Source organism: Salvia splendens, chromosome 1 (genome assembly GCF_004379255.2).
Source record: "Salvia splendens isolate huo1 chromosome 1, SspV2, whole genome shotgun sequence".
Taxonomy (NCBI): domain Eukaryota; kingdom Viridiplantae; phylum Streptophyta; class Magnoliopsida; order Lamiales; family Lamiaceae; genus Salvia; species Salvia splendens.
In genome coordinates this window covers 38,036,109-38,108,197 of record NC_056032.1, presented here as the reverse complement: position 1 = coordinate 38,108,197, position 72,089 = coordinate 38,036,109, and the positions used below count along the sequence as shown (strand labels likewise).

The window sequence follows — 72,089 nt, the reverse complement described above, 5'->3', positions numbered from 1 at the left end:
GTTTTCCTTAATGTGCAGGTTGATCGGTGTCGAAGTAGAGAAGGTGTTGGGAAAGAAAATAAATTAAGAAGTAAGGTAGCTGATGTTGTATGTCTTCATACATATTACATCGTCTTGGTACTCTTCCGCTGCGAGATCTAGAATTTGCTTTAGAAAAGACTATGCACCCAAAAATTTCTCTGATTCGATATGGTTGTACCCTTTATCATATTCAAACAATGTTTCCCTTGAATTAAGTACCACCTATGATGAGTTTGAGACCATTTAGTAAGTTTAGTCGCGAAATAGCTACGCTTTCTTTGACTAGGGAGTTGTGGTCGTGACAACTTGCGTCAATGGCCAAGTAGATTTTTTCTGTTCCGGCTTCCACTGTCGCCGTCGAGTCCGCTTTTAGTGTTGGCTCACGTGTGTTGGATGAATCAAGAAGTAAGCTCTCCGCGAAAAATATGGAAGTCGTGATGTTATTTGATGATTGGGCCAAAGCTGGCGTCAGAGAACAAGAAAATGATTGGGATGATCGTTAGGAGGGATCACAAGAATAATTCACCGGGGATGAATCGTAGGCCAACCGTCAACCGCCGGCCAAGCCAAATAGGTAAGTAAGGTAAGAGAACTACGTGGGCTTTGATTCCCTAATGCAAATGAGCATTGAGGATACGTAGGCACCTCAACTTAAATTTTAAATTTAAGTTGAGCCCAAGTCCTTTTTCTTTTATTTCTTTTTTTTTTCCCATTTGTTTCTAGTTTAAAAATATGCAAATATAATTAAATAATTATATTTGTATATATACTCTAGTCGATGAAGTAGATTTCTCTATAAGGCTAAATTCGGGAAACTTTTGACAATTCTACTACAATTGTTGATTGTTAGACTAAACTCAACATTTAAGGTTGAATTGCTAAAGGTGTCCTCAATTTATTTATGTAGAAAGATTTCCTTCGCCGACTAAGAGTATATATACTATTTATTGTTCAGAACTTCAAGTTTATTTTGTAATTTGTAATTACCTTCGTTGTAGTTGTAGACTAGTAGTCTCGTTGTATTTAATTTTTTGTTTAAGACTTCAAGTTTTTTGTGATTTGTAATTGTTGTAACTTGTAATCTCAATAAAATTGCAACTTTCATCGTGTTTTTTTGAATTTTATTTACGCACATTTCATAGATAAACAAATAAAAAATGAAAAAAAAACGAACCGCCAAACCGGTCTGGAACCGGCGGTTCAGGCAAAAAATCGACGGTTTTGAACGGCCTCGTGAACCGGAACCGCCGGGACCCTTGGCGGGCCGGTTCCGGTTCATGATAATGATGAACCGTGAACCACCAGTTCATAAACCGGAACCGGCGGTTTCGACCCGTGTGCATGCCTAAATAGACACACATCAACGGTGAGAAGAGAGAGAGTCCAAAAAAGGGTTCACATGTACCACCCAACAACCATGCAAAAGCATGCTAATCATCTTTGACCAAAACAAAAATTGAATGGGGTTGAAGATCAAAACAAGGACTCCTTCCTTCTTTAGTCCTACAATCTTTACTGTTTGCAGGTCCTACATCTATCTATATGCACACCCATTAAAGCACCCCACTATGGTTGTATCAAAATGATCAACTTTGTGACGTCGCATATTATACATTATAGTGGCAAATTCACGGGCCCCATGCCAACTCCCTACACTTCAAATTCAAATTGAATACCACAAATTAAATGTCTATGTAAGTAATTTTTATCTTTTCAAATTCTGAAAAACGAAACTTCATTAGACCATCCACAATAGGCGCCCAGCGACCGCCCAGCCGAGCGCCGACGCTGGGCGGTCTATTGCAGCCGCCCAGCGGCTGAGTGGAGAGAGAAACCGCGCAGCGCTGGGCGGTTATGTGGCGCTGGGCGGTCGGCTGGGCGGTCCGTTCGGCGCTATTGCAACGCCCGGATCGCCCAGCGCACCGCCTAGCGCGAAAATTAATTTTTTTTTCCGAAACACTATATATATGCGCTTTGCTCGTCATTTTCATTCGCATCACTTGTTTTAACGACGACGGAGACGATGAGTGAATTGTCACTCTTTTTTATTAATGTATTTTTTTTAAAATTAATGTATTTTTTTTAAATTATTGTACTTTTTTAAATTTTAATAGTATTATTAAACTTTTCCCGTATATGTCTCGTAAATTAAATTTCGTATATTGTGTGATTGTTAATTATGTCATTTTATATAATTGTTATTAGTGATGTGGCTATTAATGTGGCTGGGCTATTTATGATGTGGCTAGGCTATGGCTGGGCTATTTATGATGTGGCAGAGGATTTTTAATGATGTGGCAATGGCTAGGCTATGGCTGGGTTATTGCTGGGCTATTCCTATTATGGATGGCCTTACCAACTCTTTTGAAGGTTTTGGGATCATGTACTAGTATATTAATATAAGCACTAGACAAGACGTTTCATGGTAAGGATATTTACATTAATTATAAGCAATATTAATCGATATCAAAATGGTGCAGTAAGGCTAAATAAATGTAATTCAAGTACCAAAGATAGGACCCACTAAGAATAAATGCGTGATTGATTTGGCTTCTTGGTTTCATAAAGGCTATAGTAATATAGGAATCTGGGGTACAACTTCAATTATATCTACAGACTACACCGTCAATTCATGGGCATCGCCTTTCAACGCAGGACAGATATTATAGGTGTATTAAATTCTCCATTAGAGTATCCTCACTAAGAGCATTGGATAGGGTAGCCACATACTCCTACCATATTATCAATACTAAAAATTCCCTTATCCTATCATTAGGACAAGCAACTAGACAAGTAATAGGCTAGTCACAATAAACAAAATTATAAAAAATAAATAATTAACAATCACACAAAATACGAAATTAAATTTACGACACAGATACAGGAAAATTCAATAATAATAGTAAAATTTAAAAAGTACATTAATTAAAAAAATTACATTAATTTAAAAAAAAAACCATCTTCCACACACGAGCCCCCCGCCTCCACCTCACTCCTCGTGGCCGTCGCCGTTGTCGCCGCTATCCGGGACCCCCAAATCTGTGGCATCTGTGCCCGCGTCTGAGCCCCCAACTGTGCCGAGGCGGCATCCAAATCGACCCTCATACTCTCGAGCATTGAGTGAAGAAACCTATTCTCCACGGAGTCAGTTGCCGCCCTCCATTCAGCTAAGATCTTGTGCATCTGAGCCCGCGTTTGTTGACGCGCGAAGAAGCCGAGCTCGGTTGGCGACTTGCCAACAGGGGGGATGTCGACTGGACCTCCTAGGACCCCTGGGCGACCCCCTCGCTACCCGTTGCGCCCGCCTTTGACCAACTGGGCGAGTGCGGCGAGTAAACGATGGAGGGGACGGGAAGTCCTAAACATCCTCGGGGGAGGTCGTGGGAACCGTCGCTGCTGCCGCTGTAATCACCGGCATAGTTCAGTCGCTGCTTCTTCAGCCAGCCAGCATCGACACCTGCCCGAAACTTCTCGGAGTCCATCAGCACCTCATAGCAGTTCCAGTAAGTGAACTTCTTATAAAGCCCGGGCACGGGGAAGGCTTTCTCCGCTATCCTCATGCAGTCCTCGTCAGATTGGCCACTGGTCTGCATGCGGAGGGCGTTGGTGTACAAGCCCGAAAATCGGGAGACCGCAGCCCTGATTCGGTCCCACCCCTTTCGGCACTCCTCCCCGCTGTGTGGCCTTCCCTCCGGGCAAAATGCCTTGTAGGCTGCTGATATTTTAGCCCACAAGTTGACGATCCTCTGATTGTTCGAATGGAGGGGATCATCGCAAACACTCACCCAAGCCTTGGACAGCGCGACATTCTCCGCATCCGTCCACTTTATCCGTGCCGGGCTGTCGTCATCAGCCGGCTGCGACGACTCGCCGACCTCCCTTTTGCCCTTCCCCTTGCCCTTCTTCTTCTTTGGTGCGCCCCGACCCCGCCCTACTCCCCCGTTTGAACGGGAGTGTCCGCATCCTCGAGATCTATCCCCAACTCCTCTAAGGAGAAAGTCTCACACCCAGTGAACTGCGTCTCCGATGGGGTCGATGTGTGCGAAGAAGCAGTCAAAAAATCAAGGCTGGGGTGATAGACATTGTCCCCCCCGGCGTCCCTTGCATCCCGGGCTGCCACCTCGACATCATCTGCATCTCGGGTTGCATCCCCGGTACCCCTTGCCCGCACTGCATCCCCTGCCATTCCGGCATACTACCCCCGGCTGCCATCTCGGGTATCATCTGCTGCCAAGGGTACATGTTGTAGTACCCGGCCATCGGACCCCATCCATTTCCCACGGGTACCGTGGGAGTTTGAGACCCGCTCGTCACTGGAGTAGACTTGTTGTTGTTCTCCATTTTGCTTTATTGCTCTTGTACAGAAATTAAATGAGAGAGAAAACTCGTTAAAACAAGCGGTGCGAATGAAAATGACGTGCAAATCGCGTATACATAGTGTTTCGAAAATAAAAAAAAAGTGATGGCCGATCGCTGGCTGAAATTCTCAACGTTTTTCCGTTCGCCGCCTACAATGGTTCGGCTAGCAGACCGGCCAGCGCCGGGAATCGGTAGCCGGTCCGCTAGCCTCCATTGGATATGCTCTAAGACCTCCGCGGCGTATACTGCGGGAACTTAGGGCGCCGCAGCCGAGGCGGAGGCAGCGCCGCCGCGGCCCAAATAAGAATATCATCTCCTTAGGCCATCCGCAACGCTGTCTCTTATCCGTCTTTTAACCGTCTCATCTCTTAACTATTCATAGGCTCCACTGTACTTTTCATCCCATCTCTTATCTAAGAGACAACACCTGCAACCCTCCATCTCTTAACCGTCCGTTAACCATCTCATTCCTTAACTATTCATTCAATTTTATTTTTATTTTTATTTCCAACAAATTCAATTAATAAAAACAAGCTTCATTAAATAAAATAAAATTACAACTCAAAATTCTAAAAAAAAATTTAAAAAAATAATTAAAAATCCTAAAAAAATGAAAAATACATAATTTAATTTCTTCCGCTCACTCTCTCTAAATTCAAAATTTCAAAGCTCAAAGAAGCAGAAGAAAGATCATGTGCGTATACCGGTTGCCAAATTTTGCCAAAATGTGCTCCATTAGATTCTTTAAGCGATTCTTCCATTATTCGACGCATTTGCTCAAATGGATCCATGAATGGTTTAAATTTTGGAGAAGAATAAAATAGATGATTTGAGATGAAAATTGGAGAGGAAAGAGAGATGATTAGAGAAGAATAGATATGTGTTTGTGTGTGTGAAAGAGGAGTATTTATAGAATAAAAAAATAAATAAAAAAATAAATAAAATAACCGTTGAACGGTCATATTACCGTTTTTTAATTTTTTTTAATTTTATTAAATTCGATTTTTTTAAAAATGATTTATTGCGTTAGCGTGACGAATCCCACTCGCGGGCCGGCGAGTGGGCCTCACGCCTAGCTCCAGGGCGGGCCACGTCGCGCGGGTGCGTGGCAAGCTGGCGCGCCAGCCGTCTCGGTGAGACGGGCGTCTCGTCGAGACAGGGACTAGACGGGACGCTGCAACGCGTCTCGCATCCGTCTCGTCTCGGAGGGATGAGATAAGAGACACCCGTGGGATGCATTGCAGGTGTTCTTATACTCTCCGTCTGAAGATAAGCTAAACACCTTTACTGGATATTATTTAAGAAATGGATATTTAAAAAATTAAACTAGAGAAAAAAGAATATGAGAGGGAGAAAAGTTGAGAAGTAAAAAGAGAATAAAGTAGGTGGAGAATAAAGTAAAAGATCAATTTTTTGCAAAAAAGGAAAATAACTCAATTATATTGGGGCATCCTAAAAAAGGAATATGACTCGCATATCTTAGAACGGAGGGAGTATACGGGTTTTAAATAAGATTAAAAAAATAGGTAGAAAAAAGTTAAAATATATACTCCCTCCATCCCAACTAAGTTGAGTCACATTTCTCTTTGGGATGTCCTAGCTAAGTTGAATCATTTCCTTTTTTTAACAAAAAACAAAACATTCAATCACTCTTAGTTTATTCCACCATCTACTTTTCTCTCTCTTTATCTTTCATACTTTAATCTTATCTCCTACTCCCCCTGTCCCGGTCTAAGCGAGACGTTTCTATTTTGGCACAAGAATTTAGGCAGTGGTGTTTAGTGAATAAAATTATTAATAGTAAAGTAAGAGAGAGAGTTAAGTAAGAAAGAGAAAGAAAGAAAAAAGTAAGAGAGAGGATAAAGTAAGAAAGAAAAAGAGAGAATAAAGGAAGAGAGAGGATAAAGTAAAAAAGAAAAAGAGAGAATAAATTAAGAGAGAGGAAAAAGTAGGAGAGATAAGAGAAAAAAGTAGGAGAGACGAGTGAGTTAATTGTTGCCAAAAAAGGAAATGTCTCACTTAGGTTGGGACGTACCAAAAAGGAAAACGTCTCACTTAGGCTGGGACGGAGGGAGTACTTTGCAACACAATTTCTTAATCTCCGTGCCCAAAAGTTTGGTCTCAACTTAGTTGGGACGGAGGGGGTATGTATTATAGATATTAGTTTTAAATAAAATGTGAGTTCAATGAGTTAATGAAATGTGAGACATATTATCATTTATAGTAAAAGTAAACCGAGCCTCTTAAGGAAAAAGTCATTCCTATTTACGGACGGAGTGAGTAAATTTTCCCAATTTTTCACTTTATAAACACCTTTTTTACCGTATGTCTTCTAGTACTAGTTTATTCTATAAGTATCCTATCTTCTCACTTTATTCTAGTACTAGTTTTTTTTTTTTAAAAATTATTTTATTTTGTGTTGTACTACTTCCGTCCCGCATTTACTGTCACATTTATTTTTCTGCGCTCGTTTTGTAAAAATGATAATAGATAGTCAAAGTGGAGAAATAGTAAAGTAAGAGAGAGAATAATGTAAAGAATACTCTTCTCAACCTTATTTTCTCTCTTATTTTACTATTTCTCAAATTTAACTATTTATTACTATCATTTTTACAAAATGAGTGCAGAAAAGTAAATGTGACAAGTTAATGCGGACGAAGTTAGTAACTTTTTCTTTTAAATCAAATACATTTTGATTTTATCTTTCATTTATGTTATCACGATATTTTATTTTATTTGATAATATAAAAATGATAAAAAAAAATAAAAATAGTGGTGACATGAAAAATGGGATAGACAGATTTATATGGTGCTATTACATATCTGGGGCTAAAAGATAAAATGCTAGCGTGACAGAAGGAAAATGGAAAGGGATGGATTTATAGGGACGGATTTATAGTCCACTATTGTGAATGACCTTTTGGTAAAAGTAAATCAGGACTCCTAATCATGAAGGAACTAAAGTGATAAACCGAACACCTAATAATGACGGACGGATGGAGTAATTAATAAACTATACTATAGTTTACTATGGTGTCGTTCGATTGACATGAATAATTATCCTATGATAAATTATCTAAGAGTAAGCTGTGATATTCCCTCCATCCTACGATAATAAATCTTTTTTAGTCCGCCCCACAAGAATATGCACTTTCTAATTTTGGAAACTTTTTTCTCTCTAATGAGGTGGAGCCCTTTCTCCAGTAGCAATACTTTAATTACTTTTTATCTCTACATCTATCTTACTTACCAATTATGCATTAAAACCCGTGATGAACCCAAAATGCATATTCTTTTAGGATGAAGGAGTATTATTTTAGTTAAAAGAAAGTGATCCTAACTAATTATCACATGATTATTTATCTATAATTAAAATGTGAGACAAAAAAAATACTCAGTACATATTTAATCAGGAAGTATAATCGTATAAACTGAACTAACACTAATATAAATACTGTTTAATGTAGATAGTTTTGCGTCTATATAGCCATGACAATGGGTGACAAAGGTGGTGCATGTGCCATTAGGGATACTAAAGAATACCAAAGCGCTGATAATTTACTCGGAAGTGGCGCATTCTACTAAACCAATTAAATAATTACTATCACAAAAATAGATACTGCATGTGCCATTAGGGATACTAAAGAATACCAAAGCGTTGATAATTTACTCGGAAGTGGCGCATTCTATTAAACCAATTAAATAATTACTATTACAAAAATAGATACTAGTACGCAGATTATTATATTACTAATTCAATATTTAATTACTAACTACAACTAAATAATAGCTATTAGATATTCAAATTAAGAGCCTAAATCATTAGCCCCGGAATATCAATACGATCAACAAAAAAAGTCCATAAGGATATTAAGGTCAATTTACAACAAATTAATTGTAACTAACTTTTGAAAAATATCTCATAACTTTAAAATACATATAACTTTCTCGATTTAAATTATTTATTCGCACAACATATATCAAATTAAAGTTAATTTCATAAGGATTTTAACGAGACCTCACTTGCATATGTTCCGATGTCAAAATTTGAAAAAAATTTCAATTTTTTCGTACAGCAACAAATGTCAACATGATATATAAAATATGTCAATATAATACATGTAGAATGTCAATATAAGCAATGTGTTAACATTGTCAAAGCATTGTGTTGACATTTTAAAGCACTGTGTTGATATTTTCGAAACAATATATTGACATTTTCATCCAAAACCCTAATTTGATAGTTTTTTTTATCTTTTTCGATTTAATTAATAAAAAAATAATTACACGTGTCAAATTGTAGACCACAAGTTTTTTAAAATCTTATGATCTTAAATTAGATATAATTAACAATTAAATGATTAGTTAGCAATTGATCACTACTCAATATTATAATTGTTAAATTGCTATATCAATCAAATCGGTAATATTTATAAACACTTATAGATTCAAACAAATTCACCCTAAAAAGGAAATTAAAGATTGGAGCAAATTTAATGAACTCAACCAGAGATTTTATTTAAAGTTTGTGGGCTCACTCCAAATAATATAAGGTGAACTACAAAAATATTCATGAACTTGCCGTTTGTATACATATGGAGTACTTCCTAGATTTTGATGTTTATTTATTTTGTGTTGTTTTACATTTTTTTGGACTAAAATGCCCCACAAGCCATTGATGACAACTATATTTTTCTTTATCAATTATATTGACACACTTAATTTATCTATATTCTTCTCTCTCTATTTTGTATTTTTTAAATATTTTCTACAATTTCATTAGTACATTTTAGCAATATTTAAAATTTTTATATCTTTATTTTTATCATTATTTATTTTTGTTTAATACTATTATTATAAATATATTAAAATGTGCTAAGAGTCAAATTTAGGTTAGCATGCTGGGAACAATTATTTATTTTTGAAAAATATTAATTTGTAAAACATCATCCCAAAGGGAGGAAATTGTAACTACCTGAAAATTATAACAACTATTATGTAAAATGTATATTTCACTTTTATTCAATAAACTGCGAAAAGGAATAAAATAGATTATTACTCATACTTAATCTTGATGAGATGAATTAATGAATTGAAAATTTTGAGTACGGCAATATAAATGAGTTGATAAAATAAAGTAAAAAATAAAATTATTTAAATGCAAATTATAGAAAGAGATCGAGTAAGAGAATTAAAGTTTGCCAACATAAATGAGTTGATAAAGAAGAGTATAAAAATTTCTTTATCGTTTTGGGGACATTCCGGTCCGAAATAAAATAAAAAAGATTGTGCTAACATCAAAATCCATAGACCTTAAATGACGTTTTTAAAGTTTAAGGAGCTCATGCGTGCAAACGACAAAATCCAAGTACATTTTTAGTTCACCCAATAATATAAACATTTTTATAGTCCGCCCCATTGCAGATGAATGGGTAGAACTATAGAATGTTGACGTGAAGGACTATAAATTGCTATAGGCTAGCTATAGTTATGGCAATTTATAGTCCGTCCCATTATGTATGCCCTAATAAAACTACTCCCTTCGTTCCATAATAGATGTCACATTTTCCTTTTTAGTTTATTCCATAAAAGATGTTACATTTCCTCTTTTGAAAAAAGTTTTTTCTCAAGTTAATATAAATATACTTCCTCCGTCCCACTCAAGATGTCCACCTTTATTTTTTAATTTATACCACTCAAAAAATTTCATTTTCTATATATGGAAATAAATCTTTATCTCATCCCTCCTTATTAAAATATTTAACTACATTTTTCTCTCGACTTACTCCACCTAACAACTCCTCTTAAAATCCCGTGCCACTCAAGAATATGGACATCTTGAGTGGGATTGAGAAAGTACTAGTTTCTCTTCACTCAACACACAAAACAACATTTATAAATATTAATGTGTTATCATCCAAGCATGTCATCTATTATGAGACGAAGAGTATTTTACATTAGAGCATCACCAATCGTGTTCTTAGCTAAGAGCATGGTTGTGGGCCCGGTCCACTGTTATTCATTTTTTATTCCCTGCTCTTAGCTAAGACACAATACCCCCAATCGTGCTCTTAGGTAAGGCATGTTTCATAGGTCCCACTATTCTGTTATTCAATTTAAATACTTCAATTACCATAAATACTTTCATAATAATAAAATACATTAATAAATCCGAAATACAATTACAAATTTCTATTAAAAAAAATTGTCATCGCCACAACTCCCTAGTACTAGTGAGCGTAGCTATTTCGTGACCAAAATAATCTCGTCAATCATGAAATAAACATAAGAGGAATAATTCACTTGAACTGATAGTTTCGAATGCGAATGGATGCATAGTCAAAAGAGAATCAGAGTGTCAAGACTAAATCCATAAATTCGTAGAACATAGTTCTATTGCAGCGGAAGAGCCCAAGACAAAATAGTATGTATGAAGACATACTACTTTGGGCTACCTAACTACTTATTAATGGCCATTTCCCAACACCTTCGCCTCCTCATCCACGTTCAACTTGCACGTTAGAAAAGAAACATGCAGGGCTGAGTACTTGATATACTCAGTGAGCATATGCCAAAAATAAGTTCCATTTAATTTGTCAGCCACAGATAAGTGAACACGGGGTTCTTATTTTAAAAAAAAGGCCCGAGTCACTAAATTCCTTTCATTTCATAAAATTGATTGCGCAATCACATAAACATAAAATACCATATATGAACGTATGTGAACCGGGAATGCGGCCACATTCCACGATGGTCACTGGACCGGCCAACTCGAAAGCTAGCACACGGTCCCCATATGTGTACACTAGTCCGAGTAGGCTTTGCGGCCCTACTGGGACCCGAATTCGATTTAACATGATTGTCATAGCCAAATAGATAGGTAATCGTAAAAGCAAAACATAGCATGACAAACATGTTTAGAAAAGATTCACATTTTCATACTATAATCACGTTTTGAAAAGAATGCCCACCTCAGAGCTGAATTCCTTAATTGAAAGTTCCTCGACTTGGTCTTACTTGACATGCGACGGCGTCACTTTAGAAAATGAAGTATACTTAAATTAGGTTTTAAGAAGACAAATGAACTTAACATGAATGCATCATAAATGCATGATCATTTTATTCCCCTTTTCCTTAATTCCTAAGTAGTCCTTGAGCGTTAATTAAATCGTGTGATATAAATTTATTTGGGGATTTGTAAAATTATTCGAGCATTAGTTAAGTCCCGGTAATTTAAATTCATTGTCACGAAATTAAATAGTGGGCTATTCATTATTTAATTGGCAAAACATTAGGAGAGCCTATAAATTAAATCAAATTTTTAGTCATACTTGTATTTTAATTGGTAGCCCATTCCATAATTAGAAAGAAGAAAATAATACTTAATTAGGCTTAACAAGCCAAATTACTTGACGCGAATGCATTCTTAAGTGTGTGGTAATCGTATTCCCTTTTTTCCCTAGAAAAGTCTTTGAGATTTAATTAAATCATGCGATTATTTTTATGTGGAGGTCTGCCAATTGTTCATTTAACGACAGAGCATTACTTCCTATGTAAAGCATTAAAATAAGTCCGAGGTCTATCCATTATTTCGGATTTAATTAGTGTACTATCCCTTAACCCTAATAATTCGAGCACTAAACTAAAGTCCGGGAATTTTTTATTTATCATCGCGGGATTAATTAGCGGGCCATCAATTAATTGGTCGGGTAAAAATTTAATGAGGGTCCGCGAATTTAATTTCCGCAGCAGGCCCAAAATGGAAGGATTAAACTATTTCTTTATTTAACATTTTCAGGCCCATCCATTTAAAAGTTCCCACCCATTCTTCCTTCTACTCTAACTTAATTGCAGCCCAATCATCAATTTAATTTCTCCTAAATGAAAGGCCCAAAACAGAGAATCAATTGGGGAGGCCCAATCTTTTCATACTCCCTCGTCGCTGCCCCCCTTCTTCTTTCACCATTCATTTACTCAAATTAGGAACCCTAGGTAGGAGGCTTCCCCAAATTCGAGAGCCCGTCGCTGCTATGCACAAACGCCGCGCGCATCATCAGTTCGTCGCGCCGATGGCTGCTGTTCGGCAGCCCGTGCACTACCTGGTCGTCGCCGAAGGGTCAGGCGACAGAAGGAGACGCAGCGCGGTTCGCCGTGCTGCACGCCACTGTCGTTGTCGCCATCAAGCCCTCGTCGGAACAGAGGAGGAGACGTCGCCTCTGTGACTCCCTCTCTCTCTCTCTCTCTCGGCTGCTTTACAGCGGTGAGCACCGCCGTCAGCAGCTAGCCAGCTCCGCCACCGTGGTTGCTCGTAGCACGAGTAGAAGCTGCTGCTGTCCCGTGGAGTCCGTGCGGCTGCCGTCGCTGCTGTCCCAGCTCGCCGTCGCCGCTGCCGCCATCGCCACTTTCCAGCTCGAGGATTAGTCCATCAATCCTCTCAGTTCTCCGGCAACGGTTGTTCGGAAGCCCCTGTTCAACCACTCGGCATCCCCGACTTAGCGCGAATAGCCCCGAAACTACCCCGATTCACCCCGACAGAAACTGGACAGCCCCCGGTTTACAACCGAACAACCCCCGAAAGATAGGTTCTTTATATTCCAGTTATGTTCTTTCTAGTGTTGTTTTTAGTTACAACATTAAGAGGGTGCTCGATTTGATGCTATAGTTCAAAATATGTATGCTATGCCATTCATGAAGAAAAAGAAGTGTTTGAAAAGGAAAGAGTTATACCTTTCGATATGTGAATTCTTGAAAGGATCGAATACGACCCACCTCTAGCTATCCAATTTGTTATTGTGGTGGAAGAAACTTAAGGTGTGTAGGAGGGAAGTTTGATGTGTGTGAAGGGATTTATATAGGCAAAACTTGGTGTATTTTGGGGAATTAAATGGGGTTGCTCCTCATTTGTTTTCATACATAGCATATCCTCTTATTTGATCCCTTTGTAGTACATTTAGTTAAGGAGTTTTGTTTGTATTTGTAGTACTAGGTACTTGGCTAACAACTCTCATTTGGTGAGTCATTTGTCTCCTATGGTTAAAGGAGAGTTGTCATTTTTCCTCTAATGGCTTGTAAAGGAGTGGGTGTTACATTCTACCCTCCTTAACGAAAATTTCGTCCCGAAATTTGCTTACGTCAAACAAAAGCTCCGGATACTTCTCTTTCATCTTGTCTTCAAGTTCCCATGTAGCTTCCTCATGGACATGATGTTTCCATAGAACTTTCACCGTTACAAAAAAAAATTATTCCTCAATTCTTTTATCTTCCGATCTAAGATTGCCTCTGGTTTTTCTTCATAGCTTAAATCTAGTTCCAACACTATCTCCTCTTGGTGGACTATGTGTTTGGGGTCAAACACATGTTCCCTCAATTGTGACACATGGAAGACGTGGTGTACATTTCCGAAACTCGTTGGTAGCGCCAATCTATATGCCACTTCTTCTAGGATTTCATAGGGACTGATGAAACGCGGTCTTAGCTTGCCTTTGATATCGAACCTTATCATCTCCTTTGACGGGGATACTTTCAGAAAAACTTTGTCTCCAGTTTTGAACTGTAGGTCGATTCTGTGAACATCAACGTACAACTTTTGTCTATCTTATGCTTCTTTAATTCTTCCATGGATTTGTCGGACAATTTGTATCATCTTTTCTACAGAATCCGGTCAATAATCTTTCTCTCACCGACTTCATCCCAGTAAGGCGGTGATCTACATTTCTTTCCATAAAGTGCTTCATACGGGGCCATATTTGTAGTTGCCTGATAACTGTTGTTGTAAGCAAACTCTATAAGTGGTAGTATTGGCTGCCAGTTCCCTCCACGGTCGAGCACCACGACTCTCAACATATCCTCCAATGTCTGGATCGACCTGTCAGACTGCCCGTCCGTCTGTGGATGGATTGCGGTACTGAAATTTAACCGGGTGCCTAGCTCTCGCTGCAGGCTTATCCAAAATCTAGTAGTAAACTTCGAATCACGATCTGATGTGATCGTTACCGGTACTCCATGTAAGCGTATGGTCTCCTGCACGTAGATCTGGGTCAACTTGTCTGATCCATATGTGATACGGATTGGTACAAAGTGAGCACTTTTGGTGAGACGATCTATAATCACACAAATGGCAGTATTTCCTCGTTGGGACTTTGGCAGTCCCGTCACATGGTCCATTGCAATGTGCTCCAATTTCCATTTTGAAATCTCAAGGGGTTGTAATTTTCCATAGGGTTGTTGGTGTAGTGTCTCCACTTGCTGACATGCCAGACATCTTTCTACAAACGACGCTATGCTCCTCTTCATGTCGTCCCACCAGAATTGTTTCTTCATGTCCTGGTACATTTTCGTACTCCCAGGATGGGCAGTGTATGGCGTCTCATGAGCTTCACTCATGATCTCATTCCAGAGCGCCTCGTCAGTGGGTACACAGTCTTCCTTCAAAAGTGAGGGCGTTATCCGCTTCCTCGAGGTAACCTTCTTCCTTACTCGTTCTCACTTTCATGCGTACTTTCTCTAATGCTTCATCGTGTCTTTGAGCTTCGATGATCCTGACTCTTAAATCTGGTTCTATTACCAAGGTGGCGATTCTACTATCCGCCGTCTCCGGTGCTCTTACTACCTCCAACTGCATCTTAGCAAACTTACGTATGGGATCTTCATTCTGTGAGAGAAAAGTGGCCAATTGGGGCGTAGTCTTTCTGCTCAAAGCGTCTGCCACTACGTTCGCTTTGCCTGGATGGTAATTTATACCACAGTCTGGATGGTAATTTATACCACAGTCATAATCCGTTACTAATTCGAGCCATCTGCGTTGCCGCATGTTCAAATCTTTCTGCTAAAAAGGTACTTGAGGCTTTTGTGGTCCGTGAAGATTTCACATCGAACTCCGTAGGGATGACGTCTCCAAATCTTCAAGGCATGTATTATTGCAGCTAATTCTAGGTCGTGCGTTGGGTAGTTTAACTCGTGCGGCCTGAGTTGGCGTGATGCGTACGAAATCACCTTACCATTCTGCATCAGCACGCATCCGAGTCCGACTCTTGATGCATCTGTGTATATCACATAACTTGTTCCTGGTTCTGGCACGACTAGAACTGGTGCTGTGGTAAACTTTTCCTTCAACAATTGAAAGCTTGCTTCACATTCTGACGTTCAATTGACTTTAGTTCCTTTCTTGAGTTGTTGAGTCATTGGCCTTACTATTTTGGAAAAATCCCTCAATAATTCTTCGGTAATATCCAGCCAATCCTAAGAAACTCTGAATTTCATTAGATGTCGTTGGTGACTGCCAACATTGTACTGCTTCCACCTTTGCGGGGTCTACTCGAATCCTTTCTGTCGTCCTATGTGTCCAAGGTAGTTCACTTCGTTAAGCCAGAACCCACACTTGCTAAACTCAGCATAGAGTTTCTCGGCTCTTTACGTCTCCAAGGTGGTCCTCAAATGTTTCTCGTGTTCCTTCTCGTTCTTCTCGGTCCTCAAAGACTAGGACGAACTTGTCCAAGTACGGGTGGAACACGCGGTTCATTAAGTCCATGAATACAACTGGGGCATTTGTAAGCCCAAAAGGCATTACAGTGAACTCGCAATGGCCATATCTGGTGCGGAATGCAGTATTGGGTATATCGTCCTGTCGGACCTTCAGCTGGTGATAATCTGATCTCAAGTCCATTTTTTAGAACATACCGGTTCCTCAAAGTTGGTCAAATAGGTCATCAATCCTTGGGCAAAAGGGGTACTTGTTCTTGAGTGTCAACTTGCTCAACTCTCGGTAGTCAATACACATTCTCAATGTTCTATCTTTCTTCTTTTAAGAAGAGTACTGGTGCGCTCAATGGTGACACACTGGGTCGGATGAAACACATGTCTACTAGTTCTTGTAACTGGATCTTAAGTTCTCCTAACTCATTAAACGTCATTCTATATAGTGATTGAGATAATGTGGCTAATCCAAGCCATCCATTGATTAATTTATTTCGTCTGACTAGTGAAGCCATTCCTCATCTTAGATTTCCTCGCCAGATATTGAGTTCTCTAATGCTTACATCGATTGTAATTGTTTCTATTGAACTAGCGGATTGACCTCGTAACCTCTCGCTTAGTTGGGGCAGTCTACTTCCACAATTTTCAGGATACTTTTGTGCTTTTCGCGGTTCATTGTGTCATGATTTAGCACAACTTCGTTTTACTCATGTTTATCTTTGAATACTGGAATAGTGCATGTGGAGGTGCAGGCTTCTTTCTCCAGGCATTGCTAACTCCATACTTCTTCACATTTTGTTGCTAACGCCCGTCCTTACTCTATATTATAGGACTCCAAACCCGTTCTCTTGCGATAACTCTTTAAGGAATAATTTTGATTTTTTTTCTTCTGTAGTAGGGACGGTGAGGGTAGCGAGGCTATCACTCGTTCTTTTCCCGAATGTCCCTCCAGCTTTGGCTTTTGCTGGCCATCTTTCAGATGAATATTACTTGTTGATGGGATTTGTTTCATCAAACATAATCTACAAATGTACTCGCATTCTCTCAATGATTTTCATTACATAACAATGATTGAGTCATCACTCCTTGTGGCTCACTTATCTTACTCGTAATAAGCATTTTGATCGATCAATTATTTATGTATATACAAAGATCTCGAACATAATCAAAAGTCATTTGATCCATGTATATTCATTATCATTTCTCTTCTCAAGGCTAGTTACCTTTCTACATAGCATAATATTCGATCTTTTACCAGCTTGTTATAAGCGATACATAGATATGAAATATTTAACGTTTCGTGTTGTCGGTTATGCGACGCTTCTGGTTGGTGTATCATTTTCCACACGTGTGTCAATAGAGACTTATTTATCCTGTGTATTGGAAAGGGATGAAGATTATGTCTTTCCCAATAGTCTTGCATCAAGAACTCAGAGATTAATCTAACAGTCTTAACTTGGACAGGAATTGATATCACACAGAAGAAGTATAACTGAAAATTTGAAAGGCTCCAAAATACCCAATGGGACAAGTATAACATCTCTTGTTCAACTCATATGAATTTTTGTCGACAATTGACTTGGAAGGCAAGTACTGAGTTTAATTGAGCTTATCATGTCCATTCAAAGAACTACGTGGCCCAATAGGTTTCAGATAAACCCATAGAACTTGAGGCTCACTCCTGATGGGAGCTCGAAAGAATATGAGATAGGTCATGAAAACTGGATGGAAATGAATTAACTGTAAATTTTCATAGTAGGCTGCCAAACAGGACAGTACAGTTGTCCAATTAAATTGAAAGGATCTGGGCATCAAGGATAGTGGTTCAAACATGTCACTGCCTAAGATGATCAGCCGCAAATTTTTTTAGAAATGTAGGTGATTTCAATGAAGGAGTATTGATCATGTTTCAAAGACATCTTGATATGGGATAACGAAATTACATCAATTATTTCATAGGTTCGTTAAAGGCACTACACAGAAATGAACTATTTAGAAAAAAATCAGCTAGATCAAACCCCTTAGGGAAAAGTGCAATATGCTTGCCTTAACTTCAAGTTGCAGAAAGAAAATTTCTAAGACTTGAAATAATACACGTAATGGGTCTGAGATAGAATAATTTCACCTCTGTAAGAAAGATATCGCCACAACGTGGTTACAAAATAGAGAGGTGAAAAAAAGTTCCAACATAATATGAAATTCCCTGTGGAAAATGTTTAAGTGGCGATTATTTTGGAGGTCATAAATGTAAGCATCGTAAGAATGAAGTTTTATTGCATGAGTCCAAGAAATCGGGATATAGATCTTATATATTGTGGTTCGAAGGAGACAACAACAATTAACGATGCTTGAACATAGGAGTATTCCAATTTTGGGAACTGAAACTGAGTCACCACTTTCGTGGGAAAAAAAGTGGCGTATTACTTGCAAAAACGTGAGCTAATCAAAAGTCTTGATAGACGACAGGGCACCATTATTGAGGAGGTTTAGTAAATGTGCGAGGAATGGGATTATCCTGAAGGTCATAAATATAAGCAACTTTAGAATTGAAAGTTTATGACCGGAGCTTGCAAGGTCAAAACATTACTCTTTATGAACGATGAGTTAGATGGCTGCAGTCAATAAACTGGAAGTGAGTCATAACTTGCATAGAGGAAGAAATACTGGCGTGTTACATGCAAATATGCGAGTCAATTCAAAGTCTGAAATAGAGAGGGGTACTGTCGTTTGGGAGGATTCTTAGAAAGAAATTTATGGGAATCCAAGTAAGTACCGTTGATCATAATCATCGGTTCCAGTTATGTGACACTTCCTTGTTTGTTCTTGTGGCGCTCGGACCTGATAAATGTGTTCTAGGAAACCATACATTCCAAGATGGGATTTCTCGTGCTGTTAAACTAATAACTGCAGTTGAAGGTCATATTTTCATATTCTTCTCGAGGACGGTCATTCTTATAAAACATCGTATTCTCCATCATGCTTCACAGCATGCTATAAGGATTGTTTCTGGGTCGCGTAGCCACTTTTGACATGTTACGCAAGATCGGATCACTTAATTAGAATCGCGGGTACGATCTCTTTTCGTGTAGGGATATACCTCCCTAACAGGATGGAGGGTTCAATCATTCGGTTATGACTTAATTCTAATAAAGACATTGGGAACTTCATATTGTTCACGTCATTAAAACGTTAAAGAGACGCCCATATGTCGTGGGTGGGTTCTCGCATCTCGTGTGATCGTTACCATTTAAGAATCGATGGGTTCTTTTCGTGTAGGGATACACCTCCCTAACATGCTTCTTAGGCATTCTATGTTCGCATGCATTAGTCATTCTGTAACTTTCTAAAAGAAACTTCCTTAATCCATCATCATACTCCACATAATCGAACATGCACAATTCATAATACTTTAGCATCTGTCCCAAAGAGCTTAACATATTAAACCTGAAATTTCACAGGTCATTGGGAGAAATGAAGTTTACCTTCTTTTTCCTTGAAAACCTTGAATTTTTTTTTCAAAAATATTTTCATAACAAGATCATTTTTTTATTAATCAAGTCCTTTCATAAATAACTGATCATTTTCTCGTAAACTTGTTCTTACCTCATAGTTGCGGTTGAACGTGACGAGTCGAGGTGTTGAGCTCCCTTAAGTTTAACATTTTAGTCATATTCTAGTCTGGTACTATTATCCTAGACCAAGGCTTAAAAGAAGGTTCTTGGGTCCAGAGTGAAAGAACGGTGCTCTAATACCACTCTGTCACGACCACAAAAGCCTCCTCTTATGTTTATTTCATGATTGGTGAGATTATTTTAGTCACGAAATAGCTACGTTCACTAGTATTAGGGAGTCGTGGTCGTGAGTGCAAAATTAAAATCCTAGACTTAAAAAAACCTTTCTCATGGCCGAATTTCGTCCAAAGATGTTCTACTAGATCTTGTTGATGATAGTATGCTTGTCCGCAATCAATCGGTCTAGCGTTCGGATCCATTTGGTGAATTGTAAGAAGAAATATGAGATAGTTTGATGTAAAAAAATGGGTGATGAATAATAGTATTTAAAGATGATTTGGATGAAGTGGGGATAAAAAAAAGTATGAAAAAAATCATACATTTTTGAAAAAACGGTTCTACTTTTTGGAAAAGAGAAAATATTTTATAAAAAATTTCGTATTTAAAAAAAATATTTTAACGGATTAAAATGACACTCAATCGGGCAGGGGCAATATCGGGTCATCGTCCACCGAAAGAGCACATCTGTTTACCGTCGGTCAGAGTACAACGGCGAGCATCTCGCGTGACGTGCCGACGGCAAGAGCGCAGCTCCTAGAGCATCCACAATAGTGGACGATCGTCCGACCGAAGGGTTTAGTCCGATCTCCCAAGATCGTCATCGTCTGACGATCGTCCGACCATTGCAGCTCGTCGGACGATCATTCGAACGAGTGAGTCAACCGAAAATTTGGTCGTGGTCGACGCCTCGGCCAACGCTCGTCCGCCCATTGCAGGACCGCGGATGAGGATGATCTCGTCGCATTTTTCGATTTTTTTATTTTTATTTTTCAAACTTCTATATACACTTCATCCCTCATTTCACTTTTTTACACACACACTTCACTCCTCTACTATCTTCTCTTCTCTTTTCTCTATCAAATATGGATCCCAACAATTTTCCAAACCAGAATAGTGCCGACGAATATATGCCGGTATTTGGTCGGGCGAGACTACACCATGGACGAGAAGGTGGTTTAGTGTTGGGTCGATATATCGAAGGATTCGGTAAACGCCAAGCACCAGACTTTGGCTAGGATGTGGGATCGCATTGAGGCAGATACAACGAGGTGAAGCCGAGTTGGGCGTTCAAGCGGAACAAGGAGCAACTCCGCAAGTGTTGGGATCGTATTAAGCTTCACGTCAACAACTTTAGGGATATCTACACGAAGTCGAGGGACGGGCAATAGCATGGAGGATGTCATCCAACAACATTTGGCTGATCTTGAAGGACAAGCTGAAGTTCGAAGGAGTGATACTGGCTGCGTCCTCAGCGTCGAAGCGGACGAAGAACACCGTCAGTGGCGGTTACATGTGTAGTGGCGCCCGCCCCTATGGATCTCAACGCTGAGCTAGAAGGGAGTTTTGGCACGCCTACGTCTACTTTTAGGCGTCCCATTAGCAACAAGGCTGCCAGAGCCCATGCCAAAGAGAAGGTGGCCGCGTTTGGATCGGCTCCCCGGCCTTCGCCGTCTACTCAGCTCGTGGCCTCGGCGATCCAGGAATTCAACGGTTTTCACGAGTTACGAGTATAGGTGTATACTTGACGCGACCAACAACCTTGAAAATACCACTGATCCAGTCGCCCACCAGAGGCTCTAGAAGATGATCGCGAATTTGAGCAAGAAGTTAGATTTAGATGACTAGTGTAGGTTTTTTTAAATTTAGTAATGTAGTTTTTTAAAAAAATTTAAGTATAATATAGTTTTTTTAAAATTAAGTAATGTAGGTGTTTTATTAAATTTGTGGTGTTTAATATAATATATTTTGGTATTTTAGTAATTGAAAATAAAAATAAAAACAATAACATTAAAAATTAAATGCAAATAGTTTTAATTGGTAGGGAGGACACTAGGACGATCACTCATCTGACCAAAGTGGATGCTTTTAAACTATGTTTATCGGTGTGTTGTGGTCGACCGCCACATCACCTCAATTAAAAAAGAAGAAGAAATATTGAAAGTGGATGCCATTCTCTCTCCTAAACCAAGGCCTCTTCCATGCCAACCTCCAACCGCCTGGTCTCCTCTCCTTTTAATTTTATCATCCAATGAGATTGTGCCAAATGGCACAATCTTATTAGTAATATATTTTTTCTAAAAACATTATGTATCTTTTATATATTGTATTAAAATAATATAAAAATTATACCATAATACATAAATTTTCATCCTATATAAATAGAGATTATATTTGCTATAGTTTGGCATATAACAAAATATCATCTTTTTCCGTTTATAATCCTTCTTTTTTGATACAATTTCATATTTTTCATATTTTTTAGTTTCATATTTCAATTACTGTCATTTATATTTTTTATTTATTTATTTTTATATTTTCTAGTTTGTTATTAGTTGTATTTTTATTTTATTTTATAATACAATAATATATATTTCATATAATAATAATATTATTAAAAAATAATACTCCATTTGTCCCATTAAAGATGACCCACTTTCCTTTTTGATTTGTCTCAACTAAGATGACTTATTATTAAAAATGGAAACAGATTTCTCTCTACTTTATTCCCTCTCTTTTACTTTACTCTCTCCACTTCACACACAAAATAAAGTTGCATAAATTCTCGTGCCACTTAAGTAAGGTGTCATTTTACTTAAGACAGAGGGAATAGTATAAAAATAAATATATAATGGTATAATTGGATAGTCATTTATAAATAAAAGATGTGGTTGGGTTGGATCTATATTGATGATATAAAAGATGATGTTGAGAAGATAAAAACTAATTAAATATGAAAAAGGTGGATGATTGGATTTGGTTGGATAGTTGTTGGTAAATATGGTCCTAGTTGGGGATGCTTCTAACCTTTTAAATATGTTGTTATATAAGAATGTGTACTGTAAGTAGTGGTTAGACGTGATCCTTTGTATCTCTCTCCTCTCTATCAGAAAGCATCACGTGACCAACTTTTTGATCGACAGAGCATCGACAAGTGAAAACCCCGGCTTAGAGCATCCCCATCCTTGCTCTTGCCAAAGTGCAGGAATGTGGGTCCGGACCCACTTTTAGGGCACCCACAGTGGGGCGGACGATAGGCCGCCCGATGCCTCGGGCACGCCATCGTCCGCCACTGTGGGTGCGCGGACGGTGGATGATGCGTCGTCCTCGCCCGACAGATAGTCCGCAGAGGAAGCGCGGGCGATAGGGCATCGTCCGCCTACTGTGGGTGACGCGGACGATGCTACGCTTTTTTTGTTTTTTTTTTAATTTGAAAAATTCATTTATATAAATACCCTCTACCTCACCTTCATTTGTAATATTTTCATTCGCATTTTCACCTACACTTGAAAATGGATTCCGGTGATTACTCAAGTCCCAATAGTCCGATGTTTGGAAGTGGTGCACGTTGGCCTTGTACACAACCTGACGAATATCGGTCGTTCGACCCCAACACGCAGTACGATCCCGAATTCAGTACGGATTCGTACGGTCTGTCTGACATGGAGCCGTCTCCAACTCGCCCCGCCGCCCCTTCCCGCCGCGTCGCCGCCCCCTCCGCCGCCGCCAGAAAGAAGCGAATCAAGTACCGGGCGTACAAGTTGCCACATCCGGCAACGAATGAAGAGTACACCACCGGGAGGACGAACTACCAACTGGATGAAACCCTCGTCTTGGCGAGGTATTGGGTGGATATCTCGGAGGACCCGGTATTCGCGAACAACCAAAAGTAGCTTGCGTATTGGGAGCGCATCGCCGAGCGCTACAATCAGGCGAAGCCGCTGAGCGCGTACAAGCGCCATAGGGAGCAGCTCCGCAAGCACTGGGAACAGGTTAAGAAGCAAGTCAACCTGTTCGCGGCGGAGTACGAGAAGTGCTCGAGGGAGCAGGGAAGCGGCGAGAGCCTGAGCGATGTGCGCGATAGAACGCTGTTGTCGTACCAGTCCATGTACGACGACTTCTAGCATTTCAATGTCTGGGCGCTCTTGAAGGATAAGCAGAAGTTCCAAAGCGGGATTCTGCACACCGGTGCGACAAAGAGGACAAAGACCACCGACACGGGTGGTTACACGAGCAGCGAAAGCGGTGCATATCCGGTGGACCTCAACCGGACGTACACGGAGGATGAGAGTTCCGGCACAGCGATGTCCTCCCGGCATCCAGTAGGCGTCAAGGTTGCGAAGAACAAGGGGAAGGCGAATGCGACATCCTGCTCGCAAGCCGCGGCCGCCCCCCATCGCCGATCCCGACCCCGACCCCTTCGACACTTGCCTACGCGGAGTTGGCAACGACCTCGATGGCGCGGACGTTGTTGGACACGCATAATGCCCTTATGAAGTGTACGGACCCGGCCAGAGCCGAATACCTCCAGAGGTTGATCGATGAGCTGCGCCGGAAGTTCGGGCTTTTGTAGAGTAGTCAACTTTTTTTTTTAATTTCTAAATCGTGAAATTTTTTTAATCAATGTAGTATTTGCGGTTTTTAGTTAATCGTTTGTTTTTTAATTAGTTTGCATTTATATATTTGAAAATATTTAAACTAATTAACAAAACAAGTTACTTAGGGCGCCCCACTGCAGGTGAAAGGGTAGGAGGATAAAATGCTGACGTGGTGGTGCATAGGGCGGGCTTTAAGGCGCGCCTTAGGGCTCCTCACTGTTGATGCCCTTATTACTTTTTTACTCACTGTTCTTAGGCAAGATCACAACACCCACCTCCATGTTCTTCCGCAAAGACATGTTGAAGGGTCCTACCATTCTATTATTCAATTTAAATAAAAACATTTCAACAATATTAAAATGCATTAAAAATACTCGGATTACTATTAAAAATTACAAAAATAAAAATAAAAATTGCATAATTAAAATCCTAAAAATTAAAAATTACATAATTAAAATCCTAAAAATTAAAAATTACATAATTAAATTCATAAAATTAAAAAAACCACTACTCGTGGCCGAATTTCACCCAAATGTGTTTGATTAGGTCTTCTTGTAGCTCAGTGTGGGTTCGGGTATCGCGCATTGTGTTTCTTGTTTCGATCCTCTCGCCCACCGTCGTATGCACACCTCGGCGTGAGGGAGACCTTGCGGTTGAGCTTCCGGCTTAATCCTCGTTGTAAAAGTTAGCAGCCCTCAGTCCTTCGTCAGCTATAATCATGTTGTGCAAGATAATACATGTGTACATGATGTCGGCGATATTCTTAACGTACCACAGCCGAGACGAGGCCTTCACAATGTTGAATCGGCCTTGAAGGACCCCAAAAGCTCTTTCGACGTCTTTCCGAGCAGACTCTTGACGATGCGCAAAAAGAAACCGTCTCGAGTCTTGCGGATTGCTGAACGTCTTCACGAAAGTCGACCACATTGGGTATATACCATCGACGAGATAGTAACCCATGTTGTATGCATTTCCGTTGATGGTGAAGTCGATCTCCGGTGCTACACCATTCAAAATATCATTGAAAGTGGTGAAGAATAGAGCACGTTCAAGTCGTTGTTGGATCCGGCAATACCGAAATATGCATGCCAAATCCATAGGCGGTAGTCGGTGACCGCTTCAAGGATAAGTGTTGGGCAGCCGCCTTTGTGGCCACTTAAGTGTTGCCCCCTCTAAGCAGTCGGGCAATTCTTCCATTTCCAATGCATGCAGTCAATGCTGCCAAGCATACCGGGAAAACCGTGGACTGTTTCGTGAAGACGAAGCAACCGTTGACAATCATGGGTGGTGGGTGCCCGAAGGAATTCCTCACCGAAAGCAGAACGAAAGCCGTCGCAAAATATTTGAAGGCATAGGATTCCAGTTGACTCACCGACATGCAAATACTCGTCGATGAGGTCAGCTGTTTGTCCAGTAGTAAGTTTTCGGATGGCACAAGTACACTTCTGTAACGCCGAGAGACTTTGCCGACCGGTTGCGTCTCTACTTGATTGAAAGTATTCAACACGAGCAGACAATGTGTTGACAATACGCATAAACAACCGTTTTGACATGCGAAAACGGCACCGAAAGTAATCTTCTGAAAACCGCGACTGGTCAGAAAAATAGTCGGCAACGAGCCTTTCGTTGGCTCCCTCCCGGTCACGAGGGATGTAGCGGTGAATTGATCTAATTGGTCGAGGAGGAGGGGCGGGGGTAGTGGCGGCGACATAGGCTTCTTAGGCGGCACGATATTGTTCATAGTATTCTTGTTCTTCGCGCTCCGCTTCGGCCATGGTATCGATGAAATCCATTTGAGAGGGTTTGAGTGAGAGAGGAAGATGTAGATGGGTTGTATGAAAAAATATGAATGAGAGATGAATGAGAGATGATTTGATATGAAAAATGGATGATAAATGTGTGTATTTATAGATGATTTTGGGAATAAAAAAATTATAAAAAAAATAAAAAAATTCAGAAAACGGTAATAAAACGGCCATATTTTGGGGAATCTGAAAATATATATTTTTTAATTTTTGGTATTATTTTCGATTTAAAAAAAATGAATTTCCAACCGATAATCCATTAGCCAATAGAAACGCGCTACGTAGCCTGCTCAGCAATACGAACGTGCTCGATGCATCGAGCAGCGCCAGGCAAGCGAGTGCAGCAGAGGCGACAGCGATGCAGCGCCAGCGGACGGACGTCCGTCCCATGGAGCACCGCTTTCTTCTTCATTTTGAATACACTCACTCAATAATGCTGCTGCTGCCTCGGTCCCTCCCTCTGTCCTGTGCCAGATTCTTTTCTCTCTCCTACACCTCCCACACTGACAGCGACACTGCACACAAACAATATACATATTAATTTATTTACAATCCATGTTATTAATTCACGTACGAGCAAATATCCTCAGCCTGCCAATGCTCCTATTATTTAATATACACGTTTCCCACTGCCCTCGGATTATATATACTACACCTTCTCTAATCTTGTTTATTAGGAGTACTATAACACAGAAAGAGGTAGAGAGTTGGGCTGAGTTGTTGAAGTTCAAGTTATATAAACACACAAACAGGAGGGGCCTTTCACCTTGTAGTTGCAGTCTCTCTTACTTATGACAGTCAAACTTACAGAGGGATAGAGAGAGATAGTAGCAATCTATAGGTAAATCTTTTTTTTTTGAGAGAGAGAGAGAGGGAGGGGGGGGGGGGGGGAGGGGTCAGTCTGCTGCTGTGTTTTGTGTGTGTGTGTGGGTGGGGTGGATATAAAAGATAGAAGCATGCAGCAGAACCTGATGCAGATGCAGCCCATGATGGCAGCCTACTATCCCAGCAACGTCACTACTGATCACATTCAACAGGTTTCTCTTCTACTCTTTCTCTTTCACTATTGTCCTCTGATTCAATACCTCTTGCATTTCTGCCAACTTTTCTGCTCACAAATCTTGAGTTGCAGATTGTTTTGTGTTTTTCATTTTATCCCATTTGTTGATGTTTGAAGGAGGACTTTCTGCTCTGCCCTTTTCACACCGCTATGGGTGTTTCTTTGTCAAACACTTTACAAAGACCCCTTTTTCCTGTCTCTTATTTAATTTGCCACTTGTTTTGAGATTCTTGCACTTTTCCATTTGTTTAAATTTGCAATCTTTGTGGGGCTGGTTGGCTATTCCTCTCTGACTGTTGTAGTATAAACTAATAGCTTCACTTGAATATCTAGTTTATCTACCCCCATATCAGAATATATATGTGCTTTTCTTTTTGGGGTTGGTGATTTTTAATTTTACTCATTAGGGTTTCTCACTTTCTAATTACTTTTTTGTCTCACTTTCTTCATCTTGCTATTATTTTACTTGTTGATCCTGAAAGATGAGTTCTTGAAGAGTGTGTGTGTATTTTAAAAAGATTCTCTTTTGCATTTGATCTTGCACAGGGCTCATTAATTGATTCTTTCTTCTGTCCTATTCATTCATTGCCTCATGCCCCCAGTATTTCAATAAATATTTGCATCAAATTCGAAATATATATATTCAATTAAATGATTTTAATGTTGTGTGTAGTATCTTGATGAGAACAAATCGCTGATTCTGAAAATTGTGGAAAGCCAAAACTCTGGAAAGCTGAGTGAGTGTGCCGAGTAAGTATTATTTTACTTGATAAAATTTTGAAGGGAGGATTTTGTTGATGAACACTCATTTAAAGGAGTAGATGTTTGTGTTGTTAAGAATTAAGAGTAGTGTTTGATGTTGTTAGGAATCAAGCAAGGCTACAAAGAAACTTGATGTATCTGGCAGCCATTGCTGATTCACAGCCTCAGCCACCAACAATGCATTCACAGGTGGCATTAACTAACTTCACAACTTGTATAGTGACAAAAGCACTTATATATGACCTGAGTTGTGTGCATTACAGTATGCTGGCGGCGGTGGGGGGATGATGCAGGCAGGCTACCTGCAGCAGCACCAGCAGTCGCTCATGGCCGCAGCGCGTTCCTCCATGCTGTACGGGTCCCAGCCGTACCCGTCGCTGCAGCAGCAGCAGGCCCTGCACAACCAGCTCGGGATGAGCTCTGGCGGGAGCCTGATGCTGCAGGGTGAGCCGCACAGCGCAGGGGGCAGCTCGGGACTCGGATTCCCGGACTTTGTGCGTGGCGATGGGGGGAGGGGGTTGGGGATGGGGATGGGAGGCAAGCAGGATATGGGGAGCAACGGCGGCGAGGGGCGGGGCGACGGAGGCGAGACACTCTACTTGAAAAGCTCGGATGATGGGAATTGAGGTGAGAGAAGCGTGGTTTGGTCGTTTAGTTGCGAGGAAGAGCTTGCTACTGTGAACTCGTAGTCTAATTAGCGGAACAAACTCTTTGTTACTACTCTTTATTTGCATTTGGTAATGACCGCGATCTTTATTTAGTAGTGGTAGTTTTATGTGTGTTCTTTCTAATCCTGTTAGTTTTATGTGTGCTTCTGGTGACTTGGAACGAGTTGAACTTAATGGTTAGATTCAAAAAGTCATACTAATGTGTGTTGTGTAGTGGTAGTGTTTTGTGTCCAAGGTTGAAGATCTCAGTTTCGAATCGATTGATGTGACTTTTAATTTTTTGTTTATTTATCAGAAGGAAAACGTATAACCAATTAAATTGTGTTTTGTGGTGATTTCATTGGCATGTGTTTTGTATACTTTGGTTTTGATTGGCAGTAATAGAGTGCAAAATTATCCCAATGTTTAGGCTTATGTGTTCTTATACTTTGAGAATTTGATCTACTTAGGATTAGTTTTGTTGAGAAGATCATATCTTATGATTGAATATGAATTATGTTTGGTTCATAAAATTGAATCTATCTAAATGAACAATTTTATGATAATTATTCCGTCGTCCACTCCAATTAAAATAATCCCAAACTTAATCCTAGATTGATAATTATGATCAGTGGCGGATCTAGGAGGGCAGAAGGGGGCGACTGTCCCTCCCCGGCCATCCACTACCATGGACCGGGATGTGATTTTTCCATTGTCGTCCCCTTCAATAGCTTCCGACGTCGCCCCTCCCCCTCCGATAGCTTCCGATAAATTTTATTCCGCCCCTTCCATTTTAGGATTCTGGATCCGCTACTTCTTATTCTAACGAGTCACTAATCGAACAATGTATTAAAAGTAGTACATATATTTATGCCTATATTGGCTAGTTGGATCATAGCATGCCATACATATAATAGGACCAATTTGAGTTGGGAATTTTACGCGCAATCTTAAATCTTTCATTTTTTTGTCTGCCCATTATTCTTAAGCTAGCAAAATGCGTATATATTTTCCTCAAATGAGGTTCAATGTAAAATAGATAAAAACATGTACTGTAATTGGCAAATTATCTGACTTTTTTGCAATTATGTGTCGAATTGTCAATAATTTACCCCATAAAATATGATTTTGCTTGATAATTTTACAAAACAAAAATGATAGCAATCGAGTATTTAGGTGCCAAAAAATGAGAGGTCACATTCCGCTGGATATCGATTTGGAAGTCACAATTCTTAAACTGCATTTTGACACTGGGTAGTTTCAGATAAGTACTACTCCCTCCGTCCCGGGCTACTCGCCCCTTTCCTTTTCGGCACGGAGATTAAGGAATGAGTGTATAGGAAAGTCAAAAATGACGGCTGTAGGTGAAAATTTTTACTAAAAATGGAAAGAGTGCAAGTAACTTGGGACGCCCAAAAAGGAAATAAGTGCGAGTAGTGCGGGACGGAGGGAGTACTATATTCAACATTCCTTTCATAGGAATAAATACTACTCCCTCCATTCCGATCCAAATGCATGTCTTTTCAGCAAAAGAATTAAGAAAAATTGTATTAGGCGCGTTAAGTAAATGATTAATAAAGTAAGGAATGAAAAAGATAGAGAAATAAAGAAATAATAAAGTAAGAGAGAGTAAAATAAATAAGAAAAAATATATTGACGTTTACTAAAAAGGAAAATGACTCCACTATATTAGAATGTACCAAAATGACTCAATTACTATAAACGGAGAGAGTATGTTCTAGTACTATATGGGATAAGGGGTGCGTTATATTGTTCTTTTGAAGTTGCTAACTCATCAACGCACGCAAGTGTATTATAATGTCAATACGATGATACTAAAATATCAACACATAATATAAACAAAGTATATTGCAATGTCAACAAAATTATGTGTTGACATTTTAACGTCATCGTGTTGATATTTTTAATACATTTCGTTGATGAGTTAACAGGGTTAGCAACTTAAGAAAGTTGGCAATTGATCACATCCCATGTGTGATATAATAAAAAATTATTTTCATTTTAGTTAATATCAAATTGGGGTGTGATCAATTGCTAAATTTTCTTAAGTTGCTAACTTGCTAACTCAACAACGCAATGTATTAAAAATGTCAACACAATGACATTAAAATGTCAACACATAATTTTGTTGAACTTCAATATAATGTGTTAATGTCACCGTGTTGACATTTTTAATACACTACATTGATGAGTTAGTAGAGTTAGCAACTTAAATAGTTGCCTAAATCAAATTTATGTCATTTAATTTATACATCGATGAAGCAGAATCCGTCACACAAATGCTCCAAGAGAAATAGGGAAAAGGTGCGTTTTCTATAAGCCACTAATTTCCATGGAAGAATTTGAGATCCGAAGTTGCAGGAGCAACGCCATGCAAAATCTATGGATACTGAGACAAACCCCTCCTCACTCCTCCCAAACGGAAAACTTCATCATCATTCGCCCAACAATTCTCGCATTTGCGTACTGCCTTTTCAGTTCCTCTTCAAACATAATTTCTCAAAAGAAACCAGCAACCTCACGGCGCATTCTTCAATCGAATCATGCACACGTTACTGTCGTCTCTGGACAGTGACATCAGATGAGAAGGTCACACGGGGAATTAGAGATTTAAGATACAGAAAATGGTACGCCATAATTTTTTGTGAAGATTTGCGTTGAATTTCTTAGAATCGGTTATAGATTGCTGTACATCGTATTAATCTAGTTGTGTAATCGATCTGAGAACGACGCTACGTTAATGAACCCGTGTTGATCGCCTTTTTATGAATTGATTATTGAACACATCTTTAATTCATAACGTGAGTGATAATCAATTGCTTAGCATCGCTTTCAATTCGTAGTTAAGAGCATCCATCCACCATGGATGCCCTAGTGAGAGCCCTAGTGATGGCCACGTCAGCATGCCCCTTCCTAGCCCTAGCGGGAGCCCTAGTGGTGCCCTATCCATTTATCCATTTTTCATTTCAATTTTAATATTATTGTTTTTAAATTTTGTTTTTAATTACTACAATACCAAAATATATTATATTAAACACCACAAATGCAAAAAAAAAGTTGCATTACTTAATTAAAAAAACGACATCATACTTAACTAAAAAAAAACTACATTAAACTAAATTACTAAATTAAAAAAAAAACAAACAAGTCATCTAAATTTAACTTCTGGCTCAAATTCTTGATCATCTTCTCAGTCCTCTGTCGTTTTTTCGGATCAGTTTCCTGATGAAGGCTGTTTTGGGTGTCAAGTATAAACTTATACTCAACCACCTCGCGAAAACCTCCGAACTCCTCGATCGCTGAGGCCATGAGCTGAGCAGATGGAGGAGGCGCAGCCTGCGGAGGAGCCGATCCAGACGCGGCCGCCTTCGCCTTCCCTTTGGCCTGGGCTTTGGCAGCCTTGGTGCCAATGGGACGTCTAAAAGTAGACGTAGGCGTGCCGGAACTCCCTTCCGTCTCAGCGTTCAGATCCACAGGAGATGGGCCGCTGCTCGTGTAACCGCCAGTGGCGGTGTACTTCGTCCGCTTCGCAGCCGAGGACCCAACCGGTATCTCTCCGTTGAACTTCGCCTTGTCCTTCAAGATCAGCCAAATATTGTACATTTTGAATTGCCCGAACCGCGAATGGTACTCGGACATCGACTTCTTGAGGACATCCTCCATGCTCTCACCGCTAGCCCTTCCGTCCCTGTTGTAGATATAGCAGAGGTTGTTGACGTGGAGCTTGATCCGATCCCAACACTTGCGCAGCTGAACCTTGGTCCGCTTGAACGCCCAACTCAGTTTCACCTCGTTGTAGCGTTCCTCAATGCGATCCCACATCCTGGACGAAGTCTGGTTGTTGGAGCATACCGAATCCTCCGATATATCGACCCAACACTGAGCCACCTTCACGTACTCCTCCAACTCGTAGTGCCCTGTTGCGTACTCTTCGTTGGGCGCGTTGGATGGGAGTGGGACTGGGACGGATGACGCCTTTTCCTTCCGTGCCATCTTCTTCTTCCTCCTCGGCGGATCAAGGGCAGGAGGTTGCCCACATCTAGGCTCCATGTCCTCAACCCGATATGCGTCGGTGTTGAAGAACGGATTGAACTCAGAGTCCGAAACGTAAGTGGACCCTACAGATCCAGACGTCTCGACCCGGTAGTCTTCGTGGCCGGGCCACCGGCCACCGGGTGTCGCCGCCGCCAAACATCGCCATATCGTCGTCGATACCATGGGAGTTTGGGAATTGACTCGGATCCATTCTTGAAAGTGTGAAAATGAAAAAAAGAGAAGATAAATTGAGTAGAGTAGAGAGTATGTATTGGTGTGTGAAAAGTGAAGAATGAGGATTGGGTATTTATATAGTGTTTAATTAGGGTTTCAAGAATTAAAAACAAAATAAAAAATAAAAAACACAAAAAATGCACAGATCGGGCTCGGGCGCGAGGCTGCAATGGAAGCCCGATCGGGCTCGAGATCGGGACGACCCATCTTTCGGTCGCGCGGCTCGGGCACGGGCTCAGGCTCTTGCAGTGGATGATGCCCGACGATGCCCGAGCCTGATCTCGGGCGATCGGGCGTGAGATCGGGCATCCACTGTGGATGCTCTAAGGTCGATATGGCCTGCCGAGAATTAAGTCAATGGATAATTTAGGCTTGATTTTATGATTTTTTTTGCAAGTGTCAGATTCTAGCAAACATATTACTTTGGCCATGTGAAACCTTGTGTTACCGTGTCTTAGTTGCAAGTAATCTTGCTCTTTTTGATGTTTATCTAATTTTTGCTACTTCTTATTATGATTTCCTATTGTATCGGTATATTAATTTATACTACATGTAAGTGACGAGAATGCTGTTTGGGAACGTCCAGTTTGAAGAAAGTATTACTGTGGCAAACTGTTAAACTTGGGAGAGATTTGTCTATATGTAGGACCTTGAACTCCAAATCACACAGATTCTTTAACAGTTCCATTAAAAGGAAAATTTCCTTGTCAATATGCATTAGGATTGCTATAAAATGTAGCATAAATACTTGATTCTCGAGAGGATAGCATGATTTGTAAGAATCTAGGCACCTGCTCAAAAATTCAGGGAATCTTAGTGAACTTATCTTTCAGAATATTTCGTATGGAAATGGGGATAACATATCCTTTCCTACCATGGATCCTTTCTTTTTATGTTAAAGTCATGAAGGGGCTTGCATGTACAAGGTCCTTTCACAGGTGCTATAATGGGATGTAATATCATATCATTGGTTGCTTTTCAAATTCAAAATCCCATGAACTATGAATTTCATCAGAAACCTTTTCACTTCATCTCATTACATCCATCTAAAGTTCTAAAAAACTGGTTATTGTTGAGGAGGCTTATTTGAAGTTTTCTCTTGTTTTTCACTTAATATGTGATATTATTTTCTTTATCTGTGCCAAACTTGAACATTGAATAAATCCATCAATGATTTTCAATTGGATAATTTTTTAGTAAATGGTGAAGGATAAGTAGTCATATACTCATATGAGCATTCAAATGCCTAATTTATGTAAGTTGAAAGTTGAAACGTTAGAATGTTCAGCAACTTATGACAAAGTATTTCTTAAATTAGAGAACTTGCATGTGCTTTTGAAGTGATAATTAGATTAACTAGGTCAAATGTCTGGGTCACTGTTATCTGGTTCAAGCTGTCATATCTACCCAGATAATTGCTAATGTCAAGATAAGGAAACTCAGTTAGTGATGTTTCTCTGCTGTAGAGGTATATTCATGTTACTTTTATGGCTCGGTTGATCTTGTCATCTACTTGGATATATAATTTTTATGTATTTCCTTGAATATTCCTAGCTCTTATCACTGTTTCAATGTTGAATACCTAACAGGGTACTCCAGTGAATATAATTGCTGGATCCTATGTCTGGGTTGAAGACCCTGTAGTGGCTTGGATTGATGGGCAGGTTACCAAAATCAAAGGCAATGAAGCTGTGATCCAGAGGAGTGATAGGAAGGAGGTATGTTTTGGGTACCTAGTCTCTGTTTTATTTGCTTACGTTCCCTTTGCAGTATAGGGGAAAACATTTACAGCCCCAAGTTAATGCAGGACTGCCAGGAAATACAAATTTCATATTCCATTAGGACATTAATATAAACAGATCTTATGCAGTGTGTTTTATCACATTTTTATTCTGGGCTTGTTATTCAACCTTGGTCACCTTAACTGGTTTTTTTGTAACATGTGACTCTTAGTTTAACTGTTCGATTTTTCTTGTAAATTTTAGTATGCTACTGTAATCCCAGTAGCATCCCGAGGTGCATGCTTTATTCTTGATTAAGGCAAATGGAACATTTGAAGTGCCTTGTTAAATTTGTAATTATGAACTTAATGCATTTTCTGTATATTGTTAGAACTATATTTTTGATTGCGGTGCTTGTTACAGAAATAATTTAGGAAGTAGCAGTTGACATTGGCAATTGATAGTTGCACTTCACCTTGTTCTATCAATTCACATATGATTCCCATCTCAGCATCTCATGCACATGTACATTGTTACTGAACTTTAACCATGAAGTACATAATGATTGCAATAGAAATGCTTAGTCAGCTTATTTTTCGTATCCACAGGCACTTCGGTGATATAAACTTTAGTATATAGTTCAGTTTCAATAACAGACTCTTTGATAGGGACTTTATTTGTTTATTTTACAGGTCGTTGTAAAGTTATCAAAATTTATCCTAAAGATACGGAAGCTCCTCCTGCAGGTGTTGATGACATGACGAAGCTTTCTTACCTGCATGAGCCTGGAGTGCTGGTCAATCTGAGAACTAGATATGAAAATGAAATTTATGTATGCTTCCTCAGTTAATTCAGATATGTATAAGTATTTCACTTTTTCGTATTATGGTCTAATCATTGGTAAGTGTATGTGCAGACGTACACTGGAAATATTTTGATTGCTATAAATCCTTTCCAAAAATTAAATCATTTGTATAACTCACACATGATGCAACAATACAAGGGAGCTCCTTTAGGAGAACTAAGCCCTCATGTCTTTGCAATTGCTGATGTTGCATACAGGTTAAATTTATCAAATTTCATTAACAGATGAAACAAGATTATGAAAGTGTGTCTAATAAACTACATAACACACTTTCTCTGGAAACAGGGCCATGATAAATGAAAAGAAATGCAACTCTATCCTGGTTAGTGGTGAAAGTGGAGCGGGTAAAACAGAGACAACAAAAATGCTTATGCGGTACCTAGCCTATTTAGGAGGCTGTGCAGCTACAGAAGGACGCACTGTTGAACAACAAGTCCTTGAAGTATGATACATGATAAATCTATTTGGTGGTAGTCATTGTAATGGTGTTGGACTGTTAGTTTTTAGTTACTTTTGGCTTTCTAGATTTTGTCACTGGTACTAACAAATGTAGCATAATTAACACTCAGCGTACTATCTGTGATTGCAGTCGAACCCTGTTCTTGAAGCATTTGGCAATGCTAAAACTGTTAGAAATAACAATTCCAGGTGAAGCCTTTTTTACACTTCAGCAGTTATGGTTTCTTGTTCCCTTACTAATAAAAGTACTGAATTTCTGGTGGATCAGAATTTTTTCGCAATAAGAACTGTGTTTCTTAGAATGTTGGTCACTAACTTTACATAAATCAATAATGAAGTCAAGTTCCATAATGTTATATGTCGATTAATAACTGTTACAGTCTTATTTGATACACACTGCAGCCGTTTTGGTAAATTTGTGGAGATTCAGTTTGACAAGCATGGGAGAATATCAGGAGCAGCTATCAGAACCTACCTTCTTGAAAGATCTCGCGTTTGCCAAGTTTCTGATCCTGAGCGTAACTATCACATCTTTTACCTCTTATGTGCAGCACCAAAAGAGGTATCCAGTTCTTTTATTACTAATTCTTTTGGTAATGCTTTCCTTGATCATAATTGAAAACAAATTCTTATACCTGTTGCAAATGCATTGCCCTCCAGGAAATTGACAAGTACAAACTAGATCATCCTAAAATCATTTCACTATCTTAACCAATCAAAATGCTATGAGCTGGTTGGTGTAAGTGATGCCAATGAGTACCTTGAGACTAGACGGGCAATGGATATAGTTGGGATAAGTAAATCAGAGCAGGTATACGCTCTGTAGTTTATCTCCCTAACCTCCACCGGAATCTCTACTGAGACTTATAAGTATCCATGTCTCTCCCTCCCTCCCTTTCTCATGGCCTTAGGAAGCAATATTCAGGGTAGTTGCTGCTATTCTTCACATTGGTAATATTGAATTTGGAAAGGGAAAAGAAGTCGACTCATCGACCCCGAAAGATAACAAAGCCAAGTTCCATCTGAAAACAACTGCCGAACTTCTAAAGTATGTAAGCTTCTAATTTTCATGTTAGTCTTCCCATATTTTGTTTTAGATGGTAAAATATGTTAAAATTCTCTGGATTAGGTGTGATCCTGTGGCATTGCAAGATGCACTTTGTAAACGTGTGATGATCACTCCTGAAGAAGTTATCAAGAGAAGCCTTGACCCTCTTAGTGCTACATTTAGCAGGGATGGATTGGCTAAGACAATATATTCTAGACTGTTTGATTGGTATTCAGCTTTTTTCCTTGTAATATTATGTCCAATAGATTATAGAGATCTAAAATGAAGTTAATAAAATGCTAATATTTTACTTTTTTTGTGGCGATTCATGTGTAGGCTGGTGGATAAGATCAATAACTCAATTGGGCAAGATAAAGATTCAAAATCTCTGATTGGGATCCTAGATATTTATGGTTTCGAGAGCTTTAAACACAACAGGCAGGAAATTTATCTGATTTACCACTGGTTCCCCATCCCCCATGTTGACTTCCATCATATAATGACAGGATTGTAGTTCGTGAGTAGGAAATGCTCTTCCACTGCTTTCTTATAACAAAAGCATATTATACTGTGCAGTTTTGAACAGTTCTGCATCAACTTTACGAACGAGAAGCTGCAGCAACATTTTAATCAGGTAATATTGATTTTGTGCTGGTTGTATAGCTATCTCCCACCATATGCTTGCTAAGTCTGCTATTTACTTGCAGCACGTCTTTAAAATGGAACAAGAAGAATACACTAAGGAGGAAATTGATAGGAGCTACATTGAGTTTGTCGACTACCAAGATGTTTTAGATCTAATTGAGAAGGTACTTCCCTGTGAGATAGGTGTGCACAACGTCGAAATATTAAGCTTCTAAAGAGAATCTTGTTAAAATTTCCATGATAAGATATAATGTCATGAGCAACTTGTTTTCTGAAGAACTTCACCTCCTCTTCAGTTCATCACTTTGCACACAGACTTTTTTTTTCTACAATGTTATTTTCTCTCATTACCAATTCATCTTGATCTTATCTTCTTTAAGAGTCATAATTATAAGCGTAAGGCCTATGGTCTTTCATCTTATGCAATATGCAATTTATCTTTGTTTTCTTTTATCTGTATTAGGCCAGAACTAAGACTAATTGTTTTGCAGAAACCTGGTGGTATTATTGCTCTGCTTGATGAAGCTTGATAATGCTTTTCAATCATCCTGCAGTTTTTCTCCCCTTTATTATTTGAGAAGATATTCCTCTCACATTTTTCTAATCTAATGTCTTTATTTTTGCGGTATGTTCCCAAAATCAACTCATGAGACATTCTGTAATAAGCTCTATCAGACTTTCAAAGTTCATAAGCGCTTCATCAAGCCAAAATTATCCCGTACAGATTTTACTATTGGACATTATGCTGGAGACGTACGTTATGTTGCACCCAGTCTTTTACCTTCTCTTTGTGCTTAAAAACCAAGGCTTTGAATTCCCACATCTAATAATTTTCAGGTTCAATACCAGTCTGACCATTTCTTAGACAAAAATAAAGACTATGTTGTACCAGAGTATCAGGATCTTTTAGGTTCTTCCAAATGTACTTTTGTAGCAGGGCTTTTCCCTCCAATAGCTGAAGAGAGCTTGAAATCTTCAAAGTTTTCTTCCATTGGTTCGCGTTTTAAGGTCAAGGCACTTATGATTTCATTCCATATGGAATTTTACTTTATGTGTGCACCAACTCATAAAAGAGAACAATTTAGTTTATGATATATTGAATTGACGAATCTTTATGCTCTGGGAAAATGTGACAAACTGAAACTAAATTTTTTATTCATTTTCTTGTCATGCAGTTGCAACTACAACAATTGATGGAGACTCTAAATGCTACTGAACCTCACTACATTAGATGTGTAAAGCCAAACAATCTTCTTAAACCAGCTATATTTGAAAATCAGAACATCTTGCAGCAGCTATGTTGTGGTGTAAGTTATTAGATTATTTATGCTATTATAAAAATCTCTGTTCTTCTCATCCCTCTGGCAGCATTAGATCTGTTGGCAATTGAAACTAAAAAATATATTACAACTATCCCACATCGGTGTACAAAGAGAACTGAAATCACTATATAAGTTTCATGGGCCACTCCTATCACCACTTGGTTTTAGGATGGAACCCATGGATTTCTATCAAGATCAATCTGGTTTTAGGGGTGTTTATGTTTGTTTGTCTGATCACAAGCCATTGATTCAGGGTGTCTTAGAGGCAATCAGGATCAGCTGTGCTGGATATCCTACACGGCGTCCTTTTTTTGAGTTCTTGAACAGATTTGGGCTTCTTGCAACTGAAGCTTTGCAAGGCAGGTAGTGTACTTAATAGTTTAATGAATTTGAGGTTCACATTTGTACTCAATTTCATATTAACATGGCCCATTTACTGTGTGTTATTGCTAATATGAGAAAGCTATACCCTTGTTCCTTATTCTGGTGGTGAATTGTTATTATTTATAATACCATATCATCTTGGAAGAATCATATTGATAAAATCAAAGTTCTTTCTCATGCACAGTTATAACGAAAAATCGGCATGCCAGAAGATTTTGGAAAAGAAAGGGATCAAAGGTTTTCAGGTATAAAGATAATGTTTTATATGAAATATTCCTTCCTTGTCGCATGTACTGTTTTTTAGTATAATCATCCCCCCCCCCACACACAGTTTGCTATGTTAGAAAACCAATTAAAGTAAACCACTAAGCATTTTCCTCACCCACAAGTTATTAGAATCATTTTTAAATGTGTGTGCATTGATGTTTCTGTGGTATTGGTCTAAACTCTATTGCGCTGCAGAGTACAAAAAGTATCCTTAAAAATACTAACATCTCTTTTGAGCTCCTCTCCACTTCATTACCTCTGCACTACACTCCCTTCTATCTCCTCTCTGTAGTCAACCTTCCTCCAATATGTTTACCCCTTATTTCTCTGCTTTGATAACTCTGTCTACTCATTCCACTGTATCTTTGTCATCAGTTCATCACCAAATCATATGTCACTACCAGCCATCAGGGTACCTGCATTTCACCTCCATCTTTTCCAAGCTATTGGAGTCTAGAATGAAAATTAATAGTTACAGAAGGAAGAATAAATTGATTGATTAAGAAACAAAGAGAGCCACATTTTTATTCAGATTTGCTACTTGTGTTTATGCACCTAAAACATGGTCAATAAATTTGAACAATTAATTTAGAAGCGCAGTATTGGTTGTTAGTCTACCATTATTTATGGATGTACATCTATAAAACATATACAGTGTATGAACACCAGGAAACCATTTTTACCTTCATGAACCTACTGCTGTTTTGTCTAGGCTAACCGGCATCCCTAGGTATACTGCATACCCAAGGTTAGCTCTATTTTGAGGAACTTCCATGCACCACTTCGTGAACGTACTGCTGTTTTGTCTAGGCTAACCGGCATCCCTAGGTATAGTGCAGACCCAATGTTAGTTCTTTTAGGAACTTCCATGCACCATGTGCTTTATAAATGATACTGGGGAAATTAACTTATATTTCTTAATCACCGCACAGTTGGGCAAAACTAAAATCTTCCTAAGAGCATGTCAAATGGCTGAACTGGATGCTCGTCGAACAGAAGTTCTTAGTTCTGCAGCAAATATTATACAACAGCGGAGACGAACACATATTGCTCGTAAACGGTTTATTGCTATGAGAGAAGCTTCCATACAGCTGCAGTCATTTTGCAGAGGTGACACACTATAACTTTTGAGCTTTTGAAATGATGCAATGTGAAAAATCTGTTAAATTTACTTTGTATTATTTAGATGTACATTTGGCGTTTGCAACTCTGTCGACCCTCTCTTTCTGATCACTTACTAGTTTGTCTGCTTTATAATTTTTATGCTGTTATACTCTTTTAGGCAGATTAGCGTGCAAACATTTCGTGAGAATAAAAGCAGAAGCAGCTGCTTTAAAAGTTCAACGGAACACACGCAGGTTCATTGCTAGAAAAGCTTATAACACACTCCAGAGATCTGTTCTTGTTATACAAACAGGTTTACATAGCATGGACGCCCGTAATAAATTTAGATTTATGAGACGAACTAAAGCCGCGACTATTATTCAGGTAACAACTTATTTTGACATCGCAACAATTTTGGTGTATCATATGATGCCTTCAGCTTACGGCTAAAGTTTCTTAGACTCGGTGCCGGAGTCATAGAGCTTCATCTTACTATAAAGAGCTGAAAAAGGGAGCCATAGTTACACAGTGTAGATGGAGGGGGAGAGTACCCAAAAGAGAACTACGGATGCTTAAACAGGTAAATTTCAATAGCATACTAGTTGTGAAATAGTAACATTTTCTTACTGGTATACCTGAGGCATGATATATTGTTGAAACTGCCTTCATAATCAATCAAAAACTGATTTTCGAAGTTTATATATCATCATTATGAGAAATATGGTTTTAACTTTGGGTTTCATCTTTATTGGAAGAACACTTCGGATACAGTTTGGAACTTCGTCCATCAGTATGAGAAATATGTTTTAATATATTATTGTTGTCAGATAAGACTGGTAGGCAGACATGATTTTGATATTATGTTATATTATTGTTTTCCAGCGTATATAAAAATTCTTGTAATTGCCTGCAGGCTGCAAGGGATACAGGTGCACTCAAAGAGGCTAAAGATAAACTAGAAAAACAGTTAGAGGAGCTCACGTGGCGGTTGCAGCTCGAAAAACGATTGAGGGTATGCTATTTAATTGTGAAAGTGATTGTCTTCTGGATGTGTGTGTGTGTTGTGTATATATAGCATCTATCGCGTGACAACTGAAAGAAGCAAAACGATATTCAGCTTGAAAAATGATTGAGGGTATATGCTATATGTTTGCGATCATGTCATTACATTCATCATGCAGGCTGACTTGGAAGAAGCCAAAAATCAAGAGATGGCGAAGTTGCGGAGTTCTATGGAAGAAATGCAGAAGAAAGTTGATGAAATGAGTGCTCTAGTTGTTAAGGAACGGGAGGCTGCCAAAAAGGCAATTGAAGAAGCACCTCCTGTTATCAAGGAAACCCCAGTTTATGTTGAAGATACTGCAAAAATTGAATCTTTAAATGAAGAAGTTGAAAATTTAAAGGTTAGACACGGATATATATATATATATATATATATATATATATATATAGGAAAATGATCAATACAAAACTTGATCTCAATACAAAATCCAGACCAAATCCTGACCATGAGATTTGACAATCCAATGGTCAATAATTAAACAAAAACACAGAGGGTCATTGTAAAGCAGTTTTAGGTCATATTATAAACTTTGGGTTTGAGGTCATGTTAAGATCATTTCATGTCATCCTTACTATAATGACGTAAAAATAAGCTTACAATGACCTAAAAATGACTTTTGTATGCTTGGTTCTGCATTTTTGTATTAAGAATGGTTTTGCATGGATCAAAACCCTATATATATATATATATATATATATATATATATATATATCATATTTACATGCAGATTCATTGATTTCACATCCTTTAACTTTTTGTTTTGGGATTTAACTTCCATAGCATGCAGCATTTGACTTTTCCAGAATAACAATTTATTCTTCCTACCTGCTCAAGTCTCCATCTGAGTCCACTCATAACACATGTAACGTCACTTTATTAGAAGCTCCATTTACATGCATCGGGGTCATTTCAAAACATCTCTATCAGGATTAGGCTTCACCAGTATGTGTGGAAATAACTGGAAATAAGGAAATATATTACTGAACTACATATGTACAAAATAGACTTGTAGTCAAGACTAGTCTCTGTTATATGAGTATCTGCTTGAAGTAGTTACCTGTGAATGATATATTCCACTGGGCTTCTACCACTTTGAATGGATCATGGATTTAATCTAATTCAACCGGTGTTTATTCAGAATGCATCCTATGCCAACCTGAGTTAGGATATGCTAGAAAACCAACTAAAGATTAAATTGCCTTTTTTACCACAGGCTTAAAATTCATTTCGGTTAAACTATTTCCTTTGCAGGCTTCTTTGCAAAATGAACAGGAAACTTCTGAAGAATTGCGAAAGAACTATGCTTTGGCACAGGAATCTATTGAGGAGAGGCGTGCAAAATTAGAGGAGGCAGAAAAGAAAAATCAACAATTACAGGTATCATTGAAAGGGTAATCAAAATTCAGCAATTGTGCTTACATTAGAAGAGCTATATTTCATCTTTATTTGCTATTATAATCATTACAACATAATGTTGAAAGCTAGAAATAGTCTACTCAGGGACGGAGCCAGGAATTCTATATAGGTGGGGCAAAAATACATATAAAGATATTTTAAGAATTAGAGAAGGGGCATATATAGAGGATATTTCAAAAAATTTAAAAATTAATAATCAAAATAGTATAAATAATTTTTTTCAGCTGGGGCAATTGCCCCTTGTGATGCTCATATGGATCCGTCCCTGAGTCTACTAAACTGGCTATATGGAAAAACAGTGAAGTATCTTGGAATAGTATTAGTCAGGGAACTGAGGGGAGTGGAATGAGGCAGTCATTATTGGATCATCAACATTTGAAGATCAGCTTTATTTGGAAAAAAAACCATGAGCTGGACTTTTTATATGTTCGCTTCCCACTAAAAACAAGGTAATTTGCCAGATTGATATTGTGGAATAATCTACACATTTTCCACTAAACTTGTAACAACTCATACTTATGTCATCATCAAATATGCCATTCATCTGAACAAACAATCGCCTAGTATAGTTGTTAAGTTCAGATCCACCTAATGAGATGACATGCTTACTTGATCAACAAGTAGTAATTAAGAATTGGCCATGACTTTCAGAATATCCTACACCCATTAAGAAGTTGGGCATGGCCCACAGTATTCTTCGAGGGTAGTGCAATCTAAATTGCTTTTGCTAGGAAGCAATAGGAGGGTGATGGCTACCATTTGTAACCACCATTTATAGTATCATACTGCAAATATGACAAATGTTAAAAGCTGAATGAACATTTCTCTCTCAGGGTGGAAGAGAAGCTGAATAATGTGGAGTCAGAGAATAAAGTTCTTCGTCAACAGGCTGTATCAATGGCGCCAAATAAATTTCTCTCCGGACGCTCTAGATCAATCATGCAGGTAGTTGCACGACTCCCTTGTGGTTTGTTGGAGACCTTTTAATGATGCAGTCATATTAAAGCTAATGGCAGTTGCAAATCACAGAGGACTGATAGTAGCCATAGATTTGGGGATGTTAAGCTACATGTGGTAATCAATGTTCCTTCATTAAATGTTTTTCCTTGACAATGCTACCTCTCTACCTTTAAGTTTCATGCACTCTAAATTCTATTAGGAGGTGCACAGCCCCCGTAGCCCAACATTGTCAACTCCCCGTAGCCCAACATTGTCAACTCCCCGTAGCCCGACATTTTCAGAAGCTGATGACAAACCTCAGAAATCACTTAATGAGAAGCAACAGGAAAATCAGGAGTTGCTCAATCGCTGTATATCTCAGCACTTGGGCTTTTCTGGAAACAGGCCGATAGCAGCTTGTATCATCTACAAGTGTCTTCTACAATGGAGATCATTTGAAGTTGAGCGGACAAGTGTGTTTGACCATATCATCCAGACCATAGGTCATGGTATTGAGGTTTGACTATACCGTCTTGTGTATACTAACCATAGGACTGATATTGTTTTGTTCGTCCATTTCCCACTTAATTTCTGCATACCATCCATCATCCAAGTGTTTTGAACGATTAGGGAATTACTTGTGGAATCTGGATATCTCTATCTGTACTTATTTCATTTTGATAGTTTTCTCTTGTTTTTCTTAATTGAGAAAATTATGTGGAGTTACTCAAAAAAAAGGAATGAGTTGAGATGTGAGACATGTTTGGGAGTTCTGGATTATTCAAATTTTCATCTAAAGTGAGCTAATAAAGTCGTTCTTGCAGAAGAATTATGTAATTGAATTGTGTTGATATGATTGAGATCCTGCGGACTTGTGGTTTCATTCTTGAAAGTGATAATTGCTTGGGAAACTTCTGAAGATATCTATGCTATTCATTATTGGTTATTGTTACTTCGATTATAGTAGTTAATTTAATACCCTTCACTCTATCACAGTTCTCACAATACCGCTTTATTCAATTTCAGAGAATCCAAGAAAACAATGATATGCTTTCTTATTGGTTATCAAATGCTTCGACCCTACTATTGCTCCTCCAACGTACACTGAAAGCAAGTGGTGCAGCTGGAATGGCTCCAGTACGCCGTCGGTCTTCCTCAGCCACTTTGTTTGGCAGGATGTCAATGTCACATGTAAAATTCTCTTTCTTTTTTTATTGAAAGAGTGAACAACTTTGTGGCTTTGCCCTCTGAATATTTTTTATTGTTTTCCTTATGTTCCATTTCTTATTGCTCTTCTTTCAGAGCTTCCGAGGAACTCCACCAGACGTAAATCTTCCTGGCCTGCCTGGTGGAGTAGAGTCCTTACGCCAGGTAGAAGCCAAAGACCCTGCCTTGCTGTTCAAGCAGCAACTTACAGCATTTGTTGAAAAAATCTATGGAATGATAAGAGATAATCTAAAGAAGGAAATATCTCCGTTGCTTGGTTTGTGTATTCAGGTATTGAAATTGATCGTGTACCTACTCCGAAGATGTGGCTTTCTATAGAAGAAGCCAATGCAGTATATATCTAACCAAATTTTAAACTTTGTACATATCCATTAATAGGCACCAAGAACTTCTAGAGCGAGCTTAGTTAAGGGGTCGTCACGTTCAGTCACAAACACAACAGCCCAGCAAGCTTTGATTGCTCACTGGCAGGGAATAGTGAACAGCCTGGGGAACTTTTTAAACACTTAAAAAGCGAATCATGTCAGTCTATAAATAATCTTCCCTGTTGAATCTGGATGATTCTTGGGTTTTATTTTTAAGGTCAAACTGAGCTGGTTTTGCAGGTGCCAATCTTCAAAATTTTGTTTGATGGAATATTATTTTCATCTAATAGTTTCCTGTTTATTGTTATTATATTTATTTCTTCTAAAAGTTACCAGTACTATTTATTCTCACTTATCAAAATTTCCGCACCTATCAGGTACCACCTATGTTAGTCCGCAAGGTGTTCACACAGATATTTTCTTTTATCAATGTTCAACTATTCAACAGGGGGTTTTTTCTTCTTTTGTTCTAAAATAAAATTTAGATTCCGTGAATGTACTGGAGTTTTTTTTTATTCCGGGTTTGGGAGAGACGCATGACCCTCATGTGTCTCCTTTTAATTAAACGCATGACGGAGATGCGTCTTTTATAGAGCGTCTTTTATAGAGACGCATGAGGGACATGCGTCGTTAAATTTTTATTTTTTTTTCTTTATTTTTTTGAAAGACGCATAAGCATCATGCGTCACAGGCAAAGACGCATAAGCGTCATGCGTCTTTCATTTTTTATTTTTATTTTTATTTTATTTTAATATTAAAAATAAATAAAAATAAAAAAATGAAAGACGCATGACGCTTATGCGTCTTTGCCTGTGACGCATGACGCTTATGCGTCTTTCAAAAAAAATAAAGAAAAAAAAAATAAAAATTTAACGACGCATGTCCCTCATGCGTCTCTATAAAAGACGCATCTCCGTCATGCGTTTCATTAAAAGGAAACGCATGAGGGTCATGCGTCTCTCCCAAAGGCGGAATAAAACAAAAGTCCAGTACACTCGAGGAATGTTATCCGTGGTCTAGAACAAAAAAAGAAAAAACCCATTCAACAGGTTTACTACATGTTTGCTTTTCTTTCTCAAGCTCTTGAGTGTGCACATGAAATTTAATCCTCCATTAAACTGTTCATGACTGCAGTCTTCTATTGAGGCGAGAATGCTGCTCATTTAGTAATGGGGAATATGTTAAAGCAGGACTGGCTGAATTAGATCAGTGGTGTGGCACGGCAACTGAAAAGGTTCCTCCAAGTATCTTCTAGTTTTTTTAGTCTAGTGAATCCTAAGAGATTAATATCTTTATAAATATCGCAGTATGCAGGTTTAGCTTGGGATGAGCTTAAGCATATTAGACAGGCTATTGGATTTCTGGTAATGGATTAGTGTTGTTCCAGATCTGATAAACAATAATAACTTTCCCGCTGACACCGTATAAAATTAATTATAAACTCCAGGTTGTACACCAAAAACCAAAGAAATCATTGGATGAGATAAGTCATGAACTTTGCCCGGTGAGTAAAATGTTGAATTCAAAAACTTAAAAGACAGGTTTCATTTACCATAATTTTCTAACATATTCTTTCTATTGATGAACAGGTACTGAGCATTCAGCAATTGTATCGGATCAGTACAATGTACTGGGATGATAAGTATGGCGCACACAGCGTGTCTTCAGAAGTAAGTTTCTTTTGATGCCAAATCATCTTGCAGAGAGAGGGACTATGTAAAGGTGAATCTTGGTAGCATTAATCAGTACTTCAATCAGGTTATATCCAATATGAGAGTGTTGATGACCGAAGATTCAAATAATGCAGTAAGCAGTTCCTTTTTGTTGGATGATGATTCCAGGTTAGCACCAACTATCTGGTATCCTCCCTATACTTCCGGTTGAAGTGAAAAAAGGTTAACGTTGAATTAATATATTAAGATCGGAAACATATTTAACTGAACTGAGATGTACAGAAACATGACCCAAACAGTAGTTAGTCACTCTGGAGTAATTACTCAGAGCTTAGCTTCACTATCATCACTCCCGTGTCCCTATAGTGCCATCTGATCGCATTCAGTCAGATGGCTAAATCTCAATAGAAAACTGCAAAGATATCCTAAGATTCTTGAGTTTAAGGAATTTGTGTGCCGATAGAGGAGCTTTCGTAATACACTTTCAAAGTAGAATGGACAAAAATAAATAACTATTAACAATTCCGGGAGATTGAATAAGCATAGACATTGTAGCTTGAAGAAATTGGAGCATAAGAAGATTCTTCTTCTCTTTTCTATGAATTGAATATTTAGTTACTTGTATTTATGCTCTTCTACGTGGGATATGCAAAATTTCTGTGAAGCAAGAATAAATACCTCAAGACTTTCTCACTAAGCCGCACAAACATTATCAGCTAGTGGCATTAAATATAGGCAGGAGAGCTAAGATACAAGAGATGTTTGGTGGTGAAACTCTATCTGATACATTTTTGTTCATTTCTATTTTCAGAACTAGTATTTTCCCTAGTAAATTTTGTACACTCATGCTTGCCTGCCACGTGCCGTTTTCAATGGCAGCTTCTAATGAAAATTGATGGTCCATTGCAGCATACCTTTCTCAGTAGACGAGATATCGAAGTCAATGGAACAGATAGACATTGCTGACATCGATCCTCCTCCACTAATGGGTGAGAACTCGGGCTTCAGCTTTTTGCTACCGCGCATTCGTGATAAACAACATAAATTCTTGGTCTTCTCACCTCAGTTTAAAGATGTCTGAATTCCAATTATAGTTGTAAATTAGAGCGCAAAACTTGTTTTAGGATCCATTTTTCAAGGAAGTCTGTTTTACGGTATTCCCTTCCAAACTGGCTTAAATTAAAAGGTTTGCAAGTAGAAGTTTTACAATGGCAACTACTACACATCCCTCCTTGTAAGGATAAGCTGGAACTGTTATGGTTTTGATCATGTTATATCTGATTTTTTTAATATATTCCTTCAGAAGTTCAGAATTTTTACTATTAATTGAGTTTAATCTGTCATGGCTGTTTTGGTCGCTGTTTTGTAAGAGAGGAGCTGATGACCATAGGTGATAAGTTTGCCAAATATATGCTGCCAATTTTATTCTTTTGTTAGAACTACGAGTGCATGTCGTTTTTTGTTTTTATTTTTTGTAATTCTTTTTGAACTCTTGGTTATAGGATACGTTTTAATTATCTAATTAGGATAGATTAAAATAGTTCACTAGTAATGTGCAATATATATGTCTACATCCTTTACCAAAATTAAAACGGTATTTATGCAATTTTCATTGATTAGAATGTCCTTTCGAATCGTGTAATTCAACAAATTATAGGCTGGAAAAATTAGATTTTTTAAAACATTTAATACATTACCATGTCATGTCCAATAATTTTAATTTATTGGTTCGGTGATTGTGAAAGCCGGTCGCTTTTTGCAAGTTCGGATATTTGATAAATAACTCGAGCACGAATATGTAATTATTATTGGCAAACATATTTGACTTTTGATCAGATTGGAACTCCAATTCGAATTACTTAATTGGTTGTGTACAATGATAAATATAAAAAGAAATAGGTTGTTCACCTTTCATTTAAGCTGAACTCAATTTCTTATACTATTAGTGATTGATCGTGGCATAAAAAGGTTCAAATAATAATAGTACTAATATCAGATTTAGTTAAAACTATAAAGAGTCATATTCTTCTTAACATGAAACACAAATTAATGAGGCTTGCATAATCTATAATCTACTAAATTTAAGCTGAACTCAATTTCTTATACTATTTAGTTACGATTGATTAAAAAAATCCCTATTTTACGCAATAAATGCCTACTAGTTCGGTAATGTTTACATTTAATAGCCAAATTAGTAGGGAAATATTACTGTCTACGGTTTTTTTCATTATTGTTTTGTGAGTTATTTTCTTCATTATTTCGTTGGTTCAATTATGAAAACCATAATATGTCCTACGTACTACTATTTTTTTAAAATCTTCTATGTACTACTCGTGAAACCAACAATACATATACATTAATGTCTTTGTACATTGTCAATATACATCTAACCAACTTTTTCTTGTAATAAGTTACACCCTACTCCCTCAACATTAAATGTCCAATATTATCATTTTGAGATATCCATCATAAATATTGTATTTTACTTTTATTTTTTCTGATAAATGTAATTCACAATCTACTAACTTATTCAATTAACTTTTTATTATTGAACTAGTATATAAAAGTAAAATGCACATTTTACTAATTTTTTCCACTCATTTTCCTTTACATTTTATTAAAATATGTGGTAGAGTTATAGTGAAACATTCAATCCTAGACGGGAAATATATGGTTGGGTCAAAGTGAGACATTTAACCCTAAACCGGAAAGTAATACATACTACTATACACAATTCAATCCATTTTTAGTAATTAATAGTAGCATAAAAAAACTGGCTATCGCATTATTTTTTGGTTGATACCGCCCATGCACAATGGACCAGTCAGTGCAGCATAGCTGCAAGTGTTGATTCTATACTGTACTGTATACTTTATATATGCCGGTGTCGGATGCATGTTATTAAAATGAGATATTGGTCTCTAAAATCATGAACTTTTGTCAAATTTTGGTATTTCTCGCGAATTTTAAAATTGATTTAAAAAATCACAAATTTTACATTTTGTTTGTTAGTTCTCATGGCAGGTCAATCACCATATCCAACCAACTTCCGCACATTTTTTATCCTACTTGGCACTATTAAATCAACGCGATTTTCCACATAGATTTTTATTCTACTTGTAACGAACTTAAAAAGTAATCTAAAATATCATAAACATTTCACGGTTGCCCACTTATAATAAGATTTTCGCAGATATCTTATTTGGGTTGTCATGGGAAATAACAAATAAAATGTAAAGTTTGTGATTTTTTAGACCAATTTTAAAGTTCATAGGAAATACCAAAATTTGACTAAAGTTCATGATTTTAGGAACCAATATCCCTATTAAAATATGAGACGAAACTATATTGATCGAGTGTATAGAAATCGAAATGTCACTACTTAATTAGCTAATACTCCATCCGTCACAAATAGTTGATGCATTTCTTCTAAGTATAAAATTAAAAAAATTGATGTTTAAAAGTTAAAAATAAAGAGATAATGAAATATGAATGAGAATAAATATGAGAAAAGAGATAGTAAAATAGAAAATACAATAATTATTTTTTATTGAAAGTGATGGGATACGAACTAAACAACTAAACAATAATTGCGAGCCCAATAGCAGTGACGGCCCATCAGCCCAAAACCCAAGAAAGAGTATCAGTTCGGCACAACCAAAGAGTTCGGTCACAGCCTATAGCTCGGTAAAAGCCGACCAATCGAGCTCAACTCTCAGATCGGCAAAAGCTGATCGGCAAAGTTCAGCAGTTCGGTCTCAGTATTCGACCGAACAAGGAGATAGTGGACCCATGCAGGATCTCCACGACCTCCATTACACCCACGATCTATTTAGTGGTATTAAGCAGTTATCAACCCCCCTACCAGGGCTGCAAACCACGATCTTAGTTCGAATGTATAAATAGAACTTAGATCAGATAGACCAGGGTTAAGTTCTCTAGATCCTGAATCTCATATAGCAAATCAGTATTGTAATCTGTAAGCTAGATCAAGCAATATAAATTTGCCCTCTATTCTTCCCGTGGACGTAGATTTACCTCAGTAAATCGAACCACGTAATTTTCAGTGTTGTGATCTTCATTTATTACTTGCATTTATTCCCATCAAAAATTCGCTAAATCATCACTGGCGCCGTCTGTGGGAACACAGAAAACCAAAACTGTGATAAAAGCGAGTTTTTGATCCTCTTCCACCAAAAAATGCGTACCAGATCACATAATACCCATACTTCCGTCCGTGATGAACGTGAGGAAGCTAGTCCAGCCCGTAGGTCTGGAAAACAGCCTCTGGAGAAATCTGCCTCCAGTTCTCACGGTGAAAGAACAAACCACTCAAAAAGTCATCGCACCGAGCCTCCCCAGCAGCTCGATTTGAATGAGGCTGTCAAGTTGTTCTTGGCTGAGAAGCAGGATGAGTTCTTAACATTCCTGCAAAAGAGCCAGAAGCCGGAGAAGAAAACGGCGGATTCTCCCTCCCCCTCCAGACATGAAAGTCACTACCGCAGTAGTGTCGTATCTTCCAGGAGAAAGAATCCTCACCACCGATATGTTCCTTCTCCTCCTTGTTACCGAAATCATAGGAGAACTCCATCTCCACCATACCGTAGAGATGTCGGATTCGCTATGTATGGAGCGCTGAAGACTCCATTTTCGGATGATATCACCAGAACTCCGTTGCCACAGAATTACCGAACTCCGTCAGTGACTTATGACGGGTTAGTGGATCCTCATGATTTCCTGGGACGCTATCAGTATAATATGGCGAACCAAGGTCTCAATGAGGTTCATATGTGTAAGCTGTTTCCCGAGCTACTCATCGGGAACGCAAGAAGGTGGTTTGATAGCCTCCCTCAAGGCAGCATTAGATCTTACAGAGATCTAATGGATGCTTTTCATAGGAGGTTCTTCCAGAAAGCTGAAACCCGAATCACTTCGGCTCAGCTGCTTTCTATACGTCAAGGTCGCGATGAAAAGATTAGCGACTTCATGACAAGATTCCACAAGGAATGCCTACAAGTAGATGATCTCAATGATCTACTTGTCATTTCGGCATTCCAAAATGGAATTCTGCCAGGAGCTCTCTACAGAAAGCTCGTTGAATGCAGTCCGCAAACAGCTCAAGAGATGTGGGACATTGCGGACCAGTTTTCTCGTGCTGATGAGGCAGACCGTCGAAAACGGTCTTTAGACAGCTCTTCCAGAGGAGACAAGAGGAAGCCCGATCATAGCGATCAGAGACATCCTCGCCGAACTCCTTTTGAAAGAATTCAAAGGGCACCGGTACAAGACAGATTGGGACCACGTCTCAATCCTGAGAAACCACCCGCTCAGTTCGTACCATTGAACAAGTCGAGAGCGGAAATTTTCGAACTGCATTCTGATATGTTCGAAAAACCAAAGCCGATGACGAAATCGGCCACGCGCCGAAGTCAGGATAAATATTGCTCCTTCCATCAAGACCACGGTCACGATACCGAGGAGTGCCGAAATTTGGCAGCAGATATTGATGTTCTTGTGAAAGCAGGGACGTTAAAAAAATACCAAAGCAAGCCGCCGAAAAAGAATAAGAAACAGAGAAGTGCGAACTGCGCTCCTCAGGATCCTAAAAGGCAACAGGATCCCGAAGACGATGACGAGCCGCAATATGATGGAGTGATCCAGACTATTGACGCTCTCCCAGCCGGGAAGACTAAATCGTCTCTAAAATCAGAGCGCAGAGGCTTCAATCGAGAGGAGCCAACACATAAAAGGCTGAAGAAGGAGGAAGTAATTACATTTTCAGATGCAGATCCCGTCCCGGCCATTTCTCCTCATCAAGACGCTATTGTCATTCAAGCTGGAGTGGCAAACAAACTGATCCACAGAGTGTTTGTGGATACAGGAGCGTCGGTTAGCATTCTTTTTAAAGAATGTTTTGATAAACTGGAAGTGGATCCAGCTCGGCTCAGTCCGGCCCCACTTCCTCTGAAAAGTTTCGCCCAGGAGGACACCCGCCCTGAAGGTATTATCAGCCTTCCGATTACGGTAGGAAGAGCGCCTACGAGCTCCAGTACGGTGATCGAGTTTTTTGTGGTAAAAGCTCGATCCCCGTATAACATTATACTGGGAAGAGACTGGCTCAACACAGTTCGGGCCATTTGCTCTACTTATCACCTCACAATCAAGATCCCCACTAAAGGAGGGATAGCAGTCATCCGAGGTGATCAAAAGAGAGCAAAAGAATGTTTGCAGATTGCGCTTAAAAGTGCCGAACAATCAGATCGGCACCATCAAGCATAGCAATCACAGCAGCCGGAGTCAGAGGCAGGCGAAATGAACGAAGTCACACCGGAGCCGAACTCGATGAAAGTTCAGTTATACGAAGATGATCCATCCAGAACGGTCAAGATCGGTTTCGCGGGAACACCTCTACTCCGGGAAAAGACCATCCAGCTCCTCAAAGAGTACAAAGATGTCTTTGCGTGGTCTCCGTTGGACATGACTGGAGTGTCTCCCGAGGTAATTACACATCGGTTAAATATTGATCCTTCAGTCCGGCCTATAAAACAGAAGCAAAGACTCTTTGCGGCAGAAAGAAATCAAGTCATCCATGACGAAGTCCGCCAATTACTGAAAGCGGATGTATTATTTGAAGTAAAATATCCTTCTTGGGTGGCCAATCCTGTGATGATCAAGAAAAAAGAAGGAGGATGGCGGATGTGCATAGATTTTACGGATCTAAATAAGCACTGTCCTAAAGATTGCTACCCCCTTCCCAACATAGATAAAAAGTAGAAGCTCTGATAGGCTTCGAAATTTTCTGTTTTCTTGATTTGTATAAAGGATACCACCAAGTTTTAATGGATGAGAATGATGCTTCAAAAACGGCTTTCATTACTGACTTCGGTATTTTTGCTTATAAAAAGATGCCATTTGGTTTAAAGAATGTCGGAGCCACATATCAAAGGATGGTAGATAAGCTATTTCGGCACCTGATCGGAAAAGAGGTTGAAGTATATGTTGACGACATAGTTGTTAAAAGCAGAAGCACTTCGGAGTACGAAAACAATCTCAAATCCACTCTCGACGTGCTCAAAAAAGCCAACCTCAAACTCAATCCCCAAAAATGTACCTTTTTGGTAGATTCGGGAAAATTTCTGGGTTGTTGGGTTTCAAAGGAAGGACTCAAGGCAAATCCCCTAAAGGTTCAAGTTGTTCAGAACATGGCAATGCCGAAGTCCATACATGATGTGCAAAGGCTAACTGGATGTCTAGCCGCACTGAATAGATTCCTTTCCCAAGCAGCCGAAAAGCAAATGCCGTTCTTCAATGTTTTGAAGAAGGCACCAAAGTTTGAGTGGGGAGCCGAACAGAAAAAGGCTTTGGACGAACTCAAAAGTTATTTAACCGAACTTCCTATTCTCTCTGCTCCAACAGATGCCGAAGTGATATTCTTATATTTAGCAGCATCAGATCAAACCATTAGCGCGGTGCTTGTACGAGAAGAAGGCCTAAAACAGCGTCCTATCTACTTTACAAGCCGAGCATTAAGAGGTCCCGAAACAAGGTATCAACCTCTGGAAAAAATTGCTCTGGCATTAGTAAATGCAGCAAGGAGACTGCGGCCATATTTCTATGCTCACAAAGTATGCGTCTTAACCGATCTTCCACTTCGGCAAGTTTTGACTAAGCCAGAAGCATCAGGCAGAATTGCCAAGTGGGCCATAGAGTTGGGAGAACATTCAATAGAATATCTACCTCGGAAAGCCATCAAGGGACAAGCCTTGGCAGATTTTCTTGTAGAGGCAAAGTTCGATCAGGCAATCCCTATTATTGCCGAACAGAAAAATCCTACCAATGATGAACTAACACAGCCCCAGAAACCCGAAGTAGAGCCGCCGGACTGTTGGATTGGATTCGTAGATGGAGCTTCGAATAAGACAGGAAGTGGAGCTGGTATTCTACTTATCGCTCCCGACGGACACGAAGTAACTTATTCACTTCGGTTCTTATTCCCAACCACTAATAACGAAGCCGAATACGAAGCCCTTCTTGCCGGACTTCAGTTAGCGCAACGTCTACTTGTCAAATCTCTCAAAATTCATTGTGATTCACAAGTCATAGTGAATCACATGCTGGGTACAAGTGAAGCCCGTGGTGAAAGGATGAAAAAATACTTGGACAAAGCGCAAAGTATTAGCCGAAATTTCTCTTATTTTCGGATAATCCGCATTCCCAGAGCGGGAAATAGCCGAGCAGATACTTTAAGTAAGTTGGCCTCATATCCGAGCTCAAAGGTGGAGGAATTACCGCACAGAAGCATTGATGAAGCTGAAGTACACTCAGTAACCAGTTCACCAAACTGGATGACGCCAATATTAAAGTATCTAGATCAAGGACAACTGCCCGAGGATAAGAGAGAAGCAAGGAAAATCACATGCCGAGCACGTCGGTATGAACTTCATGAAGGAGTCCTATATAGAAAGTCCTACCTTCAACCGTTATTGCGATGTGTAGGACCAGAAGAGACGGATTACATCCTTAGAGAAGTTCATGAAGGATCTTGCGGTAGCCACATCGGAGCTAGAGCATTAGCTAAAAAAGTTCTGAGATGGGGATATTATTGGCCAACTTTGGTACAAGAAGCAGTACAGCTAGTTAAGAAATGTACGAAATGCCAAATCCATGCAAATATCCCAAGGACGCCGCAGACTGATCTATGTGCTATGCAAAGCCCTTGGCCTTTTATGCAATGGGGCATAGACATAGTAGGACCACTACCACAAGCTCCCCGGCAAATGAAATTCTTGATCGTTGCCGTGGATTACTTCACAAAGTGGGTGGAGGCTGAACCATTAGCTACGATAACAAGCTCAAAGGCATTAGATTTTGTCTGGAAGAACATAGTTTGCCGATTTGGCATACCCCATATCCTCATTTCAGATAATGGGACTCAGTTTACTGACAAAACATTCAAGAATTGGTGCCAAGAGTTGAATATTCAACAGCGGTTCACTTCAGTCTCTCACCCACAAGCAAACGGACAAACGGAAGTAACAAACCGTACTTTGGTGAAAGGATTAAAAACTCGGTTAGAACAAGCCAAAGGACAATGGGTAGAAAATCTTCCTCAAGTCCTATGGTCTTACCGAACTACGCCAAAAACCTCCAACGGTGAAACTCCGTACAGTCTAGTGTACGGCACTGAAGCCGTAATTCCGGTTGAGATCGGCATACCCAGCCCCCGAACCCTTAATTTCTCAACAGAACTGAATGACGACGGACTGAGAGCCGAACTAGATCTTGCCGAAGAAAGAAGAGAATTGGCCTTCATAAAAGAAGCCAAGTACAAGGAGCAAGATACCCGGTATTATAACCAAAGGGTGAAAAAGCTGCAGTTTCAAGTGGGAGATCTCGTATTGAGAAACAATGAAGTAAGCCGAGCAGAAAAGCTGGGCAAACTTGAACCCACATGGGAAGGTCCGTATCGGGTGTCAGAAGTCCTGGGAAAAGGGTCTTATAAATTAACTCACATGTCAGGTGATGAATCCGCGAATTATTGATGATGATAAATGCTCGTAAAAATAAATTACGACACGGTGAATTTACGTGGTTCGATTTACTGAAGTAAATCTACGTCCACGGGAAGAAGGGAGGGCAAGATTGTATTGCTTGATCTGGGATTACAGCTTACAACACAGACTTGCTATATGCTTTTATCTCTAGAGAGCTTAACCCTTTTCTATCTGATCTAAGTTCTATTTATACATTGAACTAAGGTCGTGGTTTGCAGCCCCACTAACAAGATCGTGGGTGAGCAATAACTGCTCAATAACTGCTTCGTACCACTAAATAGATCGTGGGTATAGCGGAGGTCGTGGAGGCCTTTCATGAGTCCACTAACTCCTAGTTCGGTCGAATGCTGAGACCGAACTGCTGGACTTTACCGATCAGCTCTTGCCGATCTGAGAGGAGAGCTTGACTGGTCGGCTTTTACCGAGCTGTAGGCTGAGTCCGAACTCTTGGGTCGTGCCGAACTCTTTGGTGCCGAACAGACACTCTTTCTTGGGCTCTGGGCTGATGGGCCGTCACAGTTATTGGGCTTGCCATTAGGGTTTAGTTCGTACCCCATCACTACCCCCCCCGAAAAGCGAAGTGAATCACTTCGGCGAGGTGAGTCACTTCGGCATTCTGGATAATGGTAAGGGGGAGGCTGACGTCAGGGGACGTGCCTTGCGCGTGCCTGCATTAAATGCGACAGTAAAATCCGGCCGTTGAATCCTGAAAAGGTGGGATTCGAAACGGCGCAACGATCTCGAAATCTTTCCCGAATCTGATAAATATGCTCCTTTCTTCATCATTGAAGCACTTTTGCTGTTGCGTCTTCTATACTCTCTCTTTTTCGAGAAATTTTCTTCCGCTTTCAAGAGCTTCTTCCGACTTTCTTCATCTTCAAAAAGTAAGAAAAATGTCTTCTTCTTCTTCGGAGTCGGGTAGCGGTAGGAAAGGGGATAAGGGGTCTTCTGGCCGGAAAGAGTCCGGGGAGAAGACTGTAGAGTATTTCCCTAGTATTTTGAGTAAGGATACTGTGATATCCCTACCCGAAAAATACTTTTTTCCTGGGGGGAAGGCGGTGGTACCTGACGGTGATCATAGGGCTGACTCCCCGCCGGAGGGGTACGCCACCGTGTACGAGGCCTGCTTAGAATGCGGGCTTCGTTTCCCCCTCCCTTCTGCCTTTATAGATTTACTAGATTTTTTTCAGCTTCCTTTAGGCCAAGTGACTCCGAACTCTTGGAGGCACTTGTCGGCCTTCGCTGCCGAACTCCGTAGGTTAGGAAGGGATTTGTCTTTGAAGGCGATCCTTAAATTCTTTCAATTTAAGAGGAAGGGGTCTTGGTTTTACTTGATCCCTTTACAGCCCTTTAGAGCCTTTTGTAAAACGAAGTGGCCGAAGTGGCAAAATCGCTTCTTCTACTATGATAGGACCGCGGCTCCTAGTTTTCCCTGGAGAGGGCCGGAGTCCGTTATCCGTCACCCTCGGCCTGAACCGTTGGACGAGCTCGATGGCGAGCTCAACAAGATTCCCATAGTTAGGAAACAATACACGGAGTCTGAGCTCGTCAAGGGCGACGTCGTGTTCGACATCTCGTCTTCGGACGAAGAGGCCGAGGGTGAGGATTTCTCTTTATCTTTATGCTCTACTGCTTTAACAAAGAAAATCTGACTTTGCTTTCTTGCTTTTTGGCAGTGTACATGCTGAGTAAAGCTAGCCGCAAATCTTCGGAGTCCAAAGAGCCGGAGAGGCCGAAAACCACCAGCTCGGCGTCTGATGTCGAGAGGACTCCGAAAAGGCAAAAAACCTCTTCGGATCCGAAGAAGCCGGAGTCGACTTCGGCAAAGGGGAAGGGGAGGGCCCAGAAGCCCCCGAGAGCGCCAGAGAAAGACGTGGTCTTGGCGCCTCCTTCGGAACATATCTGTGAGCCGTTTTTATGGCCCACGGACTTCGCCGAGGTGAACTCTCTTCTTGATTTTCTGGCCTTGCTTTTTTTCCTGTATTTTTTGTGGCCCCTTTGCTGACTTTTTTCTTTATCCATTTTCAGAGGAACGATATGCTCTCCAAGCTCGTCGCCGTCGAACTCTCCAAAGCGTCCAATGACTATGCCGAGATGCAGAGGAAGTTGGCGGCTGCTTGTCATCGGGCCGAACAGGCTGAGGCTAACTTTGAGAAGGCCAGAGCTGCTAGGATTTCGGCCCAGGATGAAGCTCAGTTTGCCAAAAACCAGCTCGTCATCCAGCGAGAGCAGACGAAGCGGAGCGATGCTGCTGCCGTGGTTGCCCAAGGGGAGGCTCTCCGTGTTTACACGGAGAAACTCTTTTTGAGCAGCCAGTTCTCGGCCTTTGTCGGTAGCCTGGTAAGGCTAATTGCCGATAAGGGCGAGCAGGGGGCCGACGTCGTGCTGCCTCTGTACAGCCGAGAGATAGCAGCTCGGCTTCAGAATCTGCCGCTCCTGGAGGAGCTCGCTTCATCCTCGGTCCTGCTTTCTGCAGACCGAGTCCGGAGTTGTCGAGCTGATCGGGACGAGAACCTGGAGGCTATCTTTGCCTCCGTGGGACCCGTTTCACCCGCTTCGACTTACAACGGAGAGGGTGAGGCCGAGCTGCTGGAGCTGGAGGCCGAAGTCGAGCGGGCCGGGCATCCGGAGAAGGAAGCCGATCAGGAGGCGGAGGCGAGGCCGGCAGGAGGCGAGGCCGAGGCTGAGGTAGCTCAGGAGAAAGAAGCTGAACCAGACCAAGGAGCCGGAGACGAAGCTGGCGGAGTATGATTTCGTCTCCCTTCTCTTAGTCTAGTTTCTTCCTTGTAAAATGGCCTTGAAGCCCTCCTAGTGTAAAAAATTTTCCATGTGAATGAAAAATTCTCTACACTTGTCTTCGTATAGCTTTTCGTACTCGCCTTTATTCCTGTTGTATTTTACTATCTGCTCGGTACAGCTGCCGAACTAACATAGCTGCTTTGTACTCAAGGAGATGGAGTTACTTCACTGGAAACGGCTGTACTCTTCGGCTTTAGACGAAGCTGAGAAAAGAGCTATAGCCGATCAGACGAAGAATGACGAGCTTCTGGCTCGTTTAGTGAAGCTGGAGGCCGATAATAAGGACTTAGAGTCCGATAAGAAGGATCTGGAGGCCGAGCTGAATACGACCGTTGCTGAGAGGACTGCGTACGAGGATTACATCCGTGTGCGCGGGGGATTGACCATATCAGATGTTCAGAGTCGAGTTGACGAACTGTGGGAGGAATATCATGTACTCCGGAGGAACAATGCGCTGGAGAGCTCGGCTTGCCAACAAGTTGTGAAATCATTACGGCGCTGGGCTTCTCGGTACGACATTGTTCTTTCTCGGCGCCCCTCCATAGAAAGATTCCTTCGGCATGTCGTGCCAACAGATGCTCGCACTCCAGATCAAGCCTCTGGTTCCCTTGTTCAAAATCCTACTTCCAGTCAACAACGAACTCCGGAACAGCCGGAAACGTCAAGACGAGAACGGGCTCAGGAGCAACCGGAATCGTCAAGACAGGGACGGACTGAAATTCGCCGAGGAGTCGTGACTATGAGCGAGCAAGATCAGCAGATGATTATTGCAGAGACTCTTCGTCGTCGAGGTGTTAGGACTTCTCGGGCTCGGGGAAGAGGCGTTGGGTCGAGGATAGCATCTCGTCGACCTGCTTATTCTTCATCTGCTCGGAACAACCGAACTCGGCTTCCAGAGGATTTTGCAGATAGGTGGCTTAACTTCAGCAACCCTGGACAGTAGAATAGTCCTTTGTAATAGCGTAACGCCATTTTGTAGGGTAGCTGAGTTGTATGCCGAACAAGATTTGAAAAATGAAATTTTGTTTTCGCTTCTAACACTGTATTTACAGCTTAGCGAAAAAATTTCATCGTACTTGTCCTCGGTCTTATGAAGTAAACTTCTTTGACCGGACTCGTCTTTGGTCTGATGAAATAAACATCTTTGACCGGACTCGTCTTTGGTCTGATGAAATAAACATCTTTGACCGGACTCGTCTTTGGTCTGATGAAATAAACATCTTTGACCGGACTTGTCTTTGGTCTGATGAAATAAACATCTTTGACCAGACTTGGTTTGTGTTCTAATTTGGCGATTTTTGTCGCCGGGATCGAACTTTCCCTTGTCCTAATTCGGCGAGTTTTATCGCGTGGATCGGACTTTCCCCGTTAACCGAAGTGGTCTTATGCAGTAAACCTCTTTGACCAGACAGGGTCGTCCCCGGTCTCATGAGGTAAACTTCTTTGACCGAACTTGGTCGTCCTAATTCGGCGAGGTTTATCGCGTGGATCGGACTTTCCCTTATTGCAGTTCGTTTCAGACGAAGTGCTTGTTAAGCTGAATTGCGGTCTTGTATCCTCCTTGGAAGCTTGGACTCACAATCGTTGGCTTATTGCAGTTCGTTTCAGACGGACTGCTTGTTAAGCTGACTTGTGGTCTTATATCCTCCTTAGAAGCTTGGACTCACAATAGTCTTTCATAATCGATCTAAAAAGGGGATCAGTCTTTAAAGAACGATATACCTTGGTACCATTTGTAAGAGACGACAAGCACATAGAGACAAAACACATAGAGAAAAAAAATGAAAAAGACGAAAGAAAAAACTTTAAACTTTTTATAAAACGACAAGTAAAAGGTACAAGTAAAAACAAACAAATAAAAACATGTACCCCTATGACCGAACTAGACACAAGACAGACTGACCGGACTTTGTCTCTTACAAGTGGAACTTCTTGAGATTGGAGACGTGCCATGTTCGGGGTACTTGTTCTCCTGACATGTGAGTCAATTTATAAGACCCTTTGCCGAGGACTTCTGACACCCGATACGGACCCTCCCATGTGGGTTCGAGTTTGCCCAGCTTTTCTGCTCGGCTTACTTCGTTGTTTCTCAAGACGAGATCTCCCACTTGAAATTGAAGCTTTTTCACCCTTTGGTTATAATACCGGGCTACTTGCTCCTTATACTTGGCTGCTTTTATGCACGCCAATTCTCTTCTTTCTTCGGCGAGATCTAGTTCGGCTCTCAGTCCGTCGTCATTCATTTCTGAGGAGAAATTTAGAGTTCGGGGACTGGGTACGCCGATCTCCACCGGAATTACGGCTTCAGTGCCGTACACCAGACTATACGGGGTTTCACCGTTGGAGGTTTTGGGTGTAGTTCGGTAGGACCATAGGACTTGAGGGAGATTTTCTACCCATTGTCCTTTGGCTTGTTCTAACCGGGCTTTTAACCCTTTCACCAGAATCCGGTTCGTTACTTCCGTTTGTCCGTTTGCTTGGGGATGGGAGACCGAAGTGAACCGCTGTTGAATGTTCAGCTCTTGGCACCAATTCTTGAACGTCTTGTCGGTGAACTGAGTCCCATTATCCGAGATGAGGATGTGGGGTATGCCAAATCGGCACACTATGTTCTTCCAGACGAAGTCCAATGCCTTTGAGCTCGTTATCGTAGCTAATGGTTCAGCCTCCACCCACTTCGTGAAGTAGTCCACGGCAACGATAAGGAATTTCATTTGCCGAGGAGCTTGAGGAAGTGGTCCCACTATGTCTATGCCCCATTGCATGAAAGGCCAAGGGCTTTGCATAGTGTATAGATCGGTCTGCGGCATCCTTGGGACATTTGCATGAATTTGGCACTTCGTACACTTCTTGACGAGCTGCACTGCCTCTTGTACCATGGTTGGCCAATAATATCCCCATCTCAGAACTTTTTTAGCTAAAGCTCTGGCTCCGATGTGGCTACCGCACGATCCTTCATGAACTTCTCTGAGGATGTAGTCCGTCTCTTCTGGTCCTACGCACCGCAATAACGGCTGGAGGTAAGACTTTCTAAAGAGGACTCCTTCATGAAGTTCGTACCGAAGTGCTCGGCACGTAATCTTCCGAGCTTCTCTCTTATCCTCGGGCAATTGTCCTTGATCCAGATACTGCAAGATCGGCGTCATCCAGTTCGGCGAGCTGGATACTGAATGTACCTCGGCTTCATCAATGCTTCGATGCATTAATTCTTCCGCCTTTGAGCTCGGATCTGAGGCCAACTTACTTAAGGTATCTGCTCGGCTATTTTCCGCTCTGGGAATGCGGATTATCCGAAAATAGGAGAAACTTCGGCTGATGCTTTGCGCTTTGTCCAAATACTTCTTCATTCTCTCGTCACGAGCTTCACTTGTACCCAACATGTGATTTACTATGACTTGTGAATCACAATGGACTTTGAGAGATTTGACGAGCAGACTTTGCGCTAACTGGAGTCCGGCCAGGAGGGCTTCGTACTCGGCTTCATTATTAGTAGTGGGGAATAGGAACCGAAGTGAGTAGGTTACCTCGTGTCCGTCGGGAGCGACAAGTAAAATACCAGCTCCACTTCCCATCTTGTTTGAAGCTCCATCTACGAATCCGCTCCAGCAGTCCGGCGGCTCTACTTCGGATTCCAAGGGCTGTGCTAGTTCGGCATTGGCAGAATTCTTCTGTTCGGCAATAACAGGAATTGCTTGATCGAACTTTGCTTCCGCAAGAAAATCTGCCAAGGCTTGTCCCTTGATGGCTTTCCGAGGTAGATATTCAATTGTGTGCTCTCCCAACTCTATAGCCCACTTGGCGATTCTGCCTGATGCTTCTGGTTTGGTCAACACTTGCCGAAGTGGCAGATCAGTTAGGACGCATACCTTGTGAGCATAGAAGTATGGCCGCAGTCTCCTTGCTGCATTTACTAATGCCAGAGCAATTTTTTCCAGAGGTTGATACCTTGTTTCTGGACCTCTTAATGCTCGGCTTGTAAAGTAGATGGGAAGCTGCTTTAGGCCTTCTTCTCGTACAAGCACCGCGCTGATGGTTTGATCCGATGCCGCTAAGTATAAGAATATTACTTCGGCTTCGGTTGGAGCAGAGAGAATAGGAAGCTCGGCTAGATAACTTTTGAGTTCGTCAAAGGCCTTTTTCTGCTCGGCTCCCCACTCGAACTTTGGTGCCTTTTTCAACACCTTGAAGAACGGCAGTTGCTTTTCGGCTGCTTGGGAAAGGAATCGATTCAGTGCGGCTAGACATCCGGTTAGCCTTTGCACGTCATGTATGGACTTCGGCATCGCCATGTTCTGAACGACTTGAACTTTTGAGGGGTTTGCCTTGAGTCCGTCCTTTGAAACCCAACAACCCAGAAACTTTCCCGAATCTACCAAAAAGGTACACTTTTGGGGATTAAGTTTGAGGTTGGCTTTCTTGAGCACGTTGAGAGTGGACTTGAGGTTGTGCTCGTACTCCGAAGTGCTTTTGCTTTTGACGACTATATCGTCAACATACACTTCGACCTCCTTTCCAATCAGGTGCCGAAAAAGCTTGTCTACCATCCTTTGATAAGTGGCTCCGGCATTCTTTAAACCGAATGGCATCTTTTTATAAGCGAAAATGCCGAAATCAGTAATGAAGGCCGTTTTTGAAGCGTCAATCTCATCCATTAAAACTTGATGGTATCCTTTGTACAGATCAAGAAAACAAAAAATTTCAAAGCCTATCAAAGCTTCTACTTTTTTATCTATGTTCGGAAGGGGATAGCAATCTTTGGGACAGTGCTTATTTAGATCGGTGAAATCTATGCACATCCGCCATCCTCCTTCCTTTTTCTTGATCATGACAGGATTGGCCACCCACGAAGGATACTTCACTTCGAATAACACATCCGCCTTCAATAATTGACGGACTTCGTCATGGATGACTTGACTTCGTTCTGCCGCAAAGAGTCTTTGCTTCTGTTTTATCGGCCGGACTGAAGGATCAATATTTAACCGATGAGTGATTACCTCGGGGGGCACTCCGGTCATGTCCAACGGAGACCATGCAAAGACGTCTTTATACTCCTTGAGGAGCTGGATGGTTTTTTCCCGAAGTAGGGGCGTTCCCGCGAAGCCGATCTTAACCGTTCTGGATGGATCGTCTTCGTACAGCTGAACTGTCATCGAGTTCGGCTCCGGTATGACTTCGGTCATCGCCTCTGACTCCGGCTGCTGTGATTGCTATGCTTGGTGGTGCCGATCTGACTGCTCGGCACTTCTAAGCGCAATTTGCAGACATTCCTTTGCTCTCTTTTGGTCACCTCGGATGACCGCTATCCCTCCTTTAGTAGGGATCTTGATGGTGAGGTGATAGGTGGAGCAAACGGCCCGAACTGTGTTGAGCCAGTCTCTTCCCAGGATGACGTTGTACGGGGACCGAGCTTTCACCACGAAAAACTCAATCATCGTACTGGAGCTAGTAGGCGCTTTCCCCACCGTGATCGGAAGGCTGATAATACCTTCAGGGCGGGTGTCCTCCTGGGTGAAGCTCTTCAGGGGAAGCGGAGCCGGACTGAGCCGAGCTGGGTCCACTTCTAGTTTGTCGAAGCACTCTTTAAAAAGAATGCTAACCGACGCTCCTGTATCCACAAACACCCTGTGGATCAGTTTGTTTGCCACTCCGGCTTGGATGACAATGGCGTCTTGGTGAGGAGAGATGGCCGGGACGGGATCAGCAGCCGAGAACGTAATCACTTCGTCCTGCTTCAGCCTTTTATGCGTTGGCTCCTCTCGATTGGAGCCTCTGCGTTCTGACTTTAGGGACGACTTGGTCTTCCCGGCAGGGAGCGCGTCAATAGTCTGGATTACTCCATCATATTGCGGCTCGTCATCGTCTTCGGGATCCGGCTGCCTTTTCGGATCCTGAGGAGCGCAGTTCGCACCACTCTGCTTTTTATTCTTCTTTGGCTGCTTACTTCGGTATTTTTTCAATGTCCCTGCCTTCACAAGAACATCGATACCTGCAGCCAAGTTTCTGCACTCCTCGGTATCGTGACCGTGATCTTGATGGTAGGAGCAGTAGTTATCCTGGGGTCGGCGCGCGGCTGATTTCGTCATCCGCTTTGGCTTTTCGAACAGGTCAGAGTGCAGTTCGAAAATTTCCGCTCTCGGCTTGTTCAGCGGTACGAACTGAGCGGGCGACTTCTCGGGATTGAGACGAGGTCCCAATCTGTCTTGCACCGGAGCCCTTTGAATTCTTTCAAATGGAGTCCGGCGAGGATGCCCCTGATCGCTATGATCGGGCTTCCTTCTGTCTCCTCGGGTCGATGAGCTGTCTAACGACCGTTTGCGACGGTCTGCCTCATCGGCCCGGGAGTACTGGTCCGCAATGTCCCACATTTCCTGAGCTGTCTGCGGACCGCACTCAACGAGCTTCCTGTAGAGAGCTCCGGGCAAGATTCCATTTTGGAATGCCGAGATGACAAGCAGATCGTTGAGATCGTCTACTTGCAGGCATTCCTTGTGGAATCTTGTCATAAAGTCGCTGATTTTTTCGTCGCGACCTTGACGAATGGAAAGCAGCTGAGCCGAAGTGATTCGGGCTTCCGCTTTCTGAAAGAACCTCCTGTGGAAGGCATCCATTAGATCTCGGTAAGATCTGATGCTGCCCTGGGGGAGGCTATCGAACCACCTTCTCGCGTTCCCGATGAGCAGCTCGGGAAACAGCTTGCACATGTGGACCTCGTTGAGACCCTGGTTCGCCATGTTATATTGATAGCGCCCCAAGAAATCGTGAGGGTCCACGAGCCCGTCGTAAGTCATCGACGGAGTTCGGTAGTTCTGTGGTAGGGGAGTTCGGGTGATGTCGTCCGAGAACGGAGTCTTCAGTGCTCCGTACACGGCGAATCCGATATCTCGTCGGTATGGAGGAGATTGAGTTCTCCTGTGATTCCGGTACCGAGGAGGAACAGGAATATGTCGGGGTTGAGGATTCTTTCTCCTGGGAGATGCGACACTACTGCGGTAGTGACTTTCTTGTGCGGAGGGAGAAGGAGAATCCGTCGTTTTCGTCTCCGGCTGCTTTTGGCTTTTTCGCAGGAAGGTTAAGAATTCCTCCTGCTTTTCAGCCAAAAACTGCTTGACAGCCTCATTCAAATCGGGCTGCTGGGAAGACTCAGTGGGACGATTTTTGGAGCGGCTTGTTCCTTCGCCATGAGAACTGGTGGTGGATTTATCCCTAGGCTGTTTTCCCGACCTATGGGATGGATTGGCTTCCTCCTGGTTCTCACGGGCTGGAATACGGGTATTCTGCGATCTGGTATGCATTTTTTGGGTGGAAAAAATGGATCAAAAATTCGCTTTATCACAAATTTTGTTCTCTGCTTCCCACAGACGGCGCCAGTGATGAATCCGCGAATTATTGATGATGATAAATGCTCGTAAAAATAAATTACGACACGGTGAATTTACGTGGTTCGATTTACTGAAGTAAATCTACGTCCACGGGAAGAAGGGAGGGCAAGATTGTATTGCTTGATCTGGGATTACAGCTTACAACACAGACTTGCTATATGCTTTTATCTCTAGAGAGCTTAACCCTTTTCTATCTGATCTAAGTTCTATTTATACATTGAACTAAGGTCGTGGTTTGCAGCCCCACTAACAAGATCGTGGGTGAGCAATAACTGCTCAATAACTGCTTCGTACCACTAAATAGATCGTGGGTATAGCGGAGGTCGTGGAGGCCTTTCATGAGTCCACTAACTCCTAGTTCGGTCGAATGCTGAGACCGAACTGCTGGACTTTACCGATCAGCTCTTGCCGATCTGAGAGGAGAGCTTGACTGGTCGGCTTTTACCGAGCTGTAGGCTGAGTCCGAACTCTTGGGTCGTGCCGAACTCTTTGGTGCCGAACAGACACTCTTTCTTGGGCTCTGGGCTGATGGGCCGTCACAGTTATTGGGCTTGCCATTAGGGTTTAGTTCGTACCCCATCATCAGGAGAACAAGTACCCCGAACATGGCATATTTCCAACCTCAAGAAGTTCTATTTGTAAGAGACAAGGTCCGGTCTGTCTTGTGTCTAGTTCGGTCCTAGGGTTATGTGCTTTCATATTTTTATTGTTCTTTATACTTGTCGTTTTTTAAAAAGATTAAAATCTTTTTCGTCCTTTTTATTTGTCTCTCTATGTGCGTTTTGTCTCTTATAAATGTTACTGAGGTATATTGTTCCTTAAAGGCTGATCCCCTTTTTTAGATCATGTATTAAAGACAATTGTGAGTCCAAGCTTCTAAGGAAGATACAAGATTCCACAATTCAGCTTAAGAAACAAGCAATTCGTCTGAAACGAACTGCAATAAGCCGAAAACCACTCCGGTTAACTAGGGAAAGTCCAATCCAAGCGATAAAACTCGCCAAATAAGGACACTAACTAAGTCCGGTCAAAGAAGAGTTTACTTCATAAGACCGAGGACGAGTACAATAAATGAAATAAAAAATCGCTGAACTGTAAATACGCAGTGATAGAAGCGAAATGAAAAAAATTCATTTACTAAGTCTTGTGGGGCATACAATTCCGCTGCCCTACGAGAATGCGTTACACCATTACAAAGGACTATTCTACTGTCTACGATTGCTAAAGTTGAGCCACCTATCCGAAAAATCCTCATGATGCTGAGTTCGGGCGTTCCGAGCAGTTGAAGAATAAGTAGGTGGACGAGATGCTCTGATCGACCTACCGCCTCTTCCCTGAGTCCGGGAAGTTCTAGCACCTCGGCGGCGAAGAGTCTCTTCACGAAGCATTCGCTGATCTTGCTCACTCATATTCACAACTCCTCTACGAACTTCAGGGCGTTCTTGTCTTGACGTTTCCGGTTGCTCCTGAGTCCGTTGCTGATTTGGAGTAGAATTTTGAGTAAGTGGATTAGAGGTTTGAGTTGGAGTGTGAGCATCTGTTAGCGGGAAACGGCTAAGGAATCTCTCGATTGAGGGACGCCGGGAAAGAATGATGTCGTACAGAGAAGCCAAGCGCCGCAATGATTTCACAACTTGTTGGCAAGCCGAGCTCTCCAGCACATTGTTCTTCCGGAGTACATGAAGCTTCTCCCACAGTTCATCAACTTGATTCTGAACTTCAGATATAGTCATTCCCCCGCGCCCGCAGATGAAATCTTCATATGCAGTCCTCTCAGCGATGACAGTATTCAGCTCGGCCTCCAGATCTTTCTTTATGGACTCTAAGTCCTTATTGTTGGACTCCAGCTCCACTAAACGAGCCAAGAGTTCATCATACTTCATCTGGTCATCTATAGCTTTTTTCTCAGCTTCATTTAAAGCCAAAGAGTATAGCCGCTTCCAGTGAAGTACCTCCAGCTCCTTAGAGTTAAGAATACGAAGCAGCTATGTCAGTTCGGCATTTCAGTTTACCGAGCAGGCAGTAAACCACAATAGGAGTAAAAGAGATTAAGAAAAGCTATAAGGAAGACACGAGTGTAGAAAGAAGAATTTTTTTCATTCACAAGAAAAAATTTACACAAGGAGGGCTTCAAGGCCATTTTACAAATAGAAAGAAAGAAACTAAACTAAGAGAAGGGAGACGAAATCATACTCCGCCAGTTTCGTCTCCGGCTTCCCTGTGGGTTTCAGCTTCTTTCTCCTTGTCGACCTCGGTCTCAGCCTCGGCCTCCCTCCTCCCTCTCTCCTGCTCGGCGCCCCCATCGCCGATCTGCTGCACCTCTTGCTCGGCGTGCCCGTCGCCGGTCTGCTGATCCTTCTGCTCGGTCTCCTTGCCGGCCTCATTTTCCTGCTCACCCTCTTCTTTGAAAATTGAAGCGGGTGAAACAGGCCCCAAGGAGGCAAAGATGGCCTCCATGTTCTCGTCACGGTCAGCACGGCAATTACGGACTCGTTCAGCAGAAAGCAGGACCGATGAAGACGCAAGCTCCTCAAGGAGCGGCAGACTCTGGAGACGCGCTGCAATCTCTCGGCCATACAGCGGCAAGACGACTTCGGGTTCCTGCTCAACATTATCGGTCATCAATTTCAGCAGATCACCGATAAGGGCCGAAAATTGATTGCTCAAAAAGAGTTTCTCCGTGTAAACACGGAGAGCCTCCCCCTGAGCAACCACGGCAGCCGCCTCCCTCTGTTGCGACCGCTCTCTCTGGATGATGAGCTGGTCTTTGGCACGCTGGGCTTCATCCTGAGCCGAGATCATAGCGGCCCTTGCCCTCTCAAAGTCTGCCCGAGCCTGTTCGGCCTGGTGACGAGCAGCATTCAAATTCCTCTGCATCTCATCATAATCGCTGGACGCTTTAGAGAGTTCAACTGTGACGAGTTTGCAGAGCATATTGTTCCTCTGAAAATGGAAAAAGGAAAAAGTCAACAGAGGTACAAAAAAAATATAGGAAAGAAGCAAAGCCAAAAAATCAAGAAGAAAATTCACCTCTACAAAGTCCTTTGGCCATAAAAAGGGCTCAGAGATATGTTCCGAAGTGGCCGTAACCACTCCTGATCCATAACCCCCCTGGACAATGTCTCTCTCTGGCGCTTTTGGGGGTTTCTGAGTCTTCGCCTTCCCCCTTGCCGAGGTCGATCCCGGCTTTTTTGGATCCGAAGACTGACTCGAAGAGGTCTTCTGCCTCTTCGAATTCTTCTCGGCATCAGACGCCGAGCTGGTGGTTTTCTGTTTCTCCGGCTCCTTTGATTCGGAGGATTTGCGACCAAGCTTGCTTAGCATGTTCACTGCCAAAAAGCAAGAAAACAAAGTTAGTTTTCGCCGCTAAAGCAGTAAAGCATAAAAAAGAAATCCTCACCCTCAGTCTCTTCGTCCGAAGACGAGGAGTCGAACACGAAGTCACCCTTGACGAGCTCAGATTCCAAATATTGTTTCCTAATCATGGGAATCTTATTGAGCCCGCCCTCGAGCTCGTCCAACGGTTCTACCCGAGGATGAGGAATTACGGACTTCGGCCCTCTCCAGGAAAAGTCCGGAGCCGCTGTCCTATTGTAAAAAAAGAAGCGATTTTTCCACATCGGCCATTTGGTTTTACAGAAGGCTCTAAAGGGCTGTAAAGGGATCAAGTAAAACCAGGATCCCTTTCTCTTAAACTGAAAGAAATTAAGGATTGCCCTCAGAGACAGATCCTTTTCTAGTCTACGCAGCTCGGCAGCAAAGGCCGATAAGTGCCTCCAAGAATTTGGAGTCACCTGACCTAAAGGAAGTTGGAAAAAATCAAGAAGCTCTACAAAGGCGGGGGGAAGAGGGAAACGAAGCCCGCATTCTAAGCAGGCTTCGTAAACGGTGGCATAACCCTCCGGCGGCGAGTTAGCCCTATGAGTGTCGTCGGGAATCACCACTAACCCCCCAGGAAGAAAATATTTTCTGTGTAAGGATATCACAGTATCCTTACTCAAAATGCTGTGAAAATATTCTACCGTCTTCTCCCCGGACTTTTTCCGGCCAGAAGATCCCTTACCCCCCTTCCTACCACTACCTGATTCAGAAACAGTTTCAGAAGAAGAAGACATGATTCTTACTCTTTGATGGTCGAAAGTCTCTGAAGAAATTCTTGAAGAAGCGGAAGAAAATTTTACGAAAAAGAGAGAGAATGCAGAAGAAATAATCGCAAAAGTGTTCCAATGATGAAGAAAGGAAATATTTATCAGATTCGCAGAGGCGTTTCAAATTCGTCGCACCGTTTCAAATCCCACTTTTTCTGGATTCTCTGGCCGGATTTGCTGTCACATTTAATGCAGACACGTGCAGAGCACGTCCCCTGACGTCAGCCTCCCCCTTACACTTATCCAAAATGCCGAAGTGATTCACTTCGCTTTTCGGGAGGGGTGGTGATGGGATACGAACTAAACAACTAAACAATAATTGCGAGCCCAATAGCAGTGACGGCCCATCAGCCCAAAACCCAAGAAAGAGTATCAGTTCGGCACAACCAAAGAGTTCGGTCACAGCCTATAGCTCGGTAAAAGCCGACCAATCGAGCTCAACTCTCAGATCGGCAAAAGCTGATCGGCAAAGTTCAGCAGTTCGGTCTCAGTATTCGACCGAACAAGGAGATAGTGGACCCATGCAGGATCTCCACGACCTCCATTACACCCACGATCTATTTAGTGGTATTAAGCAGTTATCAACCCCCCTACCAGGGCTGCAAACCACGATCTTAGTTCGAATGTATAAATAGAACTTAGATCAGATAGACCAGGGTTAAGTTCTCTAGATCCTGAATCTCATATAGCAAATAGTATTGTAATCTGTAAGCTAGATCAAGCAATACAAATTTGCCCTCTATTCTTCCCGTGGACGTAGATTTACCTCAGTAAATCGAACCACGTAATTTTCAGTGTTGTGATCTTCATTTATTACTTGCATTTATTCCCATCAAAAATTCGCTAAATCATCAGAAAGAAATGACTCAATTATTTTATAATAATTTATAAAAAAGACTATAGTAGCTTGGGACAAAGAGACTATAACAATATTTTACGTTGGGCGTTGGCGATCCATGAGATTCTTGCCTATAAGTAACTTGCTATTTGTACTACTATTGCTTGCGTGAACATTTATATAACTCACATGATGCCTTTTTTATTTCTCACTTTTTTATTTCAACATCAATCTATATCTTCCAACCTAGTGCCATGCATGTGTGTGGGTTGACAAAATTGTACCCTCTC

The 72,089-nt window shown here is 40.9% G+C and overlaps 1 protein-coding gene and 1 pseudogene across 1 annotated transcript; both read left to right on the top strand.

Moving 5' to 3' along the window:
- Positions 1-26,729: 26,729 nt before the first annotated feature.
- On the top strand, positions 26,730-28,508 carry LOC121799885 (GRF1-interacting factor 1-like). Its single transcript, XM_042199402.1, has 4 exons — positions 26,730-26,861; positions 27,558-27,634; positions 27,751-27,835; positions 27,910-28,508. Exons 1-4 carry the CDS (start codon positions 26,781-26,783, stop codon positions 28,270-28,272), a joined length of 606 nt encoding a protein of 201 aa, XP_042055336.1. The 5' UTR covers positions 26,730-26,780; the 3' UTR covers positions 28,273-28,508.
- Positions 28,509-34,154: 5,646 nt separating this feature from the next.
- Positions 34,155-48,371, top strand: LOC121749491 (annotated as a pseudogene).
- The last annotated feature ends 23,718 nt before the right edge of the window (positions 48,372-72,089 follow it).

What these genes read in the sequence shown, in the direction of transcription:
- LOC121799885 (XM_042199402.1), top strand. Translation starts at nt 26,781, where the DNA reads ATGCAGCAGAACCTGATGCAGATGCAGCCCATGATGGCAGCCTACTAT. An exon ending in CTACTGATCACATTCAACAG is followed by an intron (nt 26,862 to 27,557) that starts GTTTCTCTTCTA and finishes TGTTGTGTGTAG; the next exon opens with TATCTTGATGAGAACAAATC. An exon ending in CACCAACAATGCATTCACAG is followed by an intron (nt 27,836 to 27,909) that starts GTGGCATTAACT and finishes TGTGCATTACAG; the next exon opens with TATGCTGGCGGCGGTGGGGG.